General features: G+C 46.5%; 1 protein-coding gene and 1 long non-coding RNA gene across 2 annotated transcripts; one reads left to right on the top strand and one right to left on the bottom strand.

The window, feature by feature from the left end:
* Positions 1–2,124: 2,124 nt before the first annotated feature.
* LOC147584911 (uncharacterized) lies at positions 2,125–7,898 on the top strand. The gene is made up of 3 exons (XR_015254381.1): positions 2,125–2,798; positions 6,473–6,579; positions 7,402–7,898. It is a non-coding gene; the product is annotated as an uncharacterized LOC147584911 (long non-coding RNA).
* A 32,836-nt stretch (positions 7,899–40,734) lies between these two features.
* Positions 40,735–60,273, bottom strand: GJA3 (gap junction protein alpha 3). The gene is made up of 2 exons (XM_086715459.1): positions 60,071–60,273; positions 40,735–43,377 (listed from the first exon to the last, which is right to left on the bottom strand). Exon 2 carries the CDS (start codon positions 43,358–43,360, stop codon positions 42,005–42,007), a length of 1,356 nt encoding a protein of 451 aa, XP_086571585.1. The 5' UTR covers positions 43,361–43,377; positions 60,071–60,273; the 3' UTR covers positions 40,735–42,004.
* Positions 60,274–70,491: the final 10,218 nt, after the last annotated feature.

Raw genomic sequence — 70,491 nt, 5'->3', positions numbered from 1 at the left:
GTGTTTTTTTGCTATCCTCCTTATCCTCTGATTTCTTTAAAGTTGGGGTGCCCAGAGGTCAGGTCTTGGGCCTCTTTTGTCTAACTTAGTCCTTTGGGATTCTCATGTGGTCTCAATGGCTTTAAATGCCACTGACATGCTGAAAACTACCTTGGGAATAAATGAATGAATGACTTTATTTTATCCTTATGCTTCAGCTGTATTAATTCAGTTAATACAACTACGCTATAAGCCAGGGGACAGAAAACTTTTTCTGTAAAAGGCAGAAAGGTTATTTTAGGCTCTATGGTCCTCTTAAGGTTTTGTCACATGTTCTGTGAGTTCAGGTTTTTTGTTTTTGTTTTTGTTTTTTGCAACCCTTTAAATATGTAAAACCATTCTTAGCTCACATTAAAAAAACAAACAAAAACGGGCTGTGGGCCAGATTTGGTTTGAGGATTGTAGTGTGTTAACCCTTGATATAATCTATTATACAGTAGTTGTATTATCCCCACTTTACAGATGGAGAAACTGAGGTACAAAGAGCCTAAATAACTTGTCCAAGCTCACCAGCTGGTGATGAAACCAGGGTTCCAGTAAGCAATGATGGCTCCGGAGACTGTGTGCTTATTCACTACACTACAGTTTCTAGAAAGTGAAACATGTATGTCTGCAAAAAGATAAGCTAACAAAATGCTAGTGATTTATGCCCAGAACCTGCAAAAGTCTCAGGAACTGGAGACACCAGTTACTCTGAAGATAGGATACAGGAGATTGTTTAAAAGTCTACAAAAGAGGGACACCTGGTGGCCCAGTCAGAAGAGCATGCAACTCTTGATCTGTGGGGGTCATGAGTTCGAGCCCCATGTTGGGTGTAGAAATGACAATAATTAAAATAATTAAAGTCTACAAAAGAAGTCATTTAGCCCTTTGCAAAATCCTCTCCTCAATCTATGCAGCCTTTCCCTATGCCTGTAGAAGTCTGGGGGTTTAGTGGAGGGTGAGACTGAAAGACCTGGGACTCAGAAACCAGGCATAACTGAGGCAGGAGCGAAAGGCTTTTCTGGAAACAGGATTGAAAGCAAGAGTCCTGGTCTTTGGTGCCCAGGATGCTTGAGACCGGGCTTCTAGCCTATCTGGCAGAAGATCTGAGGATTCCTCTTGGGAAACAACCATCCCAAGACAAAAGACAGATACCTACAGTCGCTGACATCACAATCTATAGTGAACATATACTGAACTCCGAAAGTCGGGAAACTTACCCACACCCACAGAGCTTCCTCTCAGGTGCTTTTACATTTTTGAGAAAGATGGACTAAACATTTGAGGAAAGCTTCAACGAAATGTGGAGATCAAAATGAAGAAGGTGGAAGAAAAAGCCACAGTGTAGGAAGCAAAAAACAAAACAAAAACCTTAAAAAAAATTAGAACACTCAAAAAAGACTAAAAAATTTACAATAGCAGAAATAAAATATTCAGTAGGAAAACTGGATAACAAGGTTGAGAAAAATTTCATAAAGCCAAGAAAAAAATGAAAAAAGGGAAAGTGTGAGAAAGGAAAATATATTGCCTCTCATCTCTAAATGCTATTGGAGCTGAACCCCATGAACACTCACTTTGCCCATGTAACAATGTCGAGCCTTGTCAGTAGAGGGCACTGGAGGACATTGCAAGAGGAAGGGGCTTCTGGATTTCAGGCTTTGGTTTTCTTGTTTTCAGTGCTCAGAGTGCACTTGTCAGTGGGCAGCTTCCCAGAGGTTCAAACCAGGGGGTCCAACATCAAACAACTAGATGTTTCAGAAAGAAAACAGAGAAAGTGCAGGTGTGGAAAATGGCAGAGATATAATATGGGAAAAGTTCCCAGAATTAGAGAACAGGATTACCCATATTGAAAAGGCACAGAATGCCCAGAGAGATTAATTTAAAATGACTCAGACCAAGACACATCATTGTGAAATTTCAAAAATCTATATAGGAAAAAAGGATCCTATAACGCTTCCGCAGAGGAAGAAAAACAATCCAAAAAACGGATCACGTACAAAAGATCAGGAATCAGAATGTCATCAGGATTTTTTTTTTAATTTTTTTAAAAATTTTTTTTTTTAACATTTATTTATTTTGAAGACAGAGAGAGACAGAGCATGAACGGGGGAGGGGCAGAGAGAGAGGGAGACACAGAATCGGAAGCAGGCTCCAGGCTCCGAGCCATCAGCCCAAAGCCCGACACGGGGCTCGAACTCATGGACCACGAGATCGTGACCTGAGCCGAAGTCGGATGCTCAACCGACTGAGCCACCCAGGCGCCCCTCAGCAGGATTTTTAACAGCAGTGCTGGAAGTTAGAAAATAATGGTGCAATGCCTTTAAAATTCTGAGGGAAAGTGAGTTTAGAATTCTGTAACTAGCCAAACTATCAGGTACTGTAAGGACATTTTCAGGATGCATGTTCTCAGAAAGTTTACCTCTTAGGTAGCTGTTAAGAAGTGACACTTCTACTAAAATGAGATTATAAATGGAGAAAGAGGGAAGATATGGATCCAGGAAATAGGAGACCAACCTAGATGGGAGGCAATGAAGCGTGGTGAAGGGGGTTTCCAATTACCTATGTCTCAGAAACATGGTGTGCTGTTTGTCATTATATTACATCTCAGCTCTATACCCACCCCCGTCTTTGCCCTCCTTTGTGATATTGGAGCTGGACTCTATGATTTCTTTTGCTGATGTCACAATGTCAAACCTCATCAGTAAGAGGCACTGGTAGACACTGAAAGAGGAAGGGGCTTCTCTTGGGTGTCAGGATTTGGTTTCCTCGTGTTCATGGTAAGGCTGCCCAACAGATTCTCAGTAGGAAGCTTCCCAGTGAGATTCACCGGCACCTCAGCGGTGGGTTCCTGGGTATTAGCCCAGCCTCAGCACCTCATCACACTTCTCTGCCACAACCACACCCTGTCCACCTTGGGGAGAGGGCTTTTCTGAGCGGGCCCTTCCGTGGGCACTCCCCTTCCATCCTGGAAATATTAGTTTCTCTGTACACCTGATACTTCTGTATTCTTTAGGGTTCTCTGTATCTCAGGTATTTCCCTAGTTGCTAGTTAATCATTCTTCCTGTTAAAGTTTCTCTGTTCGTATTACTGGTATGGTTTCTGTCTCCCAGCTGGACCCCGATTGGCACATACAGTACTATCAATGTATTTTATCAAAATGTGTGATGTAGTTGTATTGGCACAACGGTAGAGGGGAGATAGTTATAGTTATAAGAAGGGTGTGTGCAATAGGAGAGTCAGCTTTTCTATGATGGAGGGGTGGTGGTCAGCAGATTACATTAAAAAGTTAAAAAACGGGGGCGCCTGGGTGGCTCAGTCAGTTAAGCGTCCGACTTCGGCTCAGGTCACGATCTCGCGGTCCGTGAGTTCGAGCCCCGCGTCGGGCTCTGGGCTGACGGCTCAGAGCCTGGAGCCTGTTTCAGATTCTGTGTCTCCCTCTCTCTCTGACCCTCCCCTGTTCATGCTGTGTCTCTCTCTGTCTCAAAAATAAATAAACGTTAAAAAAAATTTTTTTTAAAGTTAAAAACAAAAAAATACACTACAAGTGCATTTAGAAATATGGCTGAAACGACCAGAAAATGGAGCTTAACGACATGAAAGTTATTCCCTTTGGAGAGCAACAGGATGGCAGACGGGAGACTGCTAGTTTTCGTTATACGGCTTTCAGTGCTCCTCCATTTTTAAATTATTTAAATGTGTTACTTAAACATTTTAAATTTATTCACAATAGCCAAAAGGTGGAAACTCTCCAATTGTCTGTCAACAGATGAATGGATAAAAAAAATGTAATCTACAGATACAAAGGAATATTATTCAACCTTAAAAGGAAAAGCAAAATACTGACACATGCTATAACATGGATGAGCCTTGAAAACGTTATGGTGGGGGGCGCCTGGGTGGCGCAGTCGGTTGAGCGTCCGACTTCAGCCAGGTCACGATCTCGCGGTCCGTGAGTTCGAGCCCCGCGTCAGGCTCTGGGCTGATGGCTCAGAGCCTGGAGCCTGTTTCCGATTCTGTGTCTCCCTCTCTCTCTGCCCCTCCCCCGTTCATGCTCTGTCTCTCTCTGTCCCAAAAAATAAATAAATGTTGAAAAAAAAAAATTTTTTTAAAAAAATAAAAAAAAAAGAAAACGTTATGGTGGAACAAACCAGACACAGAAGGGCAAATATCGTGTGATTCCACTTATATGAAGTACCTAGAATAGGCAAATTCATAGAGACAGAAAGTAGAATGGGGGTTGCCAGGGGCGGGGGGGGGGGAGAGGAGTGCAGGGGATTATTGTTTAACGGGTACAGAGTTTCAGCTTGGAAAGGTGAAGAAGTTCTGAAAATGGACAGTGACGATGGTTGCACATCTATGCGAATGGACTTAATGCCACTGAACTGCACATTTAAAAATGGTTAAAATGGTAAACTTCATGATGTCTATTTTATCATATCAAGAAAGTTTCAATTTCATAAAATTGGTACGTTCAAGATATGGGAACATGTCTTGAAGAGGTAGAACATTAATTCATACCTGATGACTTGGAATATTAACACCTCTGAGGAAATAATTACACGTTGGTTTGAGAATGAGGTATTTTGGGAATTTTATTTAATCATTCACCATGCAAAGTTATCTTGTCTCTGTCTTCCATATTAAATGGCCACCACCTTGTTTCTTTTACCTCAGTCATTATTTCACTCCTGAGAAAAACCTGTGTATCAAAGAGCCGTGTTCAACATGGCGTTCCATGACTTGCTGAACGGGCATTTCCACCTCTTTCAAGAAGTATTGAAAGACCTACGACGGTTTCGGGCCTGCCAGGCACTGGGTAAACAGAGATGAATAGTATTCCCTCAAAATATTCCTCATAATCTAACAGGACGGACAAGGAGAGAAAAGGGCCTGTGACACACAACGTGAGAGAAGACCAGGGAAAGCGCGGCAGAGGGCTGGAGTCGGGCCTTCCAAGGTCAAAGGCCGCGGGAACAAGGGAGAAGCGGCCTCGTGGGTGCGTCAGGCCTGAGACCGCCTGGAGCACCCGGCCTTCGCTCTGCTTCGAGTCCGTCACGGCCGCGGATCAGCCGATCCCTACACTGCACTTCCGAGCCACCCGGTTCACTTGAACGAGGGCTGTGAAACGCTGACCCTCGGGTCGTGACCGCGGCGGAAGGCTGTGGGGAGCACCGCCGAGTCTGTCTCCGGAAGCGTTCAAAACGGAGTCACAGAGTCACCGGGGAGATTAAACCCAGCGGCGGGGCCTGAGCCAAGAGGGGCGAAGCCTCACGCGGGTGCGGAGGGCGTGTGCGCCCGGGGACTGAGGGAAGGGAGCCCCGGCCCCGGGCCGGCCTCGCGCGCCGACCTCTGGCGGCGGCTGCACTTGAGGAAGAGCCGGAAGGAGGGCTGCCTCTCCCGCCCGCCGGCAGGAGGCGGGAGGTGGGGGCGGAGGGAGGGCCGTGGCGCTGGCCCCGGAAACGGAGCCGGTGTAGGCGTCAGGCGAGCAGCGCTGGGTGGCTTCACGATCTTTAAAATAACGCTCTTCAAACAGGATTGAATAGAGACGCTGCCCTGGGAGTGGTGGTGGGTAAAAAGGAGGCCGGGAGGAAGGACTCAGCCTCTCGCCAAAGGTCCTCCGGGAGTCCGCTCGGGCCTCCGATTCACACACCCCACTCGGCAGGCAAGGGGTCACCTGGAGGCGCCCTCCAGAGGAGGCAGTTTGGGGGCCGTCTGTTGTGGTTTGGGTATGGCCTTGGGGGGATGGCCTCAAGGCGATCGAACGGCTGACCAAAGCCCATCCTCCCACCACCCTTGCTGCTCTTGCTGAGAGGCGGTCTGCAAACACCAATTCTCTGTGTGGTCGTGTAAGCGGAGAGAGAGTTAGGGGTCCCCCCCACCAAAACAAGACAGACTTAGCTTTTTGGTCATACAAGAAAAAGGCATTTCAGGCCCCGGGCATCTCGTGAAAGAACGTAAGAATAAATAGCCCCTATCGGGCCGGGAGAAACCCTAATCACATCGGGGACAAGAAATCGGTGGTAAAACTCCCAGTGCTGATTCCAAAGTGGAGATTGACCTGACGCACATCCTTGAGTTATCTCCGCAAGATCTAAACCCCTGTGAGCACTCAGATAATGGAGCGACTGGAGCCAGAGACTCCTTGACATTGACCCTTGCTGGCCCTCCTGACTTTGACCTGTATTCTCTCACCTTGGGATGACTTCCATGCTGAATGCCCCCCGCACCGCCCCCTCTGTGAATATGCATGCCCCTTAGCCTAAAACTTCCCCCTGTTTTTTTGCTGGAGGAGACACTGCTTTGGGAAAGATCCCTGGTGCTTTCCTTTACTTGTTGCAAGTAAAACCCTTCCTTTTCCTATTCTTTGGCCTGGTTGTGTCTCTTGGCCTGACACTCGCCAAGCACCAAATGCAGCTTCCGGTAACAGTTACATTTCTGGTCATGTTTTAGTGCCCTTTACTGGACTGGCATCCCAACAAGAGGCCGCCTGGCCTACCTCGTCTCCAGTTCTAGTGGTGAGGATGGGCCGTGCGGCAGGCCTCGATGTCTGGCACATGGTAAGTAGTCGGTAAGAGCAATTATTATTATTATTATTATTATTAATTATTGGAAGTTGACTAGGCTTACAAAATTCTTCAGTTGAAAAGCAAGAGTAAGGGCATCTGGGGGACTCAGTTGGTTAAGTGTCCGACCTCGGCTCGGGTCATGATCTCACGGTTCGTGGGTTCAAGCCCCGCATTGGGCTCTGTACTGACAACTCAGAGCCTGGAGCCGGCTTCGGATTCTGTGTCTCCCTCTCTCTCTGCCCCTCCCCCTCTCATGCTCTGTCTCTCTGCCCCTGTTCCCCCCCCCCCAAATAAACATTAAAAAAGAAAGAAAGAAAAGCAAGAGTAAAACCATGTCCATTTTTTCTGAACCTGAAGGAAAAGGATCTATATTTAAGTGTTATCTGTTGTCACCTGAGCCCAGCCGGGTATACTTGAATTTGTTCCTTTGGGTAAGAAAACAGCATGTGTTGACTTAAGTTGGTGGGTAATTCAAAGAGCTTCAGATCTTCACATCTTGAATAGCTTGTATGCGTTGGTCAGGCATCACGTACAACTATTTTTTTCCTCAAGGTGTACACGAAGGAGAGTTTTCTCTTTGGCAGTGTGTGTGGGATTGCTCTGTTTGAGGGACGTTTCAGCTAGTGATGAGGACGAGAGTCACTAAAGAAAGAATTGCATTTATTTTATAACTGAAGTCTCTGTGGTAGCTTCATAGAAGCCCTCAAGACCTAGCCGAGTTTTTTTCAAAGCTTTTTCTATGAAAAACCACGCCATCTGAAAGAAGAGGTAATTGTTTAAATTTCCTTCTTCTTTCTTCTTCTCTCCCCCCAGTCTGATGATGTTGACCAGAAGCTTCTCCATCCTACTGAATTAAATGTCTGAGACCGTCATGTGGTCAAGCTTTCAGCTAATACACAACAGAGAACTGCAGGCCACGCACTGACACTGTGTAATGAAAGGCTGATGGAAACACATTCTGGGAACTGCAGGAAGTCGAGGACATGAAGGAAAAAGACATTAAAGACTTTCTGTGTCAGATAGTAGAAAATGATTGATTACCTTTTAGAGGTAGGATTCTTGCATAACGGCTTTCTGGACAATTCATATTCTTCTGGGTAAAATACTCTGCTTTGGACTTTTTAATTGTGGGGATCAGATTATTTTGTAAGAGCAGTAAAGAATATTAAATTGTAACCAGGAGGGAGAAACATCTTAACACAACAAATAGATCTGAAATTTGATCTTTTAGCGTGTGATTTCCCCTATCCGGTCCTTATCTGTATGTTCATATTCTTTGTATATAAATACAATTATGTTTATATTCCACATTTTCATTGAAATATGTGTTTTTATATAGTTCCTTTGATGGTTTTTCATTATGTACAATATTGCTGTAGTTACACACTTAAAAATGTTTTTAAGCATAAGGTCATTGGGAAGAGGCTGCCATTCTGTTTTACTTGTTGCTGTTGTCAAGGTGAATTTCATATTTATTAAGACCCACCAATGAAATTCATGTCTGTGCTAGTCTTTGAATAAGTTAAAAGATACAAAAAACTTAACCCCCCAAAGACTTTTGTGGATCGTTTCTCCAGAAATGGCAAAAACAATACTCTTCTCTCATTAATGCTTATGTATTTGATCAATACTCTTAATTGGATGCACACAATGGGCAAGTCAGTTTCTGCCCTCGGTGAGTTCATTATCTATAGGAGAGGTAACTGACTGTCTTATAGTGATGTGTCTCAAATACCATGCTTTCACTCATATGTGGAATTGAAGAAACAAAACAAATGAGCAAAGGAAGAGAGAGAGAGAGAGAGAGAGAGAGAGTGCAAGTCAGGGAGGGGCCGAGAGAGAGGGAGAGAGAGAATCTGAATCAGGCTCCAGGGCTGTCAACATAGAGCCTAATGTGGGGCTTGATCTCATGAACTGCGAGATCATGTCCTGAGAGTCGGACACTTAACCAACTGAGCCATCCAGGCACCCCTAGACAGAAGACATTTTAGTATCAGAGATAAATAAAAGCAGTCACTAAAGAAAGGACCCCTAGGCATGTCAGAAGAATAACGAGTGGTCCACATTTGTTGAAGTGTAGAGTTCACATGGGGAAATGGTGCTGAAAAAGCCAACAACAGCGTGGCTCTGGGTTATGGAGGGTCTTGAGGATTTGTCTAAATGAAAAGCCACAGATTGGTTTTCAATAGGTAAATGACTTCAACATGTAGCTTTAAAATGTTAATCTGGGTGGTTTTGCTCAAGATGGGCTGAACAGGGGCCAGTCTGCGGGCAGAGAATACAGTTAAGTGGCCAGGAAATGAGGGGCAGAAATAGAAGGTGAGGGTTGCCAGGCAGAGGAGCCGGGAACAGAAGAATGGGTACAATTTGGATTGAAGAAGAGGGAGAAATAAACGATTATTCTGGGGTTTTGAGTTTGGGATGGTGAAAGATGCCACAAACTGAAAGGACCCTTAGGACCCTTAAGACCCTTAGTACTCAGTTTGAGGCAGTTCCTAAATCCAGCTTTGGACATGTTGAGTTTGGGGTCTAGATGAAATATTGAAGCTCAAGCGAAGGGCAGGAAGAGACGGGGGTTGATCACAAAGACATACAGACCTAGAAATGAACGAGATCTCAAAAGGGGAACTGTATACATGGAAAGGAACAAAGGACAGAAATTTGGGGAATGACCATATTTAAGGTTAATAGAAAGAGACTATAGGGCACAACCAGGAGCCTGGCGGTCAGTAAATACATTGCTCTAAGGCAGGGGTGGGGATTAAAAAAGATGGGGATGTCTAGGATGTCAGAAGCACTGGGGCAAACACAGATGTTGAATTAAAAACACAGACTAGGTACTTGAAAAAGTTCCACTGCCCCCTCCAGAGAATTTTGCTGGTGAAAAGGAAGAGGAGGTATTGGAGCTCGGTTTCCCTTCTGAGGCTGCCCTGGAAGTAGGCACTTCAGTTGTCAGAGGGTGATTCATCCTGACTCCTATTCCCTGTAGAAGAATCCGAGAGGTGGGGCCGGACTTCAGCCGCGCCCCCGCCCCCGCCCCCCTTGGGTTCCCAGCCCTCTGCGCACTTTTGCCTTCTGCCTGTCGTCTGAAGAGCTGAAAGGTTCCACTGGCCACTTCTCATCACAACGCAGTCTAGGAACACATTCAGCACACCTGTAGAACTGGAAGATGCACCCGTGACTGAAGAAATTTAACAGGAGTTGAATTAAAAACAAATTCAAATGGTAACATCTGAGCCAAAAGAGAAAGGGAGAAAACCCTATGTTTGGCCTCTTCCAACTGGTGGTTTTTACTGGCCGGTATACCGAATCCATTTGCATCTGGAGATTAGCAGAACTTCCCTCTTCTCCACCCTCATCCCAAACAGCAGCCCACATTGGACAACCCAAATCCAAAATGCCACATGCCCCAGAAGTCCGAGCCCAGTGACAGATTCAAGAATTTCAGAGTAGGAAAGACTTCAGAGATAAGTAGTTGGTTGTAAACTACTGCCTGGTGGTCGAATCCTGCCATGGCCCTTTTGGGTAAAGTTTTATTGGTACACAGCCACACCCATTGGGTCCCATAGTATCTGTGGGCGCTTTCTCGCAACGGTGGCAGAATTGAGCCACTGCACAGAGACCGTCTGGCTGGCAAAATCTAAAGTGTTTACTGTTTAGCTCTGTACAGAAAGTTTGACGAACGCTGGATTATAGGGCTGGCTACCTAGCTAGCTGTGCTCTCATTGTGAGCGGACAGACCTCTCTCTTTCAACCTGGGAAAATTGTGATGCTTCTAAAAAGCACCAGGAACACTTTTTGGAAGTCAGAGTTTTCCATCAAGTGGCTTTGGCTAGATTCCAGATAGTTTCTATTCATCCGGCGGTAGAGCTGGACTGGGGCACATGGCATAAAAACAATTCTCAGACCTCACTTTTGTTTCTGCTCAATCCCTTGTCCTTTTAACCAGCACAATAAAAGTGCTTCAATAAGCAGGGTCAAGTAGGATATACCAGAGAGAAATGTGAACACGAGATTACAGGCTGTGATTAGAGGCTCCGACGTGTGCTGAATGCCCTTCAATCACATGGTCCGAACTAAGGCCACCATTTATTATAAAACAAACTGCCCAGCTCTTGGAGGCATGGAATAGATGACAACTGCATTTTAAAATGTTTTGTGCAAGTAAATGAATAGTCATTTTGGAAAACAGGGAAGCAAAGTTTCAAAACAGCTGAAAATGTTTTCAAATGTCCATATTTTTGTGTTCTTGGGGATTTTGGTTCTTCTAGTTCTCATGCGGCATGTGAAATGATGCTCTCACACCAGTTCACAAGCACCAGGGTCTTTTGGTTTTGGACAGATGGAAAAATGAAAGCCCGTTAACTTTTGGGGATTAAGTTCACCGAACTATTCTGAATTTACTTGAATAAAGTCAGGAGAAGTCCTCCCATGTGGTGAGACGTGTATACTCCTGGGCTGCCGAGAGGGGAATAATTCGTTATGGTGTTTTGGGGAAGCAGTTTGACAATATGAATCAAAAATCTTTTTTTTTTTTTTTTACTTTAAACAGGTAATATTTTATGAGCACATATTAATTTTATAATTTTTATTCGTTTTATTTTATTATCATTTTTTTTTCATCAGGATAAATGTACTCTTTAGTTCCCACCCCTTATTTCACCCATCCCCCCACCCACCTCCCCTCTGGTAACCCTCAGTTTGTTCTCAACAGTTAAGAGTCTGTTTCTTGAGTTGTTTCTCTCTCTCTGTTTTCCTTTGCTCATTTGTTTTGTTTCTTCAATTCCACATATGAGTGAAAGCATGGTATTTGTCTTTCTCTGACTGACTTATTTCTCTTAGCATTATATTCTCTAGCTCTATCCATGTTGTTGCAAATGGCAAGATTACATTCTTTTTAAGGCCGAATAATATTCCATTATATATACATACCACATCTTCTTTATTCATTCTTCTACTGATCAACACTTGGCTGCTTCCATAATTTGGCTATTGTAAACAACGCTGCAATAAACATAAGGGTGCATGTATTCTTTGGAATTAGTGTTTTTGTATTTTTGGGGGTAAACAACCAGTAGTGCAATTACTGGATCATAGGGTAGTTCTATTTTTAGTTTTTTGAGGCACCTCCATAGTGTTTTCCAGACTGGCTGCACCAGTTTGCATTCCTACCAACAGTGCAAAAGGATTCCTTTTTCTCCACATCCTCACCAACACGTGCTGTTTCTTGTGTTTTTGATTTTAGCCATTCTGACAGGTGTGAGGTGGTATCTCATTGTAGTTTTGATTTGTATTTCCCTGATGGTTAGTGATGTTGAGCATTTTTTCATGTGTCTGTTGGCCATCTGGATGTCTTCTATGAATCAAAAAGTCATAATCAAGTTTCTATCCATCAACCCAGCAATCCCACTTCTAGGAATTTGTCCTAAAGAAATAGTGGTGTAGGGGCACCTGGGTGGCTCAGACGGTTAAGCGTCAGACTCTTGATTTCAGTCCAGATCATGATCTCATGGTTTCGTGAGCTTGAGCCCTGAGTCGGGCTCTGTGCTGATGGCACAGAACCTGCTTAGGATTCTATGTCTTCCTCTCTCTCTGCCCCTCCCCTGCTCATGCTCTTGCTCTTTCTTTCAAAAACAAATTTTTAAAAAAGTAAAAAAAATAAAGAAAAAAATAGTGATGTGGAAGATATTTACATATAATATGCATTCTTTAAAATAAACAAAAATTGGAAATAATTTAAATGTCCAACAATTAGATTCTACTTAAACAAATTGTCATACATTTATTTATATGGTGGAATATCATGGAACCTTAAAATTAGGGTTTTGAAGAAAATGCATTAACATGGAGAAATGTTCATAATATATTAAGAAAAAAAGTATTTTTTTTGTTTTAATGTTTATTTATATTTGAGAAAGAGAGAGAGACAGAGACAGAGCACCAGCAGGGGAGGGGCAGAGAGTGAGGGAGACACAGAATCTGAAGCAGGCTCCAGTCTCTGAGCTGTCAGCACAGAGCCCGATGCGGGGCTCTAACCCACAAACCGAGAGATCATGACCTGAGCTGCAGTTGGATGCTCAACCAACTGAGCCACCCAGGCACCCCCCAAAAAAACCATTAATGAATGTTAGCGAAGTTTATCTCTAGGTAGTGAGATTTAAAAATTTATTTTTATTTTTTACATGTATTTATTTTTGAGAGACAGAGTGTGAATGGGGGAGGGGCAGAGAGAGAAGGAGACACAGAATCTGAAGCAGGCTCTAGGCTCTGAGCTGTCAGCACAGAGCCCAGAGCGGGGCTCAAACCCACGAACTGTGAGATCATGACCTGAGCTGAAGTTGGACACTCAACCAACTGAGCCACCCAGGCGCCCCTGGGTAGTGAGATTTTAAATGTCTTTTATATTTTTCTTAATGCTTTGGTGTTTGTACTTTCAGTATAATGTGAAGATTTTTTTTTTTTTTTTTTTTGGACTTGGGATTTATTGGGATTTTAATCTACGGATCAGATCTTTCATTAATTCTGGCAAATTCTTAGCTGTAATCTTTTCAGTTATTTTCTCTGCTCCTTCTCCATTTCCTTTCCTTCTAGTATATTGGTTACATATAAGACCTTCCCTATTCTTCCTGTCTCTGAACCTCCTTTTCATACTTTCCATTTCTTTGGCTCACCATGCAGCATCCTGGATGATTTCTTCAGCTATATCCATATTGTTCAGATCAGCAATTCTTTCTTCAGTTTTGTGTTAAATCTATCTACTGAGTTTTAAATTTCAATTATTATTATTATATTTTTAATTTCTAGAACTTCTGTTTGGTCATTAGAATTTCTTGTTCTCTGCACATATATTTGTTAAAGTTTATTTATTTTTGAGAGAGAGCATGAGTGGGGGAAGGGCAGAGAAAGAGGAAGAGAGAGAATACCAGGCAGGCTCCACACCGTCAGCATGATGCCAGATGTGGGGCTCAAACTCATGAACTGTGAGGTCATGACCTGAGCCAAAATTAAGAGTCAGATGCTTAACTGACTGAGCCACCCAGGAGCCCCTCTGCACCTATTTTTATCTTGTCTTTTAGTTGTTTAAAATAGTAAATATAGTTATTTTACATCCTGTGTCTGATAATTCTAAAATCTCCAGTCTTTGTAGGTCTGTTTCTGCCATCTGTTGTTTCTGTTTATTGTCACATTTCTTTTGTGCATGTAATGAGTTTTATCTGTGTGCTGTATAAAGGTACATTAAAAAACAGATTTTTGTGCTGATGAAAGGGAAAGGGATGATTACTTCTCCAATAGCTACTCACGGGAAAATCATTCAAGGGTTTCTTTGAGACGTAGGATGAAGATAGAGAGATTCCTCTACAAAGGATTTGAGGATGTTTTTCCCAGTTTGAAGACACCGTAAACCCAATTCTCAGTGTGAAGAGGTTTTTTCAAACTGCTATTGTGAATTCAGGCTGCAAATTGCATGAGAACTAGCTGTGACTGTAAGTCATCTGGGGCATGATGCCCTGTCCACTGAGCTCCAAGGACCAAAGCAGACAAAGTTTCTTGTGGTCTTCGAAGAGGGGAGGGATTTTTAATTCTTTTTTTTTTTCCTTCTAGTTTTTAATCTGTAGTCGTTTGGGGTGCCAAATTTTGGGTACCCATCAGATCCCTTGGATGGACTTTGTCCTTAGCCCTTGTGTTCCCCATCAGGCCGTAGAAATTGAGGCTCAGATGAATCCTTGACCCCTTTCTCACCATTTTGCACAATGACTCTGGCAGGATATCATAACGGCTTTATCTTTAATTATAAATAAGATCTTACTACTTCACACCTCCTCGACTGTTACCTCTGGTCTGAGCCACCGTCACCCCTAGCCTGGGTTGCCTGAACCTCCTGCTTCTGTCCTCGCACTCTAGCAGTCTAGTCTCAACACGGTGGCAAGAGTGACCTGTTACCGGTCAGATCATATTGCTTCCCTGACCCAAACCCTGAAATGGCTCACTTCCCTTAGAGCAAAGCAAGTTTTTACAAAGCTCCAATTAGACATCTTGCCTCTCCAACGTCATTAACTGCCACTGTCCCCTCCCCCATGTCGTTCAAGGTACACGACCCCTCTGGGGTTTCCTTGGCCGTGCAAACTCGCTCTTCACTCAGCTGTTCCTCACCTCGTTTAAGGCTTTTCTCAAGTGTTAGTTTTCCAATGAGGCCTACCTTGTTGAATCCATTAATAATTGTGAACTTAGCAACACCACCGGACATCCAGTTGCTTTATTCTGATCTAAGTTTCCTTTTTCTTTGCATGCACTTGTCAGATTCTAAGTATTGTCATTTTCTCGTGTTCGTGTTTATTTTATTATTTCGTGTTTATTCGTTTTATTATTCGTGTTTATATTACCTTATTAGATTTCAAGTTGCTTCACGCAGGCAAGAATCACTCTTTGCTGAGAAATATAAACCACAAACCCTCATTCACATGGTGTATGGTCAGAATCTACACTATTTGAGTGGTTTGAGAAAACCTGAGCCACCTGAGACACCACGACCACCACCCCCAACGACAGCAAACAGAACAAAACGTTCCTGAGTTAATAATGACCCCAGAACTCAAAACTAGACCTCAAACTATTCCAACAGAAAAAATTCTAAACAACAAAAGCTCACAAACTCATGTCGCTAAATGCGCGGAATACGAGTGAGAGTCAGCGGAATGAAATTCCTGAAGCAGACCCATGAAAACTGAAGAGACTGGAATTATATGAAATCATAAAATGAATGTTTAAAGAAATAAAAGAGAAAGTTAATATATGGCAATCAAAATGGAGTTATAAGGAGCGCCTGGGTGGTTCAGTCGGTTAAGCGTCTGACTCTTGATTTCAGCTCAGGTCATGATCTTGCAGTTTGTGAGTTCAAGGCCTGGGTCAGGCTCCACACTGACAGTGTAGCGCCTGCTTGGGATTCTCTCTCTCCCTCTCTGCGTGCCCCCTTCTCCTGCTCATGCACGTGCTTTCTCTCTCTCTCTCTCAAAGTAAATAAAAAGATGGACTTATAAGACCAGAAAATAAATTTTTAAAACCCTTTAGGACTGAAAATCATAATGATTGAAGTTAGAACTCAGTGGATGGGTTAAACAGCAGATTAGACACAGCTAAAAATGTACCAGGGGAAACTACGCAGAAAGCCATTGACAGAGAAAAAGAGATGAAAATAAGACAAGGAGTTACAAGGAAGATGTTTGATAGAAGTTTAACTGGAGTTCCAGAAGTCAAGAGGCAATGTTTGAAGAGATAATGGCTGAGAATTTTCCAAAGTCAACAAGGGACAGCAATCCTCACAACTCAGGAAGCAGAAATCTTAAAGGGAAATCCATTCATTATAATAAATATGCTGAACACCAAAGAGAAAAAATGCTTTTAAAATACATGCGGTAAGAGGTGTTCTTAAAGGCCTCTTTACAAAAATGGGGAATGACCTGTGCTTAACTGCCCCAAATTACAATTTGCTTCAAGTGATATTCATGTGCCCCTTAGAAACATACAATGAGAAAATGTCCATAACTTCTCTGTAGAAACACTAGAGAATGGTCTTGTGCTTATCTGCCAAAGTCTACACTTTCCTCAAAGTGGGTTTCAAGAGAATCCTTGGAGAAGTGAGGTAAGAAGTTTTTAAAACAATTTTGTATAGCACTGGGGCTCCTGGGTGGCTCAGTCGGTTGGGCGTCTGACTTCGGCTCAGGTCGTGATCTCGTCGTTTGTGAGCTCGAGCCCCGCGTCGGGCTCTGGGCTGACAGCTCGGAGCCTGGAGCCTGCTTTGGATTCTCTCTCCCCTTCTCTCTCTGCCCCTCCTCTGCTTGCACTCTGTCTCAAAAATAAATAAATAAACATTAAAAAAATGTATAGCACTAAAAAGTGGCCTTTTCTTTGGCTTCCTGACACTGCACTGGGAAAGGAGAACAAGCCTTAACAGCAGTTGTGAAGAAAGAGGAACTTCAGGGAAGAAAGAACAGTTATGCTTAGAGCAAGTCACTTTTCCCGCAGTAATGGGGGCAGAAGACAGCGGGACGACATTTTCAAAAGTACGTTAGCCTAAGTTTCTGCATACATTGAAACTGTTTTTAATTAGAAGGGGGAAGTGAAGATATTTTGGGTAAATAAAAACTGAGAGTTTACCAGCATTAAGTCTTCCCTTAAGGAATTTCAGTGCTTCCTTCAGGAAGCGGGAAAATGTCTGAGATTCAAGAAAGAATGGTTAGTAAAGAAAAGATAAATACGATTAATCCAAAAAGTTACTGTATGATTAAAAGAATCTCTTCCATAAATGGTAGAATTTTCCTATGGAGCCATCCTATGAACCTAACTAGAAAACCGGTATTTTCTTTGCGGCGAGATTTTTAACTACTGGTTCAATGATTTTAATGGTTATAAAAGCATTCAGGTTTTCTTTTTCTTCTGGAATCTATTTTAGTAATCTGTATTTTTCTAGGAATTTTTAAATTTTATTTTTAATTTCTTAAATGAGTTTTTACTTTTCTTAAATAGCTTTTAATCTTCATTACCAATACTGCCCATTTGTAGCTTGTCTCATTTTGTAAAACAAGTTGGTATTGCCTAATGCAACTGAACGTGTAAATGCCAAGCAAGTTCACTCTCAGATATATAAAGTAGACATACTCTTGCACTTGAGCTCAAGAGACATGTGCAAATATGTTTGTAGCATCATTGCTTAAATTAGCCTACAGCAGAAAACAACCTGAATGCCCACCAACAGTAGATTAGATAGTAAATACAGTGGATACAGCAATATAATCGCAGCGATGAAAATGAGCTTAATGGATAAACGATATGGATAAATCTCAGAAACAATTTTAAGGAACAAAAAGCGACGTTCAAAGCAATATATGTACACTGATTCTATTTATATGAAGTCCAAAGTAAAGGAAAATTAAGCAATGTTTATTGTCTAGGGATAGCTACAAACGCTGTAGAACCATAAAGAAAAGCAAGGGAATTATTAACATGACATTTAGGATAGAAGTTACCTCTTGTGGGGAGGGAGGGCATGGTGATCACAAAGAGGCAAATGAGAGCTCCCTAGGTGTAATATTGCATTCCTTACTCTGAGGGTGGATGCTCGAGTGTTCAGCTTTTATGATTCTTTACGCTGGATAGACGGAACTTATACCCCCTCTTCTCTGTGTGTAAAACATTCGGCAATACAAATACCGAGGGGAAGAAAAGCGGCTCCCGCGACTCCAGCGCAGGCTAAATTGCTGAACTGCGGATTCAGTTCTCCTAGCGATCAGCTGCGCTGAGATCAACGACACTGGGGGACAAGGGCGTGCTTCTTCTGCATCCCAGTCCCGGGCCTCTTGATGACTTTGTTTTCTTGAAGGGTCTCTGATTCTCCAGTTGTAGTAAATGTGATACACTGCGTGTGAAAGATTGATTGCCTTAAGGACCCTGCCTGCAGCTGTGTTCCTTCCCATGCGAGCCTTTGGTTCTCGCTAAAGAGAGGATGCAGCGCTCCCTCTCCCTGGTTCTGAGTTCGGCTGTGTCACTTGCTTTGGCCGCGGAAAGTGAGCAGATGTGACACAAGCGAGGCTTAAGGAAACGCTTGTGTGTCTCTATTTCCACTCTTATTCCTCACGTGCCCTCAAGGGCATGCCTCGGTTAGCCTACTGGGACCTGGGGCACGCAGAACACAGCAGAGCCACCCAAGTTGCTGCCAGCAAACGTGTCCTACGTCAGCCAACAGCCAGCGACTGTCAACCATCCGAGTGGCCCCAGCAGCGATAAGAGAGCTTTCTGGCCCTACTGGCTAGCTTGATTGACACCAACAGTCCAGCCCAGATAAAGTGAAACCTGCGGTCTCATAAATGAAACAAATGTTTCTTGTCCTATGTCACTGTTTGTTAGGCAGCATTATTGTGGCAATAAATAACTGACACACCCAGGTTCCTAAAAGGTAACTCTGGATTTTCCTTTTCCACTGATTCAACTGCCAAGGATGTAATCAACTAAGTAATGATATTAAAAAAGCAGATGAGGGGCACCTGGGTGGATCAGTCGGTTAAGCGTCCGACTTCAGTTAAGGTCATGATCTCACGGTTCGTGGGTTCCAGCCCCGGGTCAGGGTCTGTGCTGACAGCTCAGAGCCTGCAGCCTGCTTTGGCTTCGGTGTCTCCCTCTCTCTGCCCCTCCCCTGCTCATGCTCTGTCTCTCTCTCAAAAATAAACAAACATTTAAAAAAAGCATATGAAAAATCTGAAATGTATTTGTATACATTTCATGATTTCTCTATTTGCAAGGAAAATATTTATCTTCCATGTTAAGTTACCAAGAATGTGGCAACTCTACCTGAAACTCTCCTACCCTGTTGGCACAGATATAAAATTGTACAACCACTTTGGCAAACACTTGAAAGCTTATTTTAAAAGTTAAATATACACTCACCATACAGCCCAGCCATGGCACTCTTAGAACTAAAAATATGTCTCCATAAAGGTTTGTACACAAATGTTCATCATAATAGCCCCAAACTTGGTTCAAACTGGGTTGAAAAATGAACTATTCATGATGGTTAATTTTATAAGTCAACTGGACCGGGCCACAGGATGCCCAGATATCTGGTCAAACATTACTCTGGGTGTTTTTCTATGAGGGAGTTTTTGGATGAGATTAACATTTAGATTGGTAGACTGAGTGAAGCAGATTGCTCTTCCCAATGTGGGTGGGCCTCATTCAACCAGTTGAAGCCCTGAAGAGAACAAAAACGCTGACCCTCCTGTAAGAGAGAATTCTCTTGCCTGACAGCTTTCAATTGGAACATTGTTGTTTTTTCTTGCCCTCAGACTTGAACTGGAACATTGGCTGTTCCTGGGTCTCAAAGTCTACTGGCTTTGGAACTAAAATTCACACCTCAGACCTCTCTGGGGTCTCCAACTTGCCAACTGCAGATTGGGACTTGTCAGCCTCTATAATCATGTGAGGCAATTCCTCATGATACACACATACATATGTACATAAATCCCCCCTCTCCCCGGAGAACCCTAACACACTACCCAAAAGTTCATTAACAGGAGAGTGAACAGATAAAGGAATTCTCAGCAAAAAAGGAACAAGGTATTGAAACCTGCAACAACAGAGATGAATCTTGAAAATGTTATGTTGTGTAAAATAAGACAGACATAGAGAGTTGATTCCCACTGTATAATTCCATTTATGTGCAACTCGAGAAAAGACTATTCTATGATGTCAAAAAGCAGATCAGTGATTGCCCAAAGTTGGTGGTGAAGAAGAATTGACTAGAAGGAGCTCAAGGGAAACTTTTGGGGTGACAGAAATGTTCTTGAGTGTGGCAGTATACATTTGGCATATACATGTGGTGAACACAAATTATATCTCAATGAAGCTGGATTTAGAAAAAGAATTAGCTCTGGCAAGGGAATAAGCTTCTCTGATATCTATTCTGTGTCAGTTTAAGTTTAGAACCCAAGTTTTCATTCATTCAGTCATTCACTCATTGGGTCACTGTTAAGGGCCTACTATGTGCCAAGCCATGGTGCAGGCAGACACGGTCCCAGCCCAGCACAGGGGGGCGAGGAGGAACTATCCTCACTGGGTCCACTTCTAGGCTGTAACCCAAAGTTCTTACCCTCCTAAATGACTCATTCTAGAGGCATATGGAAAGTTAGAGGTTGGGCTGGAATCAGAAACTGGCCAGTGCTTACCTTTTGGTCTTCTACCAGTCAGCACCATACTTACATACACAAAATCGCCTGGATGTCTGAGTTCAGTCAGGTGTCTATATAAATACAAACTCTGGAGGACACCGTTTCAGTGTGGACAAGTAGGTTTGTACCTGGAAAAGCAGCTGAAACCTCCAAGCGGGTTTTCATTAGAGAATGTTTCCCAACTTTAGCTCATGTCGTGATCTTGTGGTTCATGAGTTTGCTGCCCACCCGCCCCCTCCCCGCCACCAGTCTTCATGAGTTTGTAGCACCCCCCATCACCAGTCCTCATGAGTTTGCAGTGCCCCCCCTCACCAGTCTTCATGAGTGTGCTGCCCCCCCACCAGTCTTCATGAGTTTGCTGCCCCCCCACCCGTCTTCATGAGTTTGCTGCCCCCCCACCACCAGTATTCATGAGTTTGCTGCCCCCCCCCACCCGTCTTCATGAGTTTGCTGCCCCACCACCACCAGTCTTCATGAGTTTGCTGCCCCCCCCACCCGTCTTCATGAGTTTGCTGCCCCACCACCACCAGTATTCATGAGTCTGCTGCCCCCCGAACCAGTCTTCATGAGTTTGCAGAGCCCCCCATCACTAGTCTTCATGAGTCTGCTGCCCCCCCACCACCAATCTTCATGAATCTGCTGCCCCCTCTCACCAGTCTTCATGAGTTTGCAGCGCCCCTCCACCACCAGTCTTCATGAGTCTGCTGCCCTCCCCACCAGTTTTCATGAGTTTGCTGCCCCCCCACCAGTCTTCATGAGTCTGCTGCCCCCCCACCAGTCTTCATGAGTTTGCAGCACCCCCCACCACCAGTCTTCATGAGTCTGCTGCCCCCCCCGCCACCAATCTTCATGAGTTTGCTGCCCCCCCTCACCAGTATTCATGAGTCTGCTGCCCCCCCACCAGTCTTCATGAGTTTGCTGCCCCCCACCAGTCTTCATGAGTCTGCTGCCCCCCACCAGTCTTCATGAGTTTGCAGCACCCCCCACCACCAGTCTTCATGAGTCTGCTGCCCCCCCCCGCCACCAATCTTCATGAATCTGCTGCCCCCTCTCACCAGTCTTCATGAGTTTGCAGCGCCCCTCCACCACCAGTCTTCATGAGTCTGCTGCCCTCCCCACCAGTTTTCATGAGTTTGCTGCCCCCCCACCAGTCTTCATGAGTCTGCTGCCCCCCCACCAGTCTTCATGAGTTTGCAGCACCCCCCACCACCAGTCTTCATGAGTCTGCTGCCCCCCCCGCCACCAATCTTCATGAGTTTGCTGCCCCCCCTCACCAGTATTCATGAGTCTGCTGCCCCCCCACCAGTCTTCATGAGTTTGCTGCCCCCCACCAGTCTTCATGAGTCTGCTGCCCCCCACCAGTCTTCATGAGTTTGCAGCACCCCCCACCACCAGTCTTCATGAGTCTGCTGCCCCCCCCGCCACCAATCTTCATGAATCTGCTGCCCCCTCTCACCAGTCTTCATGAGTTTGCAGTGCCCCCCACCACCAGTCTTCATGAGTCTGCTGCCCCCCCACCAGTCTTCATGAGTTTGCTGCCCCCCCACCAGTCTTCATGAGTCTGCTGCCCCCCACCAGTCTTCATGAGTTTGCAGTGCCCCCTATCACTAGTCTTCATGAGTCTGCTGCCCCCCCACCACCAATCTTCATGAGTTTGCTGCCCCCCCTCACCAGTATTCATGAGTCTGCTGCCCCTCCACCAGTCTTCATGAGTTTGCTGCCCCCCACCAGTGTTCATGAGTCTGCTGCCCCCCACCAGTCTTCATGAGTTTGCAGCACCCCCCACCACCAGTCTTCATGAGTCTGCTGCCCCCCCCGCCACCAATCTTCATGAATCTGCTGCCCCCTCTCACCAGTCTTCATGAGTTTGCAGCGCCCCCCACCACCAGTCTTCATGAGTCTGCTGCCCCCCCACCAGTCTTCATGAGTTTGCTGCCCCCCCACCAGTGTTCATGAGTCTGCTGCCCCCCTGCACCAGTGGAACTGTTTCCTGTCTGTGCAGACCCTGCTTCAGATCTTCTGTCCCCCACTCTACCCCACCCCTACTCATGCTCATGTAATCTCTCCCTCTCTCTCAAAAATAGACATTAAAAAACCAAATTTTATGAGGTCTTGAATAAAAAAAATAAGAAGCAACTATTTTCCATCTTAGCTGGATTTGCCAAATGGATAAACTCCAAATTTTTAGTATTCTGTCAGCTGCTTTGTGTCTTACCCAAACCAGCCACATCTCTGCCTACTAAAGGCAGTAATAAAAGACATAGTCTTGCAGCCAAAGTTTGATAGTGATCTTGTTTTTGCAGTTAAATAGTTTTTCAACAATCCTTTGTTGAATATCCTTGTGATATTAAAAATGCTTCCCAGAGTTGAGAACTCATTCAAAGGAACATATCATAACATTAATAATCTGATTTTTGTCAAAAACACTGTATTTAAAATTCATTTTTATTTTTTAAATTTTTATTAAAACTTTTTTTATGTTTTTACTTTATTTTTGAGAGACAGAGACAGACAGAACCCGAGCAGGGGAGGCGCAGAGTGAGAGGGAGAGGGAGAAAATCCCAAGCAGGCTCCACACTGTCAGTGCACAGTCCAATGTGGGGCTCAAACTCAAGAACCATGAGATCATGACCTGAGCTGAAATCAAAAATCAGATGATTAACCGAGTGAGCCACCCAGGCGCCCCTAAAATTCACTTTGAATAGAAATGTATTTTTTTGTTGAGGGCTTTATGTTGCACCCTATGGTATGAAAGAGGCCAAGCCCCACCGGAGTGCACAACTCACATGCCACAGATGGGACACTTTCCTACGGGTTCTGAAAGGCACCTGTGGGCTCAGACACGGTGGGTGGTCAAGAGAACCAGCTCTGAAGCCAGATCGTCTCACTGGAGTCCTGGCAAGTGTCCTCCTGACTTCAGGTCTCGTGCCTCAGCTCCTATCCATGAAGTGGAAGTACCTGTAGGACCCTCCTTATAGGGCTGTGAAAAGGACTCAGAGCAGTGACACTTAAGTGGTAGTGTTAGTACTAATGTCTTTACACGTGGTCTAATTTGCAGCTTCTCCCGGGTACATCGGCGATGATACTTTCTCGAATGGTTGTTGTGAGGCATAAGTGACATGATTCTTGTAAAGTGCCTGACACATTCAGTGAATAAAAGTTATTTATTTGGGAAGTTCATAGCTAAGTATATACTTGTAAAAATAATTGGGGGTGGTCATTTTAAACCTAAAATTATATATTTGCCTATTTTCAATTTGGAGATAGAGACATTTGTTTTTTAAAAAACTTTTTTTTTTAACGTTTATTCATTCTTGAGAGACAGAGAAACAGAGCATGAGTGTGGGAGACGCAGAGAGAGGGAGGGAGACGCAGAATCCGAAGCAGCCTCCAGGCTCTGAGCTGTCAGCACAGAGCCTGACGTGGGGCTCAAACCACGAACCGTGAGATCATGACCCCAGCCGAAGTCGGACACTCAACCGTCTGAGCCACCCAGGCGCCTCATGGAGATGGTCACACTTGGGTTTTACATGTTCTGTCAATTTCACCGCAATCGCACGAAGTAAGGGTCTCTGCTTCACAGCTGAGGGAGGGAAGGTCAAGAGGTTTAAATACCTTGTCCAAGGACACATGGTGGGTAGTGGTGAGCAGGGCCCGAAGGGTGGCCGGGTCAGTCTTCCCAAACCTGGGTCCTTAGATGGGAGGCCGGTCCGCTTCCACATCACTCCCATGTTTCTACGTGGACAGTGAAAACCCAGAGTTGTCAGATGGCTTGTCCGAGGCCTGCAGCTGGCCGGAGGTGGAATTCAGATGCAAACTCAGGCCTTTCCGGTTCTGATGCCCAAGTTACTCAGCCCTGCCTGGCTGTTTCAGCTAGGATGAGGATAGAAGGGTTGACGAAAAGCTAGAGACAAGACCAAAGAGAGAGGGTGGGGAGGAGCAAGGAGAGAAAGGGAGAGAGGAAAGAAGCGGAAAAGGTGAAGCCAGAGATATACCGCTCCCCTCACAGCTGCCTGCGTCAACCTGGGGCGCAGAGTGGGCTTGTAAACTGACGCCACGGGTGGAGAGGAGATTAGAATTCACGTTTTTGTCTGAGCACACTTAGGAGTCAGTGTAGCAAGTGGCTCTGATCATCAAAAAGCGTTCAACATTACCCACACTGGGTTACTATAGGTTTGTGGTATATCTTGAAGTCTGGGGTTGTGAAACCTCCAGTTTTGTTCTTCTTTTTCAAGATTACTTCTGTGGTTCCATACAAGTTTTAGGGTTATTTGTTCTTGCTGTGTGAAAAATGCTGTTGGTGTTTTCACAGGGATTGCATTGAATCTATAGATTGCGTTGGGTAGTATGGATAAATATAGACACATAGATCAATGGAACAGGATAGAGAGTCCAGAAATAAACCCACAATTGTATGATCAGTGGATCTTCAACAAAAGAGGCAAGAATACACAATGAGAAAAAGACAGTCTCTTCCAGAAATGGTGTTGGGAAAACCGGACAGCGACACGCAAAAGAATCAGTTTCTTACAGTCTACACAAAAATAAACTCAAAATGGATTAAGGACCTAAATGTGAGACTTGAAACCATAAAAGTCCTAGAAGAGAGCACAGGCAGTAATTTCTACGTCAGCTGTAGCATCATTTTTCTAGATATGTCTTCTAAGTCAAAGGAAACAAAAGCAAAACCAAAATATTGGGACTATATCAAAATAAAAAGTTTCCACACAATGAAGGGAACAATTAACAAAAACTAAAAGACAACCTACTGAATGGGAGAAGATACTTGCAAATAACATATCTGATAAAGGGTTAGTATCCAAAATATAGAAAGCATTTATACAACCCAATACCAAAAAACCCAAATAATTCAATTAAAATAGGCAGAAGAGACGAATAGACATTTCTCCAAAGAAGACATCCAGATAGCCAACAGACACATGAAAAGATGCCCAACATCACTAACCATCAGGGAAATGCAAATTAAAATCACAAGAGATATCACCTCACACCTGTCAGAATGGCTAAAATAAAAAATGCAAGAAACAAGTGCTGGAGAAGATGTGGAGAAAAAGGCACTCTTGTGCACTGTTGGTGGGAGTGCAAACTGGTGCAGCCGCTGTGGAAAACAGTATGGAGGTTCCTCAAAAAATTAAAAGTAGAACTACCACATGATCCAGTAATTCCACTACTGGGTATTTACACAAATAATACAAAAACACTGATTTGAAAAGACGTATGCACCCCTATGTCTGTTGCAGCATTATCTACAATAGCTTAAATTATGGAAGCAACCTAAATGTCCATAACAGATGAATGGATGAAGAAGGAGTCACATACATACATACATACATGTCACGGAATATTGCTCAGTCATAAAAAGCATGAAATATTCCATTATAATATTCCATTATATATACATTCCATTAACATATTCCATTATATAATGGAATATTAGTCATAAAAAGCATGAAATCTTGTTATTTGCAACAACATGGATGAGAATATAATGCTAAGTGAAATTAGTCATAGAAATCCAAATACAACATGATTTCACTCATATGTGGAATTTAAGAAAGAAAACAAATGAGCAAAGGAAAAAAAAGAAAGAGAGGCAAGAAACAAAAGACTTTTAACTAGAGAGAACAAACTGATGGTTACCAGAGGGGAGGTGGGTGAGGGGTTGGGTGAATTGGTGAAAGGGATTAAGAGGACACTTACTGTGATGAGCACTGAGTGATGTATAGAATTGTTGAATCACTATGCCGTACACCTGAAACGAACACAACACTGTATGTTAACCCTGCTGGAATTTTTAAAAAGTGTTAAACGTCTATATCAACAATGATGCCGCTTCCTACACCTGGAGGTGGCTTATATGACAACTAATAATCCAGAACATAAACGAGAATCAGACTGAAGCAAGCGAAACAAAATACAACAAAACAGAAAGCCAACTTTCTGAGAAGTTATATTGCATTTGGCCTATAGAAATTAAGGCTACCTCCCTTACCCCCTTTTGAGCCCACCCTTACTTTGGTTCTTTGGATGATGCGGTAGGTAGAAACATGTCCCCCCAAAGATGTCCACATTCTGACCCCCAGAACTTGTAGATATGTTAGCTGAAACAGCAAAGGGAGAATTAAGGACGCTAATGCAATTAAGGTTTCTAACAAGCTGACTTTAGGATAGGTAGGTTATCTGGTGAGCCCGATGTAATCACAAGTGTTCTTAAAAGTGAACGAAGGAGGCGGGAGAGGAGGTTGGAATGATCTGGTCCCAGACGGACTCAACTATTCTGACTTTCAAGATGGTGGAAGAGCCACAGGTCAAAGCATGAGGGCATCTAGAGAAGCTGGAAAAGGCAAGGAGACAGATTCTTCCCCAGAGCTTCTGGAAGGAACCAGTCCTGCCAGCACCTTGATACCCGCTCAGTGAGACTCACTTTGGACTTCTAATCTCCAGAACGGTAATAAATTTGTGTTAACTTAAGCCATGAAATCTGTGGTAATTTGTTGTGGTAGCAACAGAAGATGCATTCGGGAGGCAATGGGAAGAATATATTTCAGAACTCCCAAATTTTACTCTCCCTTTATTTTCTGACAGGAATATTGCCGGGTTACTGAAACTTCCCAAGCTTCTTTTCTTTCAATGAAACAGCGATCCTTCCTTCGCAAGGTTGTGGTGAGACTCAGAGAATATGTAAAATGACTGTAACCAAATTGAAAATGGGGAAATAATATATAATTTTAGGTTTAAAAAAATCACCCCAAATTAATTATTTTTACATTTATATGCTTATAAACGTCCCACATAAATAACTTTTACTTATTGGACATGTCAGGTACCTCGTGTGAATCATCTCTGAATCCTCACGACAGCCACGCAAGATGATAGTATCGTCGCCAACGTACACGGGACAAAGTGCAAATTAGACCACGTGCAAAAGCATTCATACTGACACTACCGTTTAAGTGGCACCCACTGCTCTGAGTCCTTTACAACAGTCCCGTGAGGGGGGTCCCACTGATACCTCCATTTTACAGAGAGGAGCTAGGCACACGGTGTGAAGTCACTTGTCCAAGGTCATAGAGCCAGGAATCCAGCATGGATCTGGCCTCAGAGTTGGTTCCCTTGACCACCACTTGTATTTGCAAAAGTGCAAATAGGAAGTTAGGTATTAAGTATCACTTGGGTGGCTCAGTCAGTTAAGCCTCCGACTCTTGATTTTGGCTCAGGTCGTGAGATCAAGCCCCTTGTTGGGCTCTGCACTGGGCGTCTCCCTCCCTCTTGTGCGTATGGGTGTTTCTCTCTCTCTCTCAAAATAATAAAATAAAACAAAAATAGGTAAAACCTAAATTAAAAAAAGAAGTTAGGTACGAGAATAAGTATTTCTTTAGAAATGGATTCAATGAGGAGTGCCTTTGGGATGCCCTCCAGCACTCCATGCGCGAGGGAGGGAAGTGTGCTGGCAGTTGAGTGGAAAGAGAAATGGAGGCTGAGCCAACTGTGGTTAAGTACTTTTGTGAATTTTACAAAACATCTGACTATGTAAACAGATTGCCACTTCCTCTTGGAAGGCCTTGGAGGGAACCCAGGCAAGGGAGAGGCCTGAGGTGCATGCTTGATTAGAGCTGCAGGGCAAATCCTTCTCGTAGAGGGTGGAAGTGTGGTGGGAGGTGGTGGTTAGGAGGTTGTTCTGACCCTGTCAGTCCCTTGGGGTCCCATAGAGACCGACAATTACAATGCGTTATTTTGGGGGGGGGCATAGAAAATTCTCAAGTATATATGAGAATATACTCAAGGACACAGGTTTTCTAGACAAAGCAAATATAAGCAGGAGATTTGCCACGTTAGTTCTGTGACAGTGTGGATATGCAACACTTCTTTTCTCAACGGGCCCTGAGCCCCGTGGTTGGCTTGCTTAAGAACTGTGGGTGAGATTCACTTCTGTTAACCCGCCTACTTCTCAGGAAAAGGGAAAAATAATAATTGGGTACCGTAATTCATTATAATTGTATATAAAAATATATAACTAGTTAATTGTAATGGTTATTAATAATAATGACTTGCTGGCCCCGGAGGTTTGAAGAGGTTATTGTACCTGGGGTCTCCGTAACAGATGTCACAACATCCGTGCATTAAAATCACACTCTTTCTCACAGGATGCCCCCTCTTGGCCACTGAATTTTATATCACAAATATATATCCTAGTATCTGCCCTTTATATCTGATGTCACAAGCACTTAGTTTATTATAAAACTGTAGAAAAGGGAAGCAAAATTCATCTGTAATCCCAGAAACAATCACTGTTATTTCCTTCTAGTCTTTCTTTAAGACGTACAATTTATAAACATTGCCGTTTCATTCAGACTTACTTGGACTTGTCCTACAAGCTCACAAGCTGAGGCAGGGCCTTCTGGAAAGGCACTCCTGCTCAGCAGACAGCCTCAGGGCTGGACGCTAGACCGGGCTCCCCAAGGGAAGGGGACTCCGAGCTGATGGGTAGTGCAGTTGTAGAGCTTGGCATTTGTCACTGAAATGTGGACATTTCACCAGAAAGCTAGGCTGATGCTTGATAGAGCATCAAACTACAAAGCCCATGAGGCCTGGTGGCCCAGAGTGCCGCAGCAAAAAAAAAAAGGGAGGCCCAGTTCCCTTTGGAGCCATTGCCGCCCGGACACGGTCTTTCTCTCTTGCAAGGGAAGGGTGAACCCAAAGCTGGAAGGCTAGGGCCAGGGACCATTCCAATGGAGTGAGTGGGACACAGGCACTCTCCTTGTGTCCCAGGATTTGAAATTTTAATACTGGCTTCTAATCCAGAATGGCCAGAGCAAGCCCCCTGAGGATGGGTGTAGCCCATGAGCCTTCAGTTTGTGATCTCTGACTTTTTTTTTTTAAGTAAACTTTTTATTGAAGTGTGATATGCATGCAAAACTCTAATAAAGTCATTAGAAACTTTAAAAAAGTATATATATATAATATATATATATATTATATATATATATAGTGTTTGGGTTTTTCTGTTTTTTTAAAAGTTTTTTTAATGTTTATTTATTTCTGAGACAGAGACAGAGCATGAGTGGGGGAGGGGCAGAGAGCGAGAGAGAGGGAGACACAGAATCCAAAGCAGGCTCCAGGATCTGAGCTGTCAGCACGGAGCCTGATGCGGGGCTTGAACTCACAAACTGCAAGATCATGACCCGAGCCTAAGTCAGATGCTTAACTGACTGAGCCACCCAGGCACCCCAGGGTTTTTCTGTTTTTATTTTAAAAAAAAAATTTTTTTTTCAACATTTTTTTATTTATTTTTGGGACAGAGAGAGACAGAGCATGAACGGGGGAGGGTCAGAGAGAGAGGGAGACACAGAATCGGAAACAGGCTCCAGGCTCCGAGCCATCAGCCCAGAGCCTGACGCGGGGCTCGAACTCACGGACCGCGAGATCGTGACCTGGCTGAAGTCGGACGCTTAACCGACTGCGCCACCCAGGCGCCCCATGGTTTTTCTGTTTTTAAATGTGACCTCAAAATAGATTTCTCTTAGAAATTTTCAGAAATGCCCTACGACCCAGAAATTGCACTACTAGGTATTTATCCAAGGGATACAGGTGTGCTGTTTCGAAGGGGCACATGCACCCCATGTTTATAGCAGCTCTATCAACAGCCAAAGTATGGAAAGAGCCCAAAGGCCTGTTGATGGATGAATGGAGAAAGAAGATGTGGTGTATATATTACCAATGGAGTATTACTCGACAATCAAAAAGAATGAAGTCTTGCCATTTGCAGCTACGTGGGTGGAACTGGAGGGTATTATGCTAAGCGAAATTAGTCAGAGAAAGACAAATATCATATGACCTCACTCATATGAGGACTTTAAGACACAGAACAGGTGAACACAAGGGAAAGGAAGCAAAAACAATATAAAAACAGGAGGGGGACAAAACAGAAGAGACTCTTAAATACGGAGAACAAACAGAGGGTTACTGGGGGGGGGGTGTGGGAGGGGGATGGGCTAAACGGGTGAGGGGCATTAAGGAATCTACTCCTGAAATCTGTTGCACTATATGCTAACTTGGATGTAAATTAAAAAAAAAAAAAATTAAATAAAAAAATAATTAAAAAAAAAGAAATTTTCAAAAATGAGGGCGCCTGGGTGGCTCAGTCAGTTAAGCACCCGACTTCGGCTCAGGTCAAGATCTCAGGGTTCCTGGGTTTGAGCCCTGGTCCGGCCCTGTGCCGACAGCTCAGAGCCTGGAGCCTGTCTCTCTCTCTCCACCCTACCCCACTGTTCTCTGTCTCTCTATGTCTCTCAAAAATAAATAAATGTAAAAAAAGGTTTTTTTAACGTTTATTTATTTTTGAGACAGGGAGAGACAGAGCATGAACAGGGGAGGGTCAGAGAGAGGGAGACACAGAATATGAAGCAGGCTCCAGGCTCCGAGCCGTCAGCACAGAGCCCGACGCGGGGCTCGGACCCATGGACCTCGAGATCGTGACCTGAGCTGAAGTCGGACGCCTAACCGACTGAGCCACCTAGGCGCCCCAAAAAAAGATTTTTTAAAGAAATTTTCAGAAATGAAAATAGCCTTTTGAAAACTACAAAAGCAACATAAACTCAGAAAAATTAGAAAATAGAGACAAATATAAAGAAGTCACCTTTAAGTCACAGACACCCGAAGGATGTTAGAATGTAAAGAACCAGATAAAAAAGGTCAGGGCTTTGGGGTCAGCAAAGCAGCCCCGTGTTTGGTTTGAAGCGTCGGGAATCCTGTGTCCGGGGTCTGTGTGACACGGCTGACGGCGGGGCCGGAGGCTGAGTCGGGGTCCCGTGGGCCGAGAAGGGCCGTCGCCCTCACAGGTGTCCCCTGACCAGGCGGCGGGGCCTGCGGGTCTGTCGCCGGGGCTGATGCGGGGGGTCGAGCGAGGCGGTGCCAGCGGCGAAGGCACCTGTGTGCGGAGCACGCGCAGCAGGCCGGGCAGAGCGGCCCCAACCCAGCAGGTGGCAGGCGACTTTCCGCCCCGCCCCGGGTGAAGTGGGAAGCAGCGTCCCCTCTGGACGGCTGTGCTTGTTACAAAGACCCTCCTCGCTCCCTCAAGTCTCCTCCCATTTGGGGTCAAACGGCTGAGTGTCACCTTGACGCCAGAACCTCCGACACGAGCGGACACAGGATGGCGATCATCTTTCCTCTGCAGCCTGACTTCTCAGCTCCTTCACCAGTTTCCTCTATGGTGTCCAGGCCTCTCTAGAGTAGCTCTACACTTGCATCGCCCCGGCCGAATGTCCCCCACTGACCCTCACGGCCATCTCGGGAGGTCCCGCCGGAACCGGGGAGAGGTGGGAGGCCTCGCTGATCGCGCCAGGCACGTCGCACTGCTGGCTCCCGGGAGCTGTGTTCCAGCCCCTCACACGTGGTCCTGCCCGGAGTCTCTCTTATGCAGCTGGATTCGGGAGCCAAGACCAGCTCGTACCTCGATCTCTACGCAGACTCACGCAGTTGGACGCAGCCCGAGGGGCCAGGACGGCCAGGTATCGGGGAACTCTGAGCACCCCGTTCATAGCCAGTCCCTTCCATCTCGTTGCCTATCTATTCCATAAACTCTCTCTGCACCTTCATCCACTTCGGGTACAGACGGTGAGGGAAGATGGGGGCTGGGCACGCAGCACTGAAGGTAGGCCGTGAAAAGTGCCAGTCTCATCCCAAACGCTGCCTCCTCTGTGGTGGGCTGATGGTGCTCCATGGGTCCACACCCCCGTCCCCAGGGCTTGAGACTATTACCTTAAAAGGAAAAAGGGACTTGGCAGAGGTGACCACATTAAGGGTCTTGAGATGGGGGGATGATCATGGGTTATCAGGCTGTGCCCTCCGTGTAATTACCTTGTAAGGTTGAGGGGACAGAGGGAGATTTGGCAATCGCTGAGGTGAATGCAGGTGACGTGCCCATGGAAGCAGATACTGACTGCAGTGACAGAGCCAGGAGCCGGGGATGCCACAGCCTGGAGAAGCGGAAGAGATGAGTGGCGGGTTCTCCCGGAACCTTCTGGAAGGGACCGGCCTGCCAACAGCTTGGCTTTGTCCCAGTGAAACTGATCTCAGACCTCTGTCCTCCAGAACCGTGTGAGGATAAACCTGTACTGTTTTAAGCCACCGAGTTTGTGGTAACGTGTCACAGCAGCCGCAGGAGACGAATCTGCCCACTCTGGCTCTTCAGGGATGGTCCCCCCCCCCACCCCAGGCACGCGGGGGTGAGCGGTCCCGGTCTCTGACTAGTCCACCAGCGCATCATGTGGCAGCTGGTCCCAAACTGGCTGAAATTCAAGCGCAGTCTTACTTTTCGCTTCTGCCTTTTTCACACTTGATGAAGAACCACGATCCTTCCGTGGCCACGATTGCTTCCTCAGCTTGGGATTCCCTGTCGCCTCACCTCTCAGACCTTAGCCGTACGAGAACTATTTCCAATTAAAAGTAGAGATGATAGAATCAATCAAACTTAAGATCTAGTGTTTTGGCGTTAATTTCAGGTTTTGCATTCATTGAGTATATATAAGTGTATGTATGTGTGTGTATACATATATGTACATGTTTTCTTTTAAATCAACTTTGTATGCATATAAGTAATACGCAATGAAATTAATCTGTTTTAAGGGTGCAGTTTAATGCATTTTGAAAAATGTGTGTATCTGTGTAACCACCACCACAGTTAAGATGGAGCAACTGGGTGACTCAATCAGTTGAGCATCCGACTCTTAATGTCCGCTCAGGTCATGATCCCAGGGCTGTGGGATCGAGTCCTGTGTCAGGCTCCGTGCTGAGCCTGCTTAAGATTCTCTTTCTCTCCCTCTGCCCCTCTCCCCCTCTCACACTCTCTCTAAAATTAAAATAAAATAAAATAAAATAAAACAAACAAACAAACCCAATCACACACAGACTCATTCTCACTTCTTTAGTTTGTATAGTGCTGGACATTCTTATACACTTCATAATTAGTAATTGAATACAGGCCTTCGGATTTCTTTTACAGAGCATCAGCTCTCCCAGACTTCAAAGGTGGGGGTGGGAGGGGGTGAAGGGGTTGCCTCCTGAAGACAGGGCGGCTCTGAAAGTTAAACTTGAGTGAACATCTTAAGAGAAACCTCCATACTTGTGCTTGGATCTATGATATTAGTGTTGGATTTTTATTTCTTTCTTTTTCTTTTTTAGTTTGTTTATTTATTTATTTATAGGCAGAATGTAAGTGGGGGAGGGACAGAGAATCCCAAGAAGACTTGGGACTGACAGTGGGAGCCGGATGCCGGCTCCGTCTCCCCGTGAGGTCATGACCGGAGCTGAAATCAAGAGTCAGACGCTTAACCCACTGAGCCACCCAGGCGCCCCAGTGTTGGATTTTTCTTAAGACAAGAAACAAAAATTCTTCCTTTCCAGACCCACTGCCTTTTCTCTGAACATTGTCTTGATTCCCGGCACATACCCTCGTCCCCCACCTAGGGGGAGATGCCCTAGGGGAGAGATGTTTTCGTAGCACCTCTGAGCAAGAGAAACGGAAGCTCACCCCACGCTGGCGACTGCCGACTGCCGGCAGCTTCTATCAGCCGTGGGTGGCACGCGAATAGATTTGGTTGTGTACCTCCTCGTGTTTTGTGTGGCTTGGCCCTGAATATTTTAAGAACAAACCCGAAAGTGCAACGAGGAAGAACAGGCCCACACATACACACTCACACACTGATACACAAACACACACACACTTGAGATAAATGCTAAAATAGAGGTGGGGATAATGTACTTTCTGAATGTCTTTTGAGGATCTTGGAAATAAGATTGTTCATTCAGGGATGCTTTTAAGACCATTCTTTATTCTGTCACAGGGGACCTTGTCTAGGTAATCAGCACCCCCATTTGTCTCCCTGCAGACACCATAAGCTAGGGATGATCTCACGAGATGCAGGGCCCTGAGCCTCTGGGCTCTGTGTGCCCTCACTTCTGCCATGTTAGGTGGCCTTTGTTTCCTGTCTACCGTCGTCCTGGGTGCTCGCTTCCTCCTGTCCACATGGGCTGTGGCAGGCAGTATGAATTTCCTTAAGGTGTACTATAAGAATGTATATGCTTCTTCTGAGCTCGTGCAAGACATGGCTGACTTTTGAGGATTATTTTTTCCCATTTATTTTGTTTTAAACTTTCAGGGGAAATCAGAAAGAAGGGCACCTCTTGTATTCCACAAAAAAGCATTTGGTTCCATAGTTGGGGCCTCCAACCCAGTGGAGGCCCTCTGAGCCCGTCCATCACGACCGGGGAGGGGGTGGTGGGGGGTATTGTGGTGGGGCGTATTGTAGGCAATACAACCTACAGTTCTGCGGGGAGGCAGAAAACGTCCAGGTTCGTGTCTGGATACATCACACACACACATGAATGCTGCACGTGGACAGATGAGTACCAACTTTTCTGGGCAAAGTGGGGCCTATAGCCTGTTCATTGAGGGACTCACTAGACCTATTAGAACTGAGAGGAGGTTCTCGCAGAAGGCGTAAGTTTTGATCCAAGGGCCTGGATGTGTTTGGCTCCCGTGGTGTGTGGTGAGGTAAGCATTCATATCGGTTTGTTCAATACCTAGCACGTATTTGCTGAGACCTTATCCAATAAAAACGATAAATCATGAAAAAAATAAAGTCTTTTGTTCTTCCCGCTAAAAACGCAATGAAAACTCATCAAATGGCTCAAAGAAGGTTCCAAATTAGGGGCAATTGTAGTGTTCTGGGGTATGCTCAGAGCTTGCCAAGTTGACTTCTTTCTACGACCAGCACTCAACCGGATGGCTGTCCTTCCTTTTCCCTCCCTTGGTCTCTTTTGTTTCCATAAGGAATAATTTTAGCTGAATAGTGACAACAAGAAAAGGGTGAGGAGTGGTGATGTAAAAAAGAAAAAGGGGAGACTTCTGGAATAAAGAAATGTTCTGTTTCTTGCTCTGCATGTTGCTTACCTACGTGTGTTCAAATGCATGCGTTTTATTGTATACCTAGGTGTTGCGTCCTGTACGTGTCTATTTTAGTTCCATTTAAAATGATTTTTAGCTTTTGAAAAAATATATCTAAAGTTCTAATTATGGCAAAATGCACATAACATAAAATTTACCGTCTTAACTTACCACTCAGTGGTACTAAGTGTATTCGAACTGCTGTGCACGTATCCCCACCATCCATCTCCGGACATTTGTCATCTTTCCAACTGCGCTGTCCCCAGTTCTCCCTCCCCATCACAGTGCAATCACTCAGTATTTGTCTTTCTGTGACTGGCTTATTCCCTTAGCAAAACGTCCTCAAGTTTCACCCATGCTGGAGCCTGTGCCCGGATTTCTTCCCTTTTTAGGGCTGAATAGTATTCCGCCGTATGTGTAAAACCATTTTGTTTTAAAATAAAGGCAGAAGGTGAAAGTGTGCAGGCCCCAGAACACTGTGGCGGGGTGACTTTTATTTATTCTCGCTGAGGCTGATTAAGTGTTGTCATGGGTCAGGCACGATGCACGTGGTCCATTCTCACTTCCGCCGCACAAATCTATTTCCATTTTTTGGAGGCGAAAACCCGTCAACAACGTCAGAGGCTGACCAGCGTCCCTGAAGTCACGTGGCTGGAAAGGAGAGGTGTGGAAGCCGACCCCGGTCCTGGGGCCCGGGACGGGCCCTCTTACAGGAACTTTGTGTGTCCCCAGATGGAGGCTGCCTGCTAATTAAGGTACCATGTGCTTTATAAAGCGTCACCGAGGCCCGCAGCTGACGGGCGCAGTGTCCCATTCCTGTCCCCGAGGCCTGGCGGCAGCCAAGTGCACACGGCGTGTCTGCGGGAAAGCCCGCCCGCACCGGCGAGGGGACAAAGGCTGCCCCTGGTTGTCGCCCTCTTGGAATCCCCGGGGCACCATCCCTCCCGCCTTCCTGCCTCCTCTCCTCGCAGGGGTGCCACCGGGTGGGGTCGCGGGGTGGGCGGTCGGCCCGCCCCCTCCCCCTAGGGCCGCCCCGCGGGGGCCCCAGCACCAGAGGGCAGAGCCTTCTTTCCAGAACCTGCATCCAGAACAGGCTTTAGCGCCTACGGCCTGGAACGGGGGGGGGGGGGGGGGGGGGGGGGGGGGGGGGGGGGGGAGGAAGGAGGGGGACTTTTCACCAGTTCGTGTTGGGGGGGTTGACTTTTGAATGTCGTGTTACTTTAGAGCCTCGAAAGCAGCCAGGCCCCTCCCGGTTTTTGTTCCACCGCGTCCCTGGAGATCATGCCCAGAGTGGATTCATAAAGCGGGAGCCGTGTAAATGGGCATTGCATCTCGGCTAAGGTCAGGGTCGCACACATTACAGGTATTGCCAGAGGTCATGAAAGCAGACGGCAATCACACGGTTACTTAAATACAGAAAAGTCTCCCCAAGAAGGATAAACTCCAGGCTTGCTAAAGTGACCTCTCCGCTCTTGAACCCCATTACAGCCTAGCAGGACTGTGCACGAAGGAAGAGTGAAGGGGATAGGGTTAGCATGCACATTATTTCTTCTGCAGAACACATAGCAAGAGGTACTAGCAAAGCTACAAGAACCCTTGGAAGGCGCTACTTTAAGTTCCTAAGTACCTGTGAGGCCTGAACAGCCACTGCAGAAATTTCTCAAGCTTCTTTTGTACAAAGAGGTTTTTGCTCCTTGTTCTATGTAGATGAAAATTTTTACTTTGAAAACCTGCTCAAGGATTCTATCAATAAAAACAACCAGGAGCTGGTGATTTAAATTTATGGCCACTTTTTATTTCTTAGCTTATAAAATGCCTATTTTCAGTTACAATTTAGGCTACGGAAGATACTATTATAACACAAAAAATAAAGTTTTAGTAAGAGTTTTGTAAATATTATGATCTAAATTACATTTACATACCAAACATCTTCCAATATCATACTAGAAACAGTGCACTGCTCTTAGAGTTATTTAAATTCCTCACTGACCATAAAAAGTCTTGCTATGGCATTCTATAATGCAAAGAGAAGAAAAATATTTTGAGGAATGAGAAATCTTAGAGCTTTGCAGTGCAATAATATAAAATTAGAGTGAGAAATAACATTTTCGGACTTTAATGAACAACGTCTATGTGTTATCCTGTATTTAAAAGTGATTTAGAGGGGCGCCTGGGTGGTGCAGTCGGTTAAGCGTCCGACTTCAGCCAGGTCACGATCTTGCGGTCCGTGAGTTCGAGCCCCGCGTCAGGCTCGCGTCAGGCTCGCGTCAGGCTCTGGGCTGATGGCTCAGAGCCTGGAGCCTGTTTCTGATTCTGTGTCTCTCTCTCTCTCTGCCCCTCCCCCGTTCATGCTCTGTCTCTCTCTGTCCCAAAAATAAATAAACGTTGAAAAAAAAAATTAAAAAAATAAAATAAAATAAAATAAAATAAAAGTGATTTAGAGGGCTCCTGGCTGGCTCAGTTGGGAGAGCATGTGACTCTTGATCTTTGGGTCATGGGTTCGAGCCCCATGTTGGGTGTAGAGGTTGAATAAATAAACTTAAAAAAACATAAAGGTTATTAAGAGAATATCCTGGATTCCACAGAAGTGGGGTGGGGAGGAGGCAGTAATCTCCTGATCTTTACAAAAACACACTTTGAAATCATGCACCACTTTGTGTAAGAATTTGTTTGGTGGAGATCCACAAATCCATGTTACAAATATCAGAAGAAAAAGTTCACAAGAAAAAGAAATTCAGAAAAAGGATTCTTCTGAAAAAAAGGAATTATAGTGTTAATAGGAAAAAACTGAAAAGAGACTAAATCTCACGAAGTTAATTTTTTTTAAAGGATGCGTGAATTGTATTTATTCATAGTTCTAATTGTAGATGTTCTTGCATAAGAAATCCACAACCTAGTCACTTACTTAACAATCAAGGAAAGCCAGGATGGATCAGAGATATTCTGGCTTGCTCTTTCCCCCTTTCTATTTTCTTTTTAAACTTAAGGTATCTTTTTTGTTAATTTCATGGGAAAATAATAATTCAGTAAAATGAAGTTTAAAGAGGAGAAAGTGAATGATTATATAGAAGAAATGTTTTCGGATTTTAATACATGGATCTGGGGATGGATTAGTAATGATGGACATTTTAGAATTATCACACATTATGTAGCGTCAACCGGATAACTGAGCTTCTGCAAACACAGATGCAAAAAGTAATTGTCTTGTATGCTGCAGATTAAAAGATAACATGTGTTGTGGGCGCCTGGTGGTTCAGTCGGTTGAACTTCTGACTTCAGCTCATGTCATGAGCTCACGGTCTGTGAGTTCGAGCCCCACGTTGGGCTCTGTGCTGATGGCTCAGAGCCTGGAGCCTGCTTCAGACTCTGTGTCTCCCTCTCTCTCTGACCCTCCCCCGCTCATGCTCTCTCTCTGTCCCAAAAATAAATAAACATTAAAAAAAATTAAAAAAAAATGTGTGCACTACTAATTATCCAAAGGATATAGGTGTGCTGTCTCAAAGGGACACATGCACCCCAATGTTTATAGCAGCGCTATCGACAATAGCCAAAGTATGGAAAGAGCCCAAATGTCTATCGATGGATGAATGGATAAAGAAAATATGGTATATATACACAATGGAATACTACTCGGCAATCAAAAAGAATGAAATCTTGCCATTTGAAACTACGTGGATGGAACTAGAGGGTATTCTGCTAAGCGAAATTAGTCAGAGAAAGTCACATATCATATGACTTCCCTCATATGAGGAATTTAAGATACAAAACAAATGAACAGAAGGGAAGGGAAGCAAAAATAATATAAAAACAGGGAGGGGGACAAAACATAAGAGACTCTTAAATATAGAGACCAAAAAGAGGGTTGCTGGAGGGCGTGTGGGAGGGGGGACGGGCTAAATGGGGGAGGGGCATTAAGGAAGACACTTGTTGGGATGAGCACTGGGTGATATATGTAGGGGATGAATCCCTGGATTCTACTCCTGAAATCATTATTGCCCTATATTCTAACTAACTTGGATGTAAATTAAAAAAAAAGTGTGTACAATTATTAGGTAGAGCATTTGAGTTTTAAAATAAGCTTTATGGAATTATAATTTATTTCCTTAAATCAAGAAAAAATAATTTTAGTGAAATTTCCACATAATTAACAGGCTAGAGAAAATATACCTGGACTCTTAACCATAGGGAGAGGTGACTTCTATCCTATTGCACTTACTGATGCTTACGGTGATGGGAATACTTACTGCTCATGCCCCCAGGGCAGAGAAGGGCTCTAGCCTCCAGGGCCCTGGATACCTCACATAGCCACAAAACGTAACGCATGCTTTGATATTTTACGTGAATGGATATCACAACAGCCCCCTGAAAAAACACCATCGGCCCTGTTGGATTGCAGAATTCTACTTAATAAATTTGTGATTTTCAAGGAGACGAATCTAATTTCACACTCCTACCCATTCACTAAATGGGCCAATTAGACTATGGTCAATTCATAATACTGGCATCTTCATCAACGTATGGTGAAGAAAATCCAATTTTAAAGTGCAGCAACTTAAAAACTTTTTAAAGATGACTGAAATGTAAAAACTATAATTATAGTTCTCATTCTCATCTCCAACCCCACTCAGAATTCCATCCTGGGTAAGTCAGAAGGTTATTACTAACATTTATAACGGTAGGACTTGAAGAACCTGTGGTCACATCCCCTGAATGAGTTGTGCTTTCCCCATTAGCTGCAGTCGCGACCAAAGCTTTTTTTTATCGGGATGCTTTTCAAACTAGGGTTTTCCGGTGGCCCTCCTCGGCCAGGCCGGCTGGGCCCTACTGCCTGAGCCTAAGGCGTCCACTGTATGTGACGAATGTCTGCGTCTACAATGGCACTAGCTATGCCCAGCCGAGGGAGAACTGGGAGAGCAGTCACTCAGTTTTCTGTAAGGCTCAAATCTGAGAGAGGCTGAACGCGTACGTATGGGAAATTAGCATTTCTCAAGCCGTGGAGGGGCAACTGTCCACGTCTGCAGCAAACGTTAACACACCAATGAACATGCTGCACCCATTCATCCAAGAATGGGAATCAGTCTTTTCCATCAGATGCTGGTGGGTCACTCTTTATGACATAAAACACCAAGTGCGTTTAGAGTGAGGCTCCAGAGGGATTGTCAGGAAATTGGAGTTCATTCATATAGAGAAAGGAATCAAGTTGGAAAGTGTTTGGTGTTTTGCTGAATAAGGGCTGACAATACTCAGTGGGAGTTGGAGGGCGAGAAGGACCAGGCTCAGCATGACTCCCGTTCATCGGTCTATAAACAGAGACGAAGACAGGACAGCAGAGTGTGCAGTACAGAAAATTCTGCCGCCTTCCAGCCACAATCCACAGAGAAATAGCCCTGTCAGTGCAGCGATCTGCATGGGTGACAAATGAGGCGCACGCACATCCGAAATCAGCACATGCATTTACACAGGAAGTAAAACCCAGATACTTTTATTTACACTTTAGAAAGCAAACAGGCTGCCCACAAACAATGGTTAGGAAACTCTAAGAGGTTGTTTTTTTTGTTTTTTTGTTTTTTTTTTTACTTTTAAAAAAATGTAGGTCATTGATTCATCTGTATAAATCATTTTTCTGGCAAGAGTGGTTAACTTTTAACCTCCCATTCAAAAACTTCACAACTTCAAGTATTTGAAATGCACTTAAAATTTCCCCTGCTTTTATTTTGTATCGTACATTCTCGTAGCCATTAGCGGACTCCTGAGGTCGAAGAATTTCTTTTAAAAGAAAATCCAAATCTTTACTAGTATGTAATGGGACAAATTAGCATTCTCTCGGTCACTATTCATCTTAATGGTACTATTTTTCCTTCATTTTTCCTGAAAGAAAGTCGGGGGGTGGGGGTGGATAGGCATACCTGTACAATTCAGATCAAAGCACAAAATATCATTTAAAAAATAAATACCTAAGGCATACCTGCCACACTTGTATTTCAATTTCCTCAACTGTTTAAAAATTACCCCAAGTGTCGCTGCGTTTCTACCTGCTCTCTTACCAGCAACCTCCTTGGCTCTCGCCTGCTGGATCTCCGCCCCTGGAGGGTACCTGCTCATCGTCACTCGTCACGAAGCGTACAGTGTGGAATCCTGGGCTTCCCAGGCAATTTCAGAAACTCAAATGACAGTCTACGGACTCGCTCTAGGTCTTTTTTTAGTGCAGTTTGGCAAATATCCCAAATGAAATTCAACTCTAAGTTAAAAGTATCAAACAGAGATAGTGCTAAGGGCATCTGTGACTTTGTGGGCTGCCCAGAGGCTCTGGGGAAGCGTAGGAATGGAAAGGCCAATTGCCCCCAGGTAAAGACACCTGTCGCTTTACCACAACGGAACAGTTACCCACAGAGACGGCGGGAGCCCAAGGCTGGACAGCAGCACCTGCAAAGGCGGCCCAGGTTGTTGGACTCTTGGGTTGCCGTGAACATCTTTCAAGGTCAACAGCCCCTGCACCCACGTTGCCCCCACCTCCCCATCTCAGCAAGCACTGACGTTCTCCCCACTCTACCTCACAGTGTTAAGAACAGCAAGCATGGACACACAGAAACCTGCTCTCCTCCTCGTGATCTTCCCCTTCCGCCACTGCAGTGCCCTCTCCCTTCCAGGCTCTCTGTCTACCTGCAGACTGGAACTGCACTTTGGTTTTGGTTGCGAGAAGAAACGGTTATTATAAAGCTGTCTGGAGAGACGCCCGCTAGATGGCCAAGTCATTCGGTCTGGCCCGGCCGCCGCTGGACTTACTGGCCTTGCTCGACCGCCCGGGGTCTGCGGGGGGCAGAGGAGGCGCGAGCATCTCCACCTCGGGGCTCCCCGCCTGCTCCCCGTCCAGGTCGGGGGTCCCCGCCGATTTGCCGTCGTCGCCCAGGCTGCTGCCGGTCCCGTCCGCCAACGGGCCGGGGGCGCTGCCGCCCGCGCCTGCGTCCTGAGCCAGCTGCCCGGTGCTGCCCGCAGGGCTCAGGGAGGCAGAAGCGGACACGGGCGGCGAGGCCTTTCTCCCGGCCGCCTGCTGCTCGGCCTCCTGGTTGGCCCAGTTCTGCTCTGCCGCTAGCAGGTGGTGGTTGCCGTTGTGGAATCTGGCAGGGCGAGCCTTCTCGCGCGCCTCAGACGGGGCGGCCGTGCCGAGGTCGGTCGCCGGCGGAGGGGCCCCGGGGTAGCCCGCGGCGGTGGCCGGTCCCAGGGAAGAGGCGGAGTGGGTGTAGTAAGGCGGGAATCCGATGGTGACCGTGGGCAGGGCGGACGGGGAGGGGAGCGGCAGCGGGCTCGCGCCGCCAGGCTTTGCGGCCCCCAGCCTGGATTCGGGGGAGTCGGAGCGGTAGTGGTTGGTCATCCCCTGTTTGAGCTTCTTCCAGCCCAGGTGGTAGATCTCCAGCATGTTGAGTAGCAGCGACACGCAGGCCACTGCCAGCATGAAGATGATGAATATGGTCTTCTCCGTGGGCCTGGAGATGAAGCAGTCCACCGTGTTGGGGCAGGGCCACCGGTCACAGCGGTAGAGGGGCTTCAGCTCGAAGCCGTACAGAAAGTACTGGCCGGCGATGAAGCCCACTTCAAAGAGCGTCTTAAAGATGATGTTGAAGACATAGGTCCGCAGCAGGGCGCCGGCGATGCGGATCCGGCCCCGGTCATCGCGCACCGGCGGCCGGTCCTTCTGGCCGTGGCCGCCGGGCCCGCAGCGCGCGGCCGGCCCGGGGTGCGGGCCGTCGGCCTTCAGCAGCTCCTCCTCGCGCTCCTTCTTCTTCTCTTCCATGCGCACGATGTGCAGCACGTGGCCCAGGTAGATGAGCGTGGGCGTGGACACGAAGATGATCTGCAGCACCCAGAAGCGGATGTGGGAGATGGGGAAGGCCTTGTCGTAGCAGACGTTCTCGCAGCCGGGCTGCTGCGTGTTACACGTGAAGTCCGACTGCTCGTCCCCCCAGACCTCCTCCGCCGCGGCGCCCAGCACCAGGATCCTGAAGATGAACAGGACCGTCAGCCAAACCTTGCCAATGACCGTGGAGTGCTCCTGCGCGTTCTCTAATAGTCTCCCCAGAAAGCTCCAGTCGCCCATTGCTTCAGCTTGCTAACCTGCAAGGGAACATCGCCGGTTAGTAGGAAGGAGGCCGCGGGGGGCAGGGGCAGGGGCAGGGGCAGGGGCCGGGGCCGGCGGGGGCGGGAGGGGCGGGACCCGGCACGCGGCGCTGGGCGGTCGCTCCCCTGCGAAGCCGTCCTCCCGCTGCCAAACGAGGGAGGCGCTGCGGAGCCCTCCATGGCGCGCGCGTGCAGAGTGTGCGTGCGCCTGCGTGCGTGTGTGCGCATGCGCCCGTGTGCGTGTGTGCACGTGCGTGCACGTGCGTGCGTCTTCCCACCGTGGCCCCGAGCCGGGTTACAGCCACGCCCGCAGCGCCGTTGTCGCTCGGAACTACTGTCGCAGGACACGAGTGCGGCATGAACCAGACGCCCACAGGTGACCGAAGCCCTGAAACCCTGTGTCTCCATCTAAGATGGGACGATGGTCATTGGGTCATGCGCAGTAAGCTGCTTCCTAAAGGAGGGACGGAGGGCCCGTGGACCCCCCTGTGGAGGTAGCTGTGGTCCTCGGACGCGGGGGCCCAAGATGAGAAGGGGTCCTCCGTGTCGCTGCTGCCCCAACAGGCCTGACGCTTCCAACCGGAACTGAAAGGCAGCTCCATTCTTTGCGTCAGGAGAGCCGTCTACGCGGTGAGTTCCGGCAGCACGGAAGGACACTGTTCTCATTTTGAATTAAAAAAAATTTTTTTTTTCAAACTTTTTTATTTATTTTTGGGACAGAGAGAGACAGAGCATGAACGGGGGAGGGGCAGAGAGAGAGGGAGACACAGAATCGGAAACAGGCTCCAGGCTCTGAGCCATCAGCCCAGAGCCCGACGCGGGGCTCGAACTCACGGACCGCGAGATCGTGACCTGGCTGAAGTCGGACGCTTAACCGACTGCGCCACCCAGGCGCCCCCTCATTTTGAATTTTAAAAATGTTCACAAATATTAATTTTTATGAACTGGTGTGAAGACAAACAAAACATAACTTTACTCACCATGATCTAAAGAAACAAATGTTAACGCTCTCTTGGAATAAACTTCCAACCCTTTGTTTCCGTCATTCGAGGTCTTTGGAGAAACGTTACTATTCACATATCCTACCAGCCTCCTTGCCCCTGTTGTGACTGGCGTCTGTTCTACTTGGCATGTTCTTACAAGGGAAAATATTTTAATGCAGAAACTGAATTATTGGACATGAAACAACCCACTCTCGCATGAAGGAGGTCAGGTGTCAGGGAACCGTTCTAGATGACATCCTGCTTACCCTAAACCCCGGATGTCATGATGTCTCTGACCGCCCTCTCTGCCCATAGCCATGGCCCTTCCCTCCACTCTGCTGAAGCGTTTCCCCTGGGGCACAGGACAGAAGCCTTGACCGTGCGTCCCAGCCCTCCGTCCCTGATCCAACACCCTGGTGACGCATGCTTCTTGTGATCCCTGAGGCGGCCTTGATGCCTTTGCATGTCCTGTTTCTTCAACCTCAGACTTGGCCCCAGGCCAGGCGGGGACTGGCCTATCGACCTCCACTGTCCCTTCAGGAGGGGCCAACTCAGGCTGACACGGGTGCCCTGTGTTTTCTCTTCCCCTTATCATGGCCTGGCTTAACGACTGTTGCCCCCCTTGCATTCCAGGAGGTTCTCTCCGTCCTCCCACACCTCCCACCTTGCTAAGCTGCGAACGCCATCCTCCCTCCTTGCTGTCCCTGGACCCACACAGCCTCCAGAGTTTCTACAGGAAACCACCTTTAAGCACCTTGACTGCTTGTGGACTTTCTCCCTAATTCTAGTTCTGAGGTTGGGGTTTGCATGTGCACCCTTTCCTCCTTGATGTCTGCAGGCAGAACAGCTGGGCCGTAGCATTTCTGGAAGTCTCTAAGGAAAGGTCAGTGCGGGAAATTTCTTCTTCCTGCCACCTTCCCAGATGTGCAGGCAGGTTCTGCCTCGTCCAGCACAGCATAACGTGCTAAAAGGGAGTCAATGCCATGTGCCTGCTGGGTTCTCCCCACAAGGCTGGTGGCACAGAATGCCACGAGGGAGGGCCTGCTTGTCACAGGGCCTGGGAAGTGTTGCTGGCATTGCCCTGCAGGGCCAGGGAAGCAAAATGTTCCATAATGATTGGGGCGTCCCCCACAGTAAAGAGCTGGCCCGCCCCAGATGTCCATTGTGCACCTGTTGAGAAACACGGGGCCAGGGAAACATTTCTTCAATTAGTAAATCAGACAAGAGGGGGTACAGCTGCTGACTGTGGCATCTTGTTACTCACCTTTGCTGGCCCAGCCTCTCCAGAGTTCTTTAGGTCCAGGTGCTGCAAACACTTTCAGACAGGTACCCTTAAAATGAATTGTGACCTCTGGGTGCAGCTACGGAATCACAACGTGTTATCATCTGCATACTTTGTGGGTGCTCTGGCATGTGGCAAAGCTCAGGAAATGCTAAAGAGGGGACAACTAAGAATGTGTCCGGTGGGGGGGGGCGGGGGAGAGCCCACGGCTCATGCACTGCGTGATGGCACACACTGACAAGGTCTTTCTGCACAGGAGTTCAGTAGTATGTAAGAAGAGATATAAAAATCATGATACCTTGGGGCGCCTGGGTGGCTCGGTTGGTTAACTGTCTGACTTCGGCTCAGGTCACGATCTTGTCATAAGTGATCTCATCTCAATCTCATGAGTTCGAGCCCCACATGACGCTGTGCACTGCCAGTGCAGGGCCTGCTTGGGATTCTCTCCTTCCTCTCTCTCTGTCCCTCCCCCGGTCGTGCTTTCTCTCTCTCTTAAAAACAAATAAACTTAAGATCATGATACCTCTAACCTCTAATTCTACTCCTGGGACATCATACCAAGGAAACAATCAGAGATTTTGATGAATGGATGAACATGGATATTGACTGTGAATTATTCATAAGAAGGAATAATTGGAAACAGAAGTGCCCACTAAAGGATGAGCAATTAAACACATAGTAGTGCCCAAGGCTGGTATCGGGATCTGGCTGACCCCGGTCCTACTCCCATCCCCCTCTCCCTTGCCTGCCTGTAATGTGACCGGGAAGGGAAATTCTTGCTTTCCCACCTCCTTTTGTTGTCTCCAATGAGGTGTGAGAAGTTGGCTGGGGAGCTTCTGAGAAAGCTTTTGGTTTCCTAATAAAAGGGCAGATGGCTACCTTTGCCGTCACTTTCCCTATCTGCCTATGGTGAGGACAGATGCGATGCCTGGAGTGGGGCAGTCACTTTGCAGGCATGTATCAATAAGCATGAGGGAATGGTCAAGAAAGTCCCAAGGCACCTGTTGTGACACTGTGGACCTGCTGAATCAACCGCAACACAAGCTCTAGACTTATGTGAAGGGAGAAAACCCCGTTTGTTCAAGTTAGGTTTCCTATTGCTTGCAGACAATTCCTACACTCTCTTAAATTATTTACAGGTTAAGGCCAGCTATACATGAAAAGCTGTGACTCATTCATAACTACTAAAATACAAGGTATTCATTAGACATAACTTTTAAGATCATTAGTGACTTGAAGGTACGTTCATGCCATACTGATAAATGACAAAAACCTAATCCAAAACCATAGCCTTTTACCCGCTATTTCCCACACATTCATACGTGCAAAGGAAGAGCGGAAGGATACTGAAATGTGAACCACAGCGTTTCTAGAACTGGGTGGTTTTTATTTTATTTTCCCATTTCTTTGCATTTTCTGTAACAACTTGTTACCTTTATGGTCATAAAGGATTAATGACCGTGACTCATGTTTCAAAGTTCTAGTTTTTGAAAAAACCTGATTCTTTGTTCATTGTTCTTTCATTAGGGTGTCTACTCCTCCGACCTCTTTAATCATGTCCCTGGCGAGCGCTCAAAAGACAAACTGATACATGGGACATCAGCCCAAGGTCAGATTGGAGACTGACCCTGGGGTCTCTGAGATGCATCACAGATCCTGACAATGGCTGTCACTGATGACACAGAGCTTAAACTGGATTCTCCCACCACGGCGGTCTGCCGAGTTCCCCCAACGCAAGGGCCGGCCTCTTTGTATCCTGATGTTTGCTGCTGAGTCTTACCACTACCACGCTTCACAGTTTGGGTTTTCTTCTGGAAAATACATGAATGAGTGAATAAAAACATTAACCAGAAGAGTATCTATGACAAGGCCTGCAGTATGGGTCAAGGTCAGATCAAGATGGGAGACTCCACGGTAGAAGTGACATCCCCTCTCTTCAGAGTCGCCCCAGTCTGCTCCAGATGCCACGCAGACGTTCTTAAGGTGTTTTATCAACACCACTTTTGGATCCTACCCCTCATACCAGTTCAGTAAGAAGACGACAGCAGAGGAGTGAAGAAGCGCAGTCTGAACAGCAAGCCTCTGCTGCTAAGTAAGGACCAGCAACGGACCAGAGGAAGCCTCACGATCCACTGAGCATTGCCAGCCAGTGACACGAACACAAGGTGAGCGAGTGAAATAGCTTCCTGCTTGAGGAGAAAACGGGTTTATTCTTATTGTCAGTGTCGGGCCATTTCGGGACGCAAGCAGAGCAGCTCCTGACAGCTCCCAGGGCCGAGCGCTTAACTCCGCGAGGTGCCCGTGAGCTCACCGCAGAGCGTGGTGCACTCTAGGTGACTGCTCTCCCACAGCGGCAGTGGGGTCCTCGAGTACCTGGACGTCAGTTACCTGCACGAAGTGGCATTTAATTGATTTTTGCTTTTATCTCAAGGGAAACTTTGGTTCTGACACCAACAGAGAACAAGAGCTGATGCTGCCTAGTGTATACGTGGCTGCTTCCCCGTTCTTCTGAGCGTTCTACTTTCCCTTTCAGAGGTATACAGGTTCCCCTCGGCCTTCAGGAGGTGTTAAGTGTCCCTTGGGATCAATCAGTGGCTATCTATTCAGTGACCGTCTTGTGCTCAACTCTGGGCCACAGGTTCTGTTGAATACAGTGGAAGTAAACACATGGCGTCTATCTGGGAATCTGTTTGTGGAGATGGGAGAACTCAGGAAAATGGGGAGCTGTACAGGTGCAGAGGGATCTCGGAGAAAAAGGAGATTAAAGGAGGACATGCAGGCGGGGAAGGCTAGCCAGGGGAGAGTGGAATTTGAGCGGCGATTGAGAGAGGTGGCTTTGGGCAGGGGACAGGAGTGCACTTCAAGGCCAGAACAACGTTCCCTTGGCAGCGGGAATATGTGTGACCTGGTGTTAGGAAGCGGTGAGTTTAAACGGCTGCTTCTGCACAGAAGAGCTGTGTGGCCTGCACATAGTAGGCGTTCAGTAAACACGCGCGGGACAGGTGAATGAAGGACATCGAGGGCCGCCAAACCACTTGGAGAGCGGGAGATAGGCCGAAAGTGCTGTTCAGGAAAGAAGGGGCCCCTCTAACGGCCAGTGGGGACTCAGGAAGAGTGATAATCTCCAAGTGAGTGCTGAAGGCCTGGGCTGAATGACAGCAGCAGCAAATGGAAAAAGGAAGGACAGAAAGGAGACACAGTCTGGAGACAAAAATAAAGCAGGATGTAGAGTCTGCCGAGAGTCAGTGAAAGGGAGAGGCATGAATTAAAGACAAAGCTCACATTTCTGAGCCTGAGTGGGAAAATCAGGGGGTCGTTTGAAGACAGAAACATTGAGGGAGGCTTGCTAATTTGGGATTGGGAGACAAGGTGAAGACTGGTGGTTTTGTCTTTCCGGATCAAAAGCAGCGGTGGGACAGATGGGTGAGCTGCCCAGGAGGAAGCTGGAGACACAGAACCAGAAAAGGCTGGAGAGGTCCGCAGTGTAGCTCCACTCTCCCGGGGGAAGACGACAGAGCAGAGAACAAAGGACGGACGTCTGTGGAAAATCCAGCGAAACGGATGAAGACAGCATGGGAAAGGACTCACCGCCCTCGGCGTGTGTGGTCCGTGTTCGATGAAGGATCGCGGGACCGGCCAACGGGGTAAGAGCCTGAGACTAAGCAATGACGGAGAACGGCGATGCCCGGACAGTGTGGAGGGAAGGGACCTTCCCCAGCGGGGGCCCGATCAGCTCTGCCAGACACGTTCACCTTGTCTGGCTTGTAGTTGCTTTTGCTTTCAAAGTAATGTCAGAAGACCCTTCCTTCTTTACCGAATTGACCCCGACACAGAGCCCTGTCTGAGCTACTAAGATGCAAGATTACGTTGGGCGTCAGTACGAGCACGGCCCACGTCACTGCCGGAGCGCTGTTCGCGTCTCCGAAGGCACATTCTCTGACCGCTGTCAACACGACCGGAGAACGAGGGTGACACGGAAGCGAGGAGGCCGAAGGAGGACTTTGAAGAAGGAGGTGACGACCAGTGTCAGCATTCTTTGTGTGTTCGAGAAGGATGGGCATAAAGCAAAGGCTTTGATCTCACAATAAGAAGGCCACTGATGGTCTTTACGTGCCCGGTCTAGTGGGAGCGTCGGGGCAGAAACAAAAGCCTAGACTGGGAGCTGAAGAGGCAGAGTGTGGGAGGGAAATAGAGGCATGACACAGAGAGTCCTGTTCAGTAGGTCTAGAACCTAAAGGAAGGGCGACACGAAATGGGTAACAAGGCCCAGTGGAGGTGTTTTCAAGATAGGGAAGGCTGTGGGTGCTTGGCATCAGAGAGGCGGAGTCACAGGGACGGGGGGGGGGGGGGGGGGAGGGTCAGGTTGCCCAGCAGCAGGACGGGGCAAAAGGACGGGGGGGGGGGGGGGTGGGGGGCTGCGAGGGCAGACGCAGGACGAGCATCCTCCGCGGTGATGACAAGGCTCTTCTCGGCGGGGTCGAGCAGGCGGTCATCTTCTCAGGCAAGGGCAGGACTTAAGCCCCTGAGAAGAAAAAAGGTTTGATAACCAGGGAACAGAGGGGACGAGAAAGGGACCGGGCTCCCCGAGTTCCCCGCACAGCCAGACTACAGGTTGCGGCCACTCAGTGAGGACTGAGCAAAGGCCACACTACCTGTGAGGTGCTCAGTGCTGAGCAACACAGAGCACTGCCCGGTGCCACGTAGGCTGTGGCGGGAAAGATGTGGGACAGAAGAGAAGAGAGGTCAGGTGCTGCGTGCTGTGGGTAGACGGAGAGCTGCGGCGGGGCAGGGGGAAGCACAGAGGGCAGTGCAGGGGCTGCTGAGGGCTGGCTGAGAGGGTGACATCACAGTGAAGAACTGGGCCTCAGATATGAGGGACGAGTCCAGGCAGAGGACGAGTCCAGAGGAGCAGACAGGTAGACACAGGTCAGGGAGGAAGTCTGGAGGTGGACAGATCGCGGCAGACAGTGATGAGAACTTTGGCTTATGCTCCAAGTGAGACGAGAGGGCACTGGAGGGTTTGAGCAGAAGAGTGACATAATCCGGCTTCCATCTTCACAGGACCCTTGTGGTTGCTGTGCCGAGAATGGCTGTGGGGCGGAGGGGGTGAGGGTGATCGCGGAGGGTCCAGTGAAGAGGCTGTGCTATGATCCAGAAACGTGACAGTGGTGACAAATGGCTGAGTTTGCACAGACTCTGAAGGTCGGTCCAGCGTGATATGCTGATGGGTCAAGGATCGGGTAGTGCCGAGGAGAGGCCAAGGTTTCCACCCCGAACAGGAGGAAGGATGGGGAGAGCAGAGGAGGTACAGGTTTGGGAAAGGCATGGAAATCAGGAGTCCTGTTTTGGAGATGGTAAATGTGAGACATCTATCAGACATACAAGTGTCGAGGCCAGAGATAAACATTGGGGAGTCATCACCAAACCCCAAGACTGGACTGAGATCGTCTGAGGGCAGGGGAGAAGGACAGGGGGCTGAAGACCAAGCCGTGGGGTGCTCCAGCATTTGGAGGTTGAGTACGGAAGGACAAGCTTACAGAATAGCTGCTTATTAGGAAATGCAACTTTTAGTTAGGACTCTGGGAGATTAACACCCAAAAGGTGTCATTTGTATTTTTACTTGATTCCCTTTTGTAACAATACACTGACACTAAAAATATTGTTACTTGGTTTTTAAGTTAGAGGTAATGAAACATGAAGCATGGCTAGGCAAATTAATTTTGTGTTACCTGTGACTGCCTAGGACATTGTTGAGTAGGACCAAGAGGGTCACATACAGGCTTAGCCGGAAAGAGTTCTATGTTCGATTAGTAATATCTGCTAAGGTTTGGTATGGGGCAGTGTGGCCCAAAAGCCAATTTTTGCCAGCCCTGAGTTGGCACAAATTTAAAAGAACACGGAAGGCTGAACCAGTCACGAATATGATGCAATGAAAAGTGGCCTATCTAATTATCTTTTCAGCAGGTGGAAAAACTGTTTTCCATTAGGTTTAAACCTTACCTGCCTATTTCAAGCTTTCACATTTAAAATAGTAATTTCCAGATGCCATGGGGACCGTCCCCTACGTTATTAAGTACTTACCACAGTTTCTCCATAATTCTGGTCTCTTCAGAAAGGAAACAGAATTCAAAATAAGTTCACCAAAATAACAAAAGACCCCTTCTTTTACACTATAGCCTCACCTCCAACATTTAGTGTTGTCTGAGCTCCTAAGACTAAAGAGCAAGATGGGGACTAGGCTTTTAAAAGCTGGCTCAGTGCCACTTACAATTCAGTGTCACAGCAACGGGAGAAGTTCAACCACACAGACAAGCATAACAGGGGACGAAACCGAACCCCTGAAGTTTCAGACTGAGTAACGTGTGACTTGTTTTCCATCTCCAGAAGACAACCGGTCACACCAACCAGCAGGGCACCAATGGCAACAGTCCCACATACACGTGACTGTCTGGTAGGACGAGTCCTCAACTTCGTTCTTCACAAAGCTGGCTTTTTTGTTCTTCCCTATGAAATTTAGCTTGTCGAGGTCCACAAAAATCTGAAACGTGACTTTGTTGGGACAAACGAAATTTATGGTGGCATCAAATGTAGCTCTTTGTGAACTAGTTTCTCTGCCAATAAAGCACAACTGATCCACCGCACAGACCTTCTTCATGCCCTTCAACAGCGTATTAGGACACTGGAGCTAAAGGTCTTACACGTCTTTTGTTAGCTTTATCCCTAATTTATACTTGTTCGATTTGTTGTTCCAAATAGTTTTTTTTTTTTTTTTAATTCTTGAATGTTTATTTATTTGAGAGAAAGAGAGAGCAACAGACAGAATGAGCAGAGGAGGGGCAGCGAGACAGGGAGACAGAATCTGAAGCAGGCTCCAGGCTCTGAGCTGTCAGCAGAGGCTGATGCGGGTCTCGAACTCACCTCGGTGCCCCTTAATTTTTTTAAGGTTTATTTTTGAGAGATTGAGAGAGAGAGAGTGAGCATGAGCAGGGGAGGGGCAGAAAGAGAGACACAGAATCTGAAACAGGCTCCAGGCTCCGAGCTGTCAGCACAGAGCCTGACGCGGGGCTCGAACTCACGGACCGCGAGATCATGACCTGAGCAGAAGTTGGATGCTAAACCGACTGAGCCCCCCCAGGCGCCCCTGGAACATTGTTTTTTTTTTTTTTTTATTTTAAAATTTTTTTTTTCAACGTTTTTAATTTATTTTTGGGACAGAGAGAGGCATAGCATGAACAGGGGAGGAGTAGAGAGAGAGGGAGACACAGAATCGGAAGCAGGCTCCAGGCTCCGAGCCATCAGCCCAGAGCCTGACGCGGGGCTCGAACTCACGGACCGCGAGATCGTGACCTGGCTGAAGTCGGAAGCTTAACCGACTGCGCCACCCAGGCGCCCCTGGAACATTGTTTTTATAAACTGATCTTGTCTCCAGAAACTTGTTCGAAAGCTCTTACTTGTTCAAATAGTTACGAGACTCCTTTGGATTTTCTATGTAACATATACATATAACCATTTCATCTGCTATTAAGGATAGATTTGTTTCTTCCTCCCCTAATTCTAATTCCCGTTATTTCTTTTTCTTGTCTTGTTTTCTTGTACTGACCAGCACTCCTAGCACAATGTGATGATGGTGACATCTTTTCACATTTTTATCTTAAACATGAACGCTTCTTAGGTTTTAGCATTGAGTATGATGTTTCAACTTTTATCAGGCTAAGGAAGTTTCCTTGTAATCTTTGTTAAGTTTGTTGGGTTTTGTTTTCTAAATCATGAAAATCATGAATGAGTTTCTGAATCATGAATTTACTAAATCGGATTTGGTACTTTTTTTCCCCACTGTTGTGAATTTTTTAGATGGTGAAGCACCGTATTACTCATTTTATTTTTAATATACTATCACATTCAATTTGCTACTTTATTTTGGATTATTTGTTCATACCTAAGATTGGTCTCATTTTTTTGGTACTACCATTGGATTTGGGTAAGAACATTATTTTAGCCTGAAAAACTAAACGTTTCCCTGAATAAGCTTGTATAAGAATGTCCTATAGAAGAATCTGGAATTGATGTCTTTTTTTAAGGGGATCAGGAGGAAGCCTAGATTACAAATTCAGCTTCATTAACTGTTATCGACATAAATAGGGCTGCTATTACTCTTAAGTCAATTTTGATAGCTTATGTCTTTTAGAAAATTTTGCATTTCATCTCAGCTTCAAATTTATTGGCATGAAATTATCCATGGTATTTTCTTACGATTTTTAAACTGTATGGTATCCGTACTTAGATCCCTTTGTTTGGTTCCAAATATTGTTTATTGGAAGCTTTTAAAGTATAAGTCTTGCTAGAAGTTTTTCTTTACAGAATTTTGATATGCTTGAAAAAGAATGAGAGTTTATTTTTGTTATTTTTTCCAGTGTCTTATCACATATGCTGTATGTACAGTATACAGAGCAAATCTCCAAAGATCTCCTATGGATCTTTTAAGTAGGGAATGTAGATTTTGGGATTTGCTAGTATTAGTATAAAATACACATACATAACTTAAGGCTATCCTCTATCTTAGTGTAAAATTATTTATTACCGTACAGTCCCAGGGGAGCCCTTATTTTAAATGGAAAATGTGCATGGGCTCTATTACTTAGCTTTTCACTAATCTAATGCTCTGGCAGGAGACGTCACTATCGTACAGACTGATTTAAAGAAATCGTGAAACACCGATTTTCCAACTTCTTTATCAGTGACTTTAAAGCACCGCTAGAATTATATATTTTTGTTGTCAGAGAATAAATCTCTAGAAACATGAAATTGTTTTGAAATTATACTTCAGGGGCGCCTGGGTAGCTCAGTCAGTTAAGCGTCCGACTTTGGCTCAGGTCGTGATCGCGCAGTTCAAGAGTTTAAGCCCTGCGTCAGGCTCTGTGCTGTCAGCACAAAGCCCTCTTCAGACCCTTTGTCCCCCTGTCTCTGCCACCCCTGCCCCCCACCGCACATGCCCACGTGCTCTCTCTCTCTCTTTAAACATTTCAAAAATTATTTTTTAATAAAATTATACTTTTTTTTTTAAAGATTTTATTTTTCAAGTAATCTCTACATGCAACATGGGGCCCGAACTTACAACTCCAAGACCAAGAGTCACATGTGCCACTGACTGAGCCAGCCGGGCATCCCTTAAATTATACTTTTATTTATTTTATTTATTAAATAAGAACGTATGGAAAACACCTGCCATCCATGTATTATTATTATTATTATCTCTATATTTTCTCTTGCATGTGGGGATTTTAATTGTTTTGGGGAGGGATTTAAATTGTTTATAAACACCTGAAAAGTCACATGCTCTAAAGTCTTTACTTGGCTAAGGTAAATATGGTTAATACTTTTCATCCTTAGTCAAGCGAAAAACTCAGTTTCTCTTTTGTTTTTGACATTCTGTAATTTAAAAGCTGAGCGAGAGGTGATTTTAAGTTGGGAGCAACTTAAACAACTGTTATTAGTTTAAAAACAAATGTCTTCAAATTTTATATTCAATAATTTTTTTAACGTTTATTTATTATTGAGAGACAGAGCATGAGCATGGGAGGGGCAAAGAGAGGGGAGACACAGAATCGGAAGCAGGCTCCAGGTTCCGAGCTGTCAGCACAGAGCCTGACGTGGGGCTCAAACTCACAAACTGTGAGATCATGACCTGAGCCGAAGTCGGACGCTCAACCAACTGAGCCACCGAGGCGCCCCTATATTCAAGAATTTTATGTTGGAGAATTTTATATTCAAGAATGACAACACTAAAAATACCCTTAACTTTTTATCCACAGTATTTCTTCTTTAAATACTGTGAATAAAATAAATACCCCTACCAGAAACCAGTATTAAGTCACCATTTCCACAATTAGAGTTCTAATATTAAGCTAGAAAATTAACAGCTGGTTGAGCTTCAGTTCAATTGACAGAAAAATGTAGAAAGTCTGGAGCATAATTAGAAACGCGACTGTCTTCCAGCACTATTCATGCCTTCCTGGCTTCCTTTTTAAACCCTCCAAATGTCTGCCCTGTTCCGTCACCCTGTGCAGGCCTCCAGTGTCTCCTGCCGATTCGATTAGTAGATGGCATTAAAAGTTTTGAACATCACTTCTGTGACAGACCTAAGAATACCATTTGAAATTTCGCTTATTTAAACATTTTATGTACACATTTTGGTGTCATTTAAGGTCAATTTTAATGTATTTCCGCATCAGTACTCAACTTTTAATTAGTGAATAATGAAAACAAAAGTCCTACTCTTGAAATAAAGCTGAATTTACCAGTACCTCCTGAAGGGTGGCTTGGGGCGCGGGTGAATGACAATAAAGAAAATTCCAAAATATGGAGAACAAACAGAGGGTCTCTGGAGGGCTTGTGGGAGGGGGGCATGGGCTAAATGGGGGAGGGGCACTAAGGAATCTACCCCTGCAATCACTGTTGCACTCTATGCTAGCTAACTTGGATGGAAATTCAAAAAAGAAAAAGAAAATTACAGGGGTGCTTTCGCGAGTGCTCTGAGCAGGCTCTTGTCCTAAAACACAAGATGGGGCACGTGAACACTATACCAAGTACTGACTTCCTAGAGTCTGGTCAAGTAAAAGGTAGTCTCCCTAAATAAATCCAAGCGACATCCTTCAGGAGTCTTACTCATCCACCGAGGAGCTACGGAATCACGGCATTTTGGAGCCAGAAGAACCTGGGAGAGCCGCCTGGTTTATCTATTCTCTTCACTTCACAGACTGGGAAATGCGGCCCGAGAGGGTACCGTGATTTGCCGAGGGCGACACAGCTCGCTGAAGCCGGCACGAAAACTCCTGACTTCTGCCTCTGGGTCCGGCCCACCTTCCCCTTCCGCGTGACTTCACGGGGTTATGCACCAGGCAGACTGTTCAGCTGACTACAGCTGCCCTTGCTCTTTTCTCCCAGTCCAAAGTGGCTAAAATTTTGGCTAAATATTACTGACATGCTAACAGTCCCGTTACTCCATCATATAAATTGGAATTGTCATTTAAAAATGTTTTAATGTTTATTTTTTTTTGGCAGACAGAGAGAGGCAGAGCACAAGCAGGGGTGGGGCGGAGAGAGAGGAGGACACAGAATCCAAAGCAGGCTCCAGGCTCCCAGCTGCTAGCACAGAGCCCGACACGGGGCTCGAACACGGGGCTCGAACCCACAAACCGTGAGATCGTGACCTGAGCTGAAGTCAGACGCTTATCTGACTGAGCCACCCAGGTACCCTGTACATTTTTAATGTTTTTTGTTTTTTTTTTGAGAGAGAGCATGAGCAGGGGAGGGGCAGAGAGAGAGGGAGACACAGAATCTGAAGCGGGCTCCAGGCTCCGAGCTGTCAGCAGAGAGCCTGACTCAGGGCTTGAACTCACAGACTGTGAGATCATGACCTGAGCTGAAGTCAGACGCTTATCTGACTGAGCCACCCAGGTACCCTGTAAATTTTTAATGGTTTTTTTCTTTTAATTTTTGAGAGCACGAGCAGGGGAGGGGCAGAGAGAGAGGGAGACACAGACTCTGAAGCAGGCTCCAGGCTCCGAGCCATCAGCACAGAGCCCAATGCGGGGCTCGAGCTCACGAGTCGTGAGATCATGACCTGAGCTGAAGTCGGAGGCTCAACGGACTGAGCCACCCAGACACCCCTGGAATTGTCGTTTTGAAGCAAATTCAGATAACTGTCTTTACTCTTGCTTAGTGAACGAAACCTCTCGGCCTTATACTCATGGTATTTTATGGTTACATTTATATTACTGGCACAGATGCCATCTGTCAAAATGGTTTCTATTTTTGCAATAATAATTTCCATAGTATAAATATAATTTCCCTTTTATTCAAACCTACTTTTATTAGGATATAACACGGAAATCTCATGTATGTTCTAGAATAAAAGACTCATTTTAAAGCTAATACAAAATGGAGGTTCATGAATAAAATGAGTGTTAGTTCATGGAGATAATCAGGTGTCGTGAATGAAAAAAATTAAGTGATTTTTACATTTTAGTATCATTAGTTTGTTAACACTGAGTTTAGAGCAGACCACTAATTCCTCAAATTAAAGAAATGTCAGAGTGCAGGAACTGCTCACATTAACCATTATGAAGTCATACTTTTGAAGATCCGAGATTTTAAAAAAGCACCAGAGGATGAATACTAACCCAGTTATTACGATGAAGAATTTCCTGCCACTGTAAGAACAAAAATTCAGATTGAACTTTATCGCTATTTTATTCCTTTTACGCATTATATGGAAATGGCAAAAACATAGTGTTTTTAGAGACCCACGCATGCTGTTTAGGGCCACACGCGTTGGACTTTTTTCCGTCTTCGATTTGGCGAACATTTAGCAAACGCCTGTCGTGTGTGTGCAGTGTGCTAAGTAAGACACGGCCTCACCCTCAGGCGGTTCATTCACAGTCCGTGGGTGAGATAGACTTGTGACAAAACTAATCGAAATATGGTGTGACAAGTGTCACACAGTGCTGGTGACGGCCACACCACATTGGAGCAGGGAGAGACTCCCCAATCCTTGGGTTTGGTTGAGTTTCTTAATACACAGATCCTGAGAGTCATGCTATCTGCACAGGGCGAAATACTTCTCAAGGGCCGTTCCGCTGTCTAGAACGTTCTGACAATATTTTAGCACATTACAAAAACCAAGTGTTTATTCGTGCGTTTACATATGATACTGAGATAAAATCCTAAAAAACTAATCTATCCTATTTCCTGTGTTAGGGGCATGTTCAAGTAATGGTAGCATCTGGAAGACTAATTATAGTTTAAATTCTTTACATACATGAGGCCAAAATGGTAGTGATACATACACATAAAGTTTGAAGTGTGTATGTAAAAGTTGTTTTTGTTAAGGAAATGAACACAACTTAAAATTTAAGTAACATTCAAGGAAACTGTGTCAAAAATAAAAAAAAATTTTTTTAAGTTTATTTTTGAGAAAGAGAGGGAGAGAGAAGAGGGAGAAAGAGCGCGCCTACGGGCGGGGGAGGGGCAGAGAGAGAGGGAGCCACAGAATCCCAAGCAGGCTCCAGGCCCTGAGCTGTCAGCACAGAGCGGGACACGGGGCTGGAACCCAGGAGCTGTGAGATCACCGCCCGAGCTGAAGTCCCACAATTAACTGACTGGGCCACCCAAGCGCCCCGCCAAATTCTTTTCCTTATTGGCAAACGGTGACATTTTGTTACATTTCATTATTTCAAGGTGGCTTTAAGCTGGTCAATATAAATAGCACCGTCTCATTTGTTACAGTCCTAAAATTTTCCTGAATTACTTTATGCTACAGGAGCACGTGCACTGCCCCCCCCCCCCCATGCTTATCTCGACATGAATCAAACTGCTGCACCAGCGGAGTATGTGCCAAATTAGCTGTCGTTTACTCTGAACACACGGACCGTTGGAAAACAAAGCCCCCCTTTCCCTCTGTAATCTTTCAATGTTTGTTTTGCAGTACATTTCACAGCACATCGAGGGGCCGTCGGTGAAGCGATGCGCATATCATAAACCACCAATTTGAATTCCCGAGTAACACGAACGAAGCATAATTCCCGTCTCAGCTGTTTTCACACGGCCATTCTTAAATGACATATTTTGACGCTCTCTTGGTAAAACAAACACTGGAGGACTCCACTTGTCCCTAGAGTCTTGGTCACACATGTTCCTGAGCCGAGAAACCTGGGTGGATTCTGTTCACTAGGGCGTCCACACTGCGACTCACTGTCAGAAGCGCCTTCGGGAAGGGGTAGTTACTACAGAAGGCAGAGAAGGGTTTCCCCGCTCTTCCGTGAGTTCTTTCCCCTTAAGCGCACCATCCCAGGCAGAGGGGCCAAGAAATGAGGTCCTAGGTCCTGGCACTTACGATTAAAGCACTTCTTAGGGAAAAAAAAAAAAGACTCTCGAAAAGTTTCTTGGAAGAAGTAGGCGAGCCAACGCCGTCCCTACAAGACGCCGACGCCCCTGCACAGCCGCATCCGGCCGCCAGCCGCACCCCAGCCCCGCGCCGTGCGTCCGCGGACGCGGTTCGAGCGCCCGCAGCGGCCTCGGCGCCCCGCAGGTCTGAGGCCCCGGAGCCTCGCCTGCTCGCCCGAGGCGGAAAACGCCGCCGGGAAGCCCCCGCCGGCCGGCCTTCGGCCGCGCGCCGGCGCTCCGCAGACTTCTCGGGGCGCGCGGGGACGCCGACTATTCCCGAAGTTTCCCGAGCCCCCGTCTCTGACCCGGTCACTCCCACAACTCCCCGGACATCCCCCCCGGGGATCCGGAGAGGCCGGGGGCGCACACGAGCGGCGGGGCTCGCGCTCCGGCCGCTCCGCCCCGGCCCGCCCGGGCAGGTCGGGGCGGTCGGGGGCGCCGGCGTCCCGCCCGTCCTTCCGCCCCGGCGCTGCCCCGCGCTTACCCCGCTGTGCCGCGGCGGCGACCCGGGTGCGCTCCCTCTCGAGCAGGGCTCCCGGCCGCTCTGAAAAGGAGAATCTTCTCTTACACGTGCGGTGCAACTTCACGCGTGCGCCCCGCGCCAGGGCCCGGCCTCCCCGCCCCGGCGGCCATCCCCGCGGCCCCAGCGCGCCCCGCGCTCGGCGCCCCCACGCCGCAGCCCCGGCCGCCGCGCCACGCCCCCCGCCGCCTCCACCCCGGCCCGGGGGCCGCGCGGGGGCGGTGCTGGGCAGGGCGCGAAGCGGGGGGGGGGGGGGGGGGGGGGGGCCGCCCCGCGGCCCGCCGGCGCCCCGAGCGCTCGCCCCGCACCCGCGCCCCGCCCGCGCTCCCCGTCCCGCGCCCCCGCGAGCAGCCGCTCCCCGCCCCGCACCGCCTCTCGTGCGCCGTCGGTCTGCACTTGCCCCCGCACCACGCGTGGCGCCACACCGCGCCTGTACCCCTCGCTCCGCCACAGTGTCCGCATTCCCACCGCACCTGCCCCCGTCACCCCGCACCGGCCCCGCATTCCCACCCGCACCTGTCACCCTGCACCGGGCCCGCATTCCCACCCGCACCCGTCACCCTGCACCGGGCCCGCATTCCCACCGCACCTGCCCCCGTCACCCCGCACCGGCCCCGCATTCCCACCCGCACCCGTCACCCTGCACCGGGCCCGCATTCCCACCCACACCCGTCACCCCGCACCGGCCCCGCCTTCCCACCGCACCTGCACCCGTCACCCTGCACCGGCCCCGCATTCCCACCCGCACCTGCACCCGTCACCCCGCACCGGCCCCGCATTCCCACCGCACCTGCCCCCGTCACCCCGCACCGGCCCCGCATTCCCACCCGCCCCCGTCACCCCGCACCGGCCCCGCATTCCCACCCGCCCCCGTCACCCTGCACCGGGCCCGCATTCCCACCCGCACCTGCATCCCGCGCCCCCACCCACGGGAGCGCCCTCCCACTCGGGATGTGGGCCCCGGGGCTTTTTCCCGCCGCCGGCCTCCCGCGGGCCTCGGGTCTGTTCTCCACTGAAAGTTCTCGGCGCGCAAGGGGCGGAAGCGGGATCAAAGGGCTCCCTGGGTTCCGCCTCGGCCGCCCCCCCGGGCACCCCTCGCGCGCACGTGCGCCTGCCCTCGCGGGGCCGACCCGCGGCTCTGGGGGCGCTCCTGAGCCGTGGGGCGCGTGGGCGTTGGGGCGCCGCAGCCCCGCCCGCGTCCCGCCGCCCGGGGACGCAGGTTCCAGATGGCTGGCACGGAACAGGGCCACTGCGCATGGGGTTCCCAGTTAAGCTGGCCACATAGGCCACAGAAAAGCCAGAGCCGCGGCGTGGATGCTGTCGGGGGCCGCGCCCAGGCGCAGGCTGGAGCGCGTCCCGGAAAGGGAGCCGAAGAGCTATAAATAGTGGCCGCGAGCCTGGTTCCCATCAAACACACTTAATTTAGCCGGCGGCCATAGGGATTCTTATTTATTTATTACTTATTTTTAAAGCACTTGTTCCGATGCACTTGAGACTTGGCCCTGCCTGGGGGACAGGGAAGGTGTCCCCCTAGGTCACTCATTCCCGCCGGTCCTCGTGACCAGATGCCAGGGCGAGGCCTAGCCTGCTTGCCCAGACTGGGGTGAAGGTTTTAGTATCTTCTTTCCTCCCCACGGTTGGTATCGCGCACATTTGAAAGCCTACCACGAAAGCCCACTGAGCAAGAAAGGAAGCCCGTCCTTGTCTATGATTGTCTCAGTTTAAGTGTTCTCTCCGCTTCTCAGGATTCGCTTTTGCATCCCCAGGGGGACCTGGGACCTGGCCTGGACAGGATATTTAATAAATATTAGTTGACTGAATTTTGTTGACCCTTCTAGAGGCTGAAAATGATCTCGGAATTCCCTTTATGAGTGATGGACTTATTGCGGGAATCTGGCAAAATCAGAGTCTCTGATTGTTTTCAAATTTCCACGAAGCAGCTTCCGATCGCTGCTTTATTGGAGTCCGGATCTGCTCTGATTGGCCATCTTCTTTCCCTGGAGAGATCTGAACTGAAGGTTATATCCTAGGGAAGAAAAAACCCTAAGCTTCTGAAAGCACATCTTAAAATATCTTCTCCCTTGTAGAACGTGAAGGTCTATGTATGTAGCAGGTGATGGTCATGTAGACTTAGTTGGGTGTTTTTCAATTGAAAAATACTACTCTACCAGGTCTTCAAATAATTTTCTGTTTAGTTAATTGATTGATAGAGTTTATCCATATTGAGATAGAATGAGAGCGCACGAGCAGGGGAGAGAGGGAATCCTAAGCAGGCTCTGGGGGGGTGGGGGGTGGGGCAGCAGAGTCCCCGTGCGGCCTTGATCTTGCCAACCAGGGGATCATGACCCAAGCTGAAATCAAGAGTGGGAAGCTTGACCCACTGAGCCACCCAGGTGCCCCTATTTTTTATCTTTCATTGAACTATGGTTGACATACAATATTAATATTAGTTTCAGGTATAAAACATAGTGATTTGACAATTATGTACACTGTGAAATGGTCACAGCAGTAAATGTAGTTACCATCTGCCACCATACCAAGTTATTGCAGTATTATCGACTGTAATACTTTATGCTGTACTTTTCATCCCTGAGACTGGTTTATTGGATACCTGGGAGTTTGTAAGTGAAATAAACCAGTCACAAAAATAAAAGACAAATAGTGTATGACTCTACTTGTATCAGATACCTAGAGTAGTCAGAATCATAGGAACAGAACGTAGATTGTTGGTTGCCAGGCACTGGGGGAAAAGAGAATGGCGAGTTCGTGTTTAGAGGGAACAGAGTTGCAGTTTGAGAAGATGAAAACGTTCTGCAGACAGATGGTGGTGATGGTTGCAGAGCAAACAATGTTCTTAGTCCCACAAAACTGTATAATTAAAAATGGTTAAAATTGTAAATTTTATGTTATGTATGGTTTACCACAATAAAAACATTAAAAATGATAGCGTATAAAGACTAGCAAAATTAAGAAAACACTAGTTTGTCTACCTTACCTGTCATATTGTGTATTTTCAGGTCGACAACTAGGATCTTAATTGTGACTTACTTTTTTATTGTAAAGATTGTTTGCTTCTCATTTAGTTTCAGGAAAGATGGTATTCGGGATAATTTCAGGGGGAAATGTCGATGTGTATGGACATATGCACATACGCCAAACTGATTCGAGCTGGATTTTCAACTGGCAGGTCCTGTTTCCATGTGCTAGTAACCTTTCTTGCAGGAAAGGTGTACCGTGGACAGACACCTGACTGCACAGTGGCTCTCGGAGCTAGGAATGCTTCACACGGGGATGCTGAAGAGGCGCCACTCGGTCCTCTTTTCCTTTCTACGAACCACTCAGATGTGCTTGCTTAGGGTGCCCCCTGGTAGTCAGGGCCGGAATTACTTTTCTGAGACCTGTATTGAATCTGCCTAAATCTGCACTTTGCAGACGTTAATGGAAGTTCAACAAATATTTGTTGAGTATTTATCTCCTTGCTGGAGGTGGCAGCCCAGAGTGATCTTGTGTGTGATCATGTGAGAGCTCTTCTTAAAGCACCCAAGTTTAAGATGGGTAAAAAACCCTTATTTTTTCTTTTGATTTAAAATTACTAGTACAGACGGTACCGTTCGTTACCTACTTAAACTAATTGGCAATGCATAGTATTTTACTTCCTCTGTGAAAGTATTTATATTATTTTTGTAAATTAATTCAACTACTATTTATTAGAATTCTGCTCATACGAGACCGTAGGCTGGATGTTGAGGGAGATGAGAACTTTCTCCACCCCAAGAATTGGTTGTGCTGAGCTCTATGCCAGTCTCTCTCCACTGGAGGAATTGACAGCCTGTTCTGAATTACAAAGTATTAATTGAAAAACACTTGAAACACAATTTACTTCGTATGAAGACAGTAGTGAGTAAATAAAAAACATAGTAATGTAAATAGTTTCTGGCACAGTCGTAAATGTTCTGTGCACACTTTTTTAAGAGATGTAGTCAGACACCTGGTGGAGGCGAGTGTCCTTTGGACACTTAGGAGCAGGGCTCTGTTTTGTTGTGAAAGCCTACATGTGTGTGAGTTTCTGCTGAATCTCTTGACAACGGGGTTTGATTCCTTGATTTTAGGGCATTTCTGTTTTTAAAAACTGCCCTACCTTGATTAAGTCCAAAGTTTACAGGTAGCGTCATGTATTGAAATTCTACCCCAGACCAGTATTTTCCCAAGAGCATTTAGGAGCCAAATGCCTTCAGAAACATTACTATCAGTCACCTTGGAGCCCTCCCCACTGCTCCCCAAACACTTTGGGGCTACTTAGCAAGTGACAGTGTCTGTATTTGCTACCTAGCATTATTGTTGGTGTTTTAATATTTCTTGAGGATTTCTTAAGACAGAGCCAGAATCTTAGCAATTTATATATGAGATGACTGTCTTGAATAAACTCTCATCTTAAGGTTTCGAACCAGCGTGAAGAGTCGTAGTGTTGATCTTCTTCTGCCCTTGACTCCACATCCCCCACCTCTCTCACTGCAGACCCCAGCTCAGCGGGTCTGAGTCGTTAACTTCTCATCGTCTCTGGTGAGTATTCCCAGCACAGGTTACACTGCAGAAAGGAAGGAATAGATAATGGAGTTTCTGCTTCTGAATTTAGCACTTGACCTGTCTCAGGCTGCGAAGTGTCAGTCCTCATGATTCCCCATCAAACCAGACAGCCCAGCTTTATGATCCAATAACCACATGCTCCTGTTTTGCTAGTTGATTGTTCTTCAGTTTCCTAAGCATCTGTTTTCTTTTTCAATTCTTGCAAGGTTATGAGAATCTGTGAGATAATTTCTATAAAGTTCTTGCAATTGGGAGAAAAGTATAAACGTACAGTGGTCAATTTCTTTTTTGCATTAAAAAAAAAAGAGATCCGTTGGTCCCATGCGGACTTTGCAGGCCTTGGGAATGTGCGTTGTGGAAATTCTCTGAGCAATTGCATGAGCTGTACATAACTTTAGTGTCAGTACTTTACTTAATTACAGAAAATTTTGGGGTCAGAAGAGAGGGCAGCAGAGATATCAGAGCAAGTCGAGTCAGTAGAAGTAGAGCTTTTTGGAACTACTGGAGTGAATTAAACGTTCAGGGATATGATTTTGCCCAAATTTAAAGTATCAAAAATTTTAAGCCAGAACACTGGGATGATAACATGTATTTATCAACATAATACACATTTTAAAGAATGTTTTTACTTTCTGGCAGAGAGTTAAATCTAATAATTTGAGATTCCATCTCCTGTGGGAGTTTGCTTTGTAATCCTAGTGACAATAAGGCAAATAAATTGGACTTGACTCCTGACCTTATTACTGCAGCATACAATTTCATGAATACTTTAAGAATTACACTATTCTTACACGAATGATTATATTCAACTAATAGACGCATCTAGAGTGTATTAACTGAATCCTCTTTGGTGAAATTTGTGTGTTGTAAGCAGAAATTTTAGATTAATCTGCTGAACTGTTCCTTTGCAGCTGCTCTTTCTTTTCTTTGGTTGCATATTTTCTAAGAATCTATAATCTCTTGGTTGGCCAGTCAGGATAAAGTAGGGCTGGGAAAACCATGCTAGAAAAGATGTGCAGGAAAGGCAAAAGGAACAGCATGCTGTGGAGGAATAGCAGGCTTTGTGGGAGCTGTGCACAAAAGTGCCTGGAGCAGGAACTAGAAAAAGAAGAACAAACTAAACCCAAAGCTAGTACATGGAAGGAAATAAAGGGTAGAGGAGGACAAGTAAAATAGAAAATAGAAAAGCAATGGAGAAAATCAGTGAAAACAAAAGTTGAGTATTTTAAAAGATCACTAAAATTGACAAATCTTTAGCTACCTTGACAAAGGAAAAAAGAGAGAACACTAAAATTACTAAAATAAGAAATGAAAGTGGGTCATTACTACCAAATCAACAGAAATAAAAAGGATTTTGAGAGAGCACGATGAACAGTGTATAAGTTGGGTAACCTAGATGAGATGGAGAAACTCCTAGAAACCACTAAGACCAAATTATGAAGAAAGAAAATCTGATTAAACCTAAACATTAAAGAGATTGAAACAGTAATCAAAAGCCAACAAAGAAAGCCCTGAACCTGATGGATTTTCTGGTGAATTCCACCAAACATTTAAAGGAGGACTAGTACTAAGCTTTCTCAAAATTTTCCAAAAAATTGAAGAGGAGGAAGCACTTCCTAACTCATTCTATGAGGCCAACAGTACTCTGATCCCAAAGCCAAACAAAGACCCTACAAGAAAGGAAAACCATAGACCAACATCTCTTATGAACATGGATGCAAAAATCCTCAACAAAATACTAGCAAACAGAATTCAGCAGCATATTAAAAGGTTTATACAACATTGACCAAGTGGGATTAATTCCTGGAATGTGAGGATGTTTCAGCATATTCAAGTTAATCAGTGTAATGCACCACCCCAAGAGAAGGAAGGAAAAAACCCACGTGACCATCTCAGTTGGTGCAGAAAAATCATTTGGCAAATGCAACACCCTTTCATGATAAAAAAAAAAAAAAACAACCAAAAAACGAAAAACAACCACACAACAAACTAGGCTATGAAGAATCTACTTCAACATATTAGAAGTCATATACGAAAAACCCATAGCAAACATCCTACTCAATGGTGAAAGACTGAGAGCATTTCCTCTAAGATCAGGAACCAGGCAAAGATGCCCACCTTAACCACTTCTGCTCAATATAGCACTGAAAGTTCAGGACAGAGCAATTAGCAAAGAAAAGGAAATAAAAGATATCAAGATTGTAAAGGAAGAAGTGAAGTTATCTCTGTTTGCAGATGCTGAGATCTTATATGAGAAAACCCTAAGGATTCCACACACTCACACAACACACATGAACTATTAGAACAGATAATAATTCTGCAAATAATACATATATATTATGTATATATATACATATGCATACATATTCACATATATTCATATATGTGAATATGTATGCATATGTATGTATATAGATATAGATATCTATATATGTATGCATATGTATATGTATATGTATATGTATATGTATATAGATATAGATATAGATATAGATATAGATATAGATATAGATATAGATATTCCACAGGGGCAGCTGGATGGCTCAGTCGGTTGAGCGGCCGACACTTCAGCTCAGGTCATGATCTCATGGTTTGTGAGTTCAAGCCCCACGATGGGCTCTGCTGACAGCTCAGAGCCTGGAGCCTGCTTCGGATTCTGGGTCTCCCTCTCTCTCTGCCCCTCCCCTGCTCACACTCTGTCTCTGTCTCAAAAATAAATAAACGCTAAAAACAATTTTTTTCCTTAAAAAGTCAACAATTAAAAAAAAGCAACCTGATTCAAAAATGGACAAAGGACTTGAATAGATGTTTCTCCAAAGAAGATGGACAAATGAAGTAAGCACGCGAAAAGGTGTTCAGCATCACTAATCGGGGAAATGCAAACCAAAACGACAATGGGATAGCACCTCAGCCCCATGGGGATGGCTACTCCAAAACCAGAAAACAACACCCACAGGGAGCAACGAGTGCTGAGGAGCACGTGGGACAGCCGGAACCCCTGTGCGCTGCTGGCGGGAATGTGAGAGGGCGCAGCCGCTGTGCGAAACGGACGGCAGTTCCTCAGGAAAGTTAAAAACCGCACCATCTTCTGATCCAGTCACTCCGCCCCTGGGTGCACACCCGGAAGAACCGAGAGCTGGGCCTCGGACAAGTACTCGTACCCCCGCGTTCATCGCCGCATTGGTCGCAACAGCTGCGGCGTGGAAGCAACCCACGTGTGCACCGATCCACGGTTAAGCCAAACGCGCCATACACATCCGATGAACTGTGACCCGGCCTTCGGAAGGAAGGAAATGCTGCAACACGGGTGAGCTTTGAGGGCATTACGCTACGTGAAATAAGCCAGTCTCGGAAGGACAGATACTGTACGGTCTCACTTATAGGAGGGACCTAGGATATTCAAACGCATAGAGACAGAAGATGGAAGCGGCGGCCAGGGTCTGGGGAGGGCGGAATGGGGAGCTGGTATTTAATGGGGACAGGGTTTCCGTTTTGCAAGGTGAGAAGAATTCTGTGGATGAATAATAGTGATGGTTGAACAGCAGCGGGAATGCGTTTAATGATGCTAAACTGTACACATGGAGATGCCTACAATTTACATTTTATGTTTTGTGTATTTCACCACAATTTTTGCAAAGTGGAAAAGACCCCCGTGCTTTCTATAGGACCCTACAACCTGAATGGAGCAGTTCCTGGGGGGCGATTCAGACAGGGAGCTTGGACTGCTGTCTTTTCAAGTTGAAGGGAGCCAGGGTGCTTTCGAAAGCAAGTAGGAAAACGGTTGATAAACTCAGCAAACACGTAGGAGGTGCTTCCTGCTCGGTGCATCAGGCAGCATCGGTGTTTGGTGCGGCTCAGAAATAAAGATGCTCTTGGTGGAGTGAACTTATTTCTTTAAAAAAATTTTTTTTAATAATGTTTCTTTATTTTTGAGAGAGACAGAGACAGAGCACGAGCGGGGGAGGGGCAGAGAGGGAGACCCAGAAACCGAAGCAGGCTCCAGGCTCCGAGCTGCCGGCACAGAGCCCGATGCGGGGCTCGAACCCACGAACTGTGAGATCATGACCTGAGCCGAAGTCCGGCACTTAACTGGCTGAGCCACCCAGGTGCCCCCGAGTGAACTTATTTCTGATAATGATAATGTAACTGTTGACAGCTCCTTGGTGAAGGTGCTCGATCTTCTCGGAGCCTCACAACGAGAGTGTGCGGCAGAGATCGCTTCCCGTGGGGCAGAGGAAGAGGTGGAGATGCGGAGGTGAAAGGGTTTGCAAACGTTTTCCACTGCTAGGAAGTAGCTCACAGGCCCAGGCCTTTGGATCGCAAATCTAGTACTTTTGCGAAACACTTGTGAGGCTTCTGAGGTGGACTGGGAATGAACTTAGTCTATAGATTAGGAAGAGTCTTGGTCTCATCTAGAAATATTACCAGCGTTAAGCTGCCAGGTTGTGGTTCTGGGATGATGGGTCTTCCTGTTACCATGACAGGCGTCAGGATGCCGGTACATTTCCGTTTCTTTCTTTTTCCTGAAATGTTCTTTATCCTCTCTCATCTTCTGGGGGAGATGTTGCTACTTTTTTTTTTTTTTCTACTTGAAAGTTATGGAAACCAAGACAGAGAAAGGATGAATGACTTTTCAGGAGAATGAAGTTCTTTGGTGGAAAATGGATCGCACGTTTCAGACTGAGGTCTTAAAGTCAGAAGAAACAGGGCAGCAATCTGCACAGTGAAGGTGAAACCTTGGAATTGGCCGCAGGCGAGATTTATTTTTAAGGAGTTGGTTTCTGTTTTGGTTCCTCTGGCCTTCCTGGTATAGAGCGTATGGGGTATTTGATGCATTTCGTGGGGACAGGGCTGCCCTTGGCGCGTGGGCGAGATACCTCATTACACGTGAACCTGGATGGACCTTCGTCAAGCCTTTTTACTCAGCCTGGCTCCCGCAGTACTGAGGTCAACACGAGGGGCTTTGAAAGCTGTAGTCGGAATGTGGTCTGTCCCCTCCAAACTACTGGGGCCACCGCGGGTATCATCTGAAGGCATTTGGAGCAGCCGGTCGCGTCTCCCTTGACCACCTGGAAAATGGGGTGCCCACCGGCCGAGGCTGCAGCGTTATGGGGGAGACCCCTTTGGAAAAGCCCAAGGATTTCGTGTCCGCCAGCACCTGGGGCTGCACCTCCTCCCTGCTGTCATTCCCCTCCCCCACTGACCGCACCATACCAAGCCCCTTCTGAGCGCTTTGTGACCCGCGGTAAATGTGGCCTCCCTGACCACTCGTCTCGGTGAGACCCACTGTCCCGGGGCGCGGCCTTCGGCTGTGTCAAGAAGGGGACGCCACTCCTTTTCCCGCCCCCGCGGGCCCCAGGGCCTGGAGCCTGCATCTGTGTTCTTGCCTGGTCACTTGTCTGAAACCCTTCACCCTGTCCCAATTCCTCACGTCTTCCGAGGCGGCTCAGATCGGCTTCGGTGTTCGATGACGGTCAAAGCACAAAGAAAGGTGCCTTTAAGAGGCATCAGCATAAGTTCGTCTTTTAAGCCATAAAAAAATGATTAAGGAGGTAATGAATCAAGGCAAAATAGCAGCTCGTGGCCATTTGTGTTAATGGGATGGTATTGACGGAAAAGGTCTTGCGCCATCGAAGAGGGACCTACTAAAAGCTGCTATCCAAAACAGGGAGGTGTGCTCCCTCCACTCTGCTGTGTGGACCACATTTTAAGGAGTGTAGTCAGTTTTGGACACAATCCAATCAAAAGGTTGTTTAAACGGGACACCACCCATTTAAAAGCTGGCTGACCCAGGTAAAGGG

The sequence above is a fragment of the Puma concolor genome, chromosome A1 (assembly GCF_028749965.1).
Source record: "Puma concolor isolate L17-30 chromosome A1, mPumCon1.1.hap2, whole genome shotgun sequence".
In the NCBI taxonomy this organism is placed as follows: domain Eukaryota; kingdom Metazoa; phylum Chordata; class Mammalia; order Carnivora; family Felidae; genus Puma; species Puma concolor.
The sequence above is the reverse complement of the archived record's forward strand: the minus strand, read 5'-3'. Positions and strand labels throughout refer to the sequence as shown.

Excerpts from the sequence above, each read along its gene's own strand:
- GJA3 (XM_086715459.1), bottom strand. The coding sequence starts at position 43,360 with ATGGGCGACTGGAGCTTTCTGGGGAGACTATTAGAGAACGCGCAGGAG.